Below are 61,206 nucleotides of genomic sequence, written 5' to 3'. Positions count from 1 at the left end.
CACACAAGTAATTTAAAAATTGCTTGTATCTTTATAAAATGAAAACAATTTAAGGCGTATATTTACTTAACCCAATATAACCAAAATAAGATTTCCACATCTTATTTTGCAATGGCAAACTACCCCCCCCCCCCCACGGGTTGAACCTAGGCCTTCTACTGAGCTACATTCCTGCCCTTTCGACTTTTTAAATTTTTGAGACAGGGTCTCTTTAAGTTGCTAAATTGCCCAGGCTGGGCTCAAACTTGTGATCCTCCAGACTTAGCCTCTTGAGTAGCTGGATTAGAGGCGGGCACCATCACATTTGACTTTCTCCTGTTTTTTTTTTTTTTTTTGGTACCGGGGATCGAACTCGGGTCCTTGCACTTGCACAGCAGGCAGTGAAACCACTGAGCTAAATCCCTGGCCCCTGCTTTCTCCTTTTTAATCATATTTTTTAAAAATCTGTATACAGGCCGGGGATTTAGCTCAGTGGTTCTGCTGCCTGCCTTGCAAGCGCAAGGACCCGAGTTCGATCCCCGGTGCCAAAGGGAGGGGGGAAATCTGTATACATTCTGGTTGGTCCTACATTCAGATTGCTGGCAAGGTGGTAAAAAAAAAGGTCTGTTTTGAGGCAGATGAAGTTTGTAAAGGCAGACCACATTTTTTTAAAAGTTGCACTTTGTATCCTAAATCCAGTGTTTTTTGTTTTTTGCTTTTCCTTGTTTTGAGGTAGGATCTTACTGTATAGCATAGGCTGGCCTCCAACTCAGGAGCCTCCTGCCTCTGCTTCTGGTGGGACCACAGGTGTGCACCAACACACCTGGTGAGAGATTAATTTTAAGGAAATTATTTTTGGCTGCAATTATCATTGAGAGAAAACATTAATTCAACTTAATGAACTGGGGTGCTGTTATGTTGGTGAAAGGGCTGAAGTTTGTTCTCTAGGTTTTTGTCTTGAGTGGCTTACTAAAAAGGCCTTCCTGAAAGAAGAGGCAGAATTCTCACCCTCTCATCTGTTCCACATTCCAGGATGGGAGATGGAATTCACATGTTCTGCTCTAGGAAAATAGCTCTGAGTAGTTTTCTTTTGGTGGAATTTCATGGTCGTTTACCATGGTATATGTGACAGGATTATCTGTGAACCAGGATTGCCAAACGCATTAAGAGAAACTATTCAAATCAAATTTCTAGATATGTTTCTGTTCTAACCAAAGTGATACAGATTTTAAAAAATGACAATAGCCCTTTGTGGAATGAACCTAATACATGTTTGTTGTAGAGACAGAATGTTGGAGAGAACCGGCCAGCAGGAAGTGATGGAGGAATACACAGATCATACTGCAGTGAGGGACAGAGAGATGGGATGAGCATGAAGTATCTGAACAGATGATGTACTATTTGGAAAATATTTTAAAACTATATATAACTTACAGACTGGAGAGTGTGTAATCCAGGTGACAGGTCACCACGATGACAGGTAGTTGTATCTGCTTTTAATAGATCTGGTCTCTCTTGTATGAATTACAAGGCAGAGACACTTCCAACCCTTTATCAACAAAGTGAGTATATCCTGAGGCATTACTCGGTGTAAAGGAACCCTGGGGGAGTCCAAGGTGAGCAAGAAAGGCTTTATTGTGGATTTATTTCTAGGATGCTCTACATCTCGAATAGTCTACCACCTTATGAACACAGTGATCCTAGTCTCATTATCACTTCTCATTCCAGTTTCTTTGCTTTTTTTTTTTGAGACAGGGTCTTGCTCTGTAGCCCAGGCTGGACTTGAACTTGCTATGGAGCCCAGGGTGGCCTCCAACTCAGCATCCTCCTGCTTCAGTCTCCTTAGTGCTGAGCCTACAGGACTGCCTAGCTTAGTTGTATTTTTGAATTAGTTTTATTCCACTTTCTTTGGGGGGGGGGTACCGGGGATTGAACTCAGGACCTTGCACTTGTGAGGCAGGCGGTGGTTCCACTGAGCTAAATCCCCGGCCCTTATTTCACTGTTTAAAGGATTTTTTTGGAGAGTGCTGGGGATTGAACCCATAATCTGTACACTGAGCTACACCCCCAACCCCTCTCATTTTTTAAATTTATTTAATTGGATGGATAACTACATCCAATTTAACCTTTCACCCTTTTCTTCTACTTAATCCTTCAAAAATGCCAAGTCCAAAATCACTCCCTAGCCAATAACTATGTTTAATAAATCTCTCCAATAATTTGTAAGGCAAAGGAGAAAAAAGGATTAAAAGGTCAAATACCCAGAGGAATAATTTTATAAGCAATCTAAAACCTAATCTATTTATTCACTATAAATGTCATAAAGTTTTTAAAACATTCCACTTTTTTAGTCTGTGGACCTATTTATGAAAAAAAAGTACGTAGATTTTCAAGTTGTTTCCTTCTGAGCCCACTGTGACCTTTTGAAGGGATTAAAAATATATAAAATAATAGGAAATTACTGTTGCATGGTTACTTGGCTTTGAAGAGAAATGAAGAAATCATGCCACGTCCAGCTTAAAGATCACCCATGACAGCAATCCCTCCCTCCATAAAATGCTATCCCAGGGTGGCTTTGAAATGTCACCGGATATTCTTGAACCCTGGACCTGATGAGGACCTTCAGAGGTCACCTTCTCTTTCATGATGAGTGACACATAGCCACCCCAAACAGCAGAGAACATCCCTATTTCTGAAGACTAAGAAAATGCTAGCCATGCTAGCCCCTGGATTTAGTTATTTTCTATTTGCAAGTATCTATTTCCAAACTGGCCAGACTTATCTTACGTAAATTTTTTTTTTTTGGTACTAGGGATCGAACTTGGGACCTTGCGCCTCGCGCTTGTGGGGCAGGTGCCAGAACCAGAGCTAAATCCTCAGCCTATGTAAATTCTTTAAAAACACTCCATTCTTCCGGCCAATTTTCCCTACACCCCCTTTTAATTGCTCTTTTACGCCACAGGAACCACAGAATAGCAGCTGACCATTATGCAATTCAAAATGTGAGTTGTTAACTTCCCTTTGGGCTTTTCTGGGTTAACCCAGGAGGTGTGTGTATGTGTATGCACCCAACAATGTGTACATATTGGGGTTTTAACCCAGGGCTCCCAGGGCTTCACACTGAGCTGTATCTCCAGCCTTTTTATTATTTTGAGGCAAGGTCTTGCTTAGTCATTGCTGACTGGATTTGAACTTGTGATCTTCCTGTCTCGGCCTCCCAGAGTGCTGGGATTACAGACATGTCCTACCACACTTGGCTATGAATTTTATTTTTAATCACTTTTTTTCCTTTTGGTTTTAACATTTTTTTTTTCTAGCCTTTTCAAGTTTGTTATTTACTTTTGTGGTGCTAGGGATCCAACCCAGGGCCTTAGTACTTGCCAGGTGAGTGCTCTAAGTCAATCCCCAGCCCTGTTCGGTTTACTTGGAGCCCAGAACCAGACAATTCTTCTCAACAGGGCCAAACCCACTTCTTTTCTACATGCTACAATCTGCAGAAGTATGTGTTCTCATAGGGCATGGCCATGTAGTTCCTTTCTTCTCAATGTGCCATCCTACTTACAACCTTACTTTTTCTGTTTTTTCTACATTTGATTTTTCACTTGGTGGTACTTAAGTTATGTTTTGTTGCCTGTTTTCCCAGATGATACAAGTTATTTTTGAACTCACACACACATGAAGCATAGTGGTAAAGCCCTTCATCTACATTATTTCATATAGTCCACTCAACCCTTTTTTGGGGTGGGTACTGGAGACTGAACCTGGGGGCATTCTACCTCTGAGCTACATCCCCAGCCCTTGTTATTTTGAGGTAAGTCTTGCTACGCTGACCAGGCTGGCCTTGAATTTGTAATCCTGCTTCATGCGAGTAGCTGAGATTAAGGGCATGCATCCAGCTGTTCAGTCCATTTCATAGATGAAGACGTGGCAGGGTAGGGACATGAACCCTGTCTACCTCCAATTAATATCTATATATCTATTTGGTTGTTATTGTTGCTTTTTGAGAGAGGGTCTCGCTTACCCACTGAATTTCAAGTATATAATATCTGTGTATCAGGCTCTCTGACCAATAAAAAAAAGATTAGAAGACATCATAAAAAAAAATCCCAAGAGCAGCAGGGTGCAGTGGCATAAGCCTGTAATTCCAGCTACTTGGGAGGCTGAGGAAGGAGGATTCCAAGTTTGAGGTCAGCCTGGGCAACCTGGTGAGACCTTATTACAAAATAAAAAATAAAAAAGGGCTGGGGATATATAGCTCCATGGGAAAGTGTCCCTGAATTTAATCCCCAGTACCACAAAAACAAATGTATTTAAAAACAAACAAACAAACAAAAGCACACAAATGTATTTTAAAAAACAAAACAAAAAATAAAACAAGAATGCCTGGATCAGGATTGCCAGATTTAGCAAACATAGGATACCCAACTAAGTGTGAATTTCAGATAAACATATAGAGTCTGCCAAAAAAATGTACATATCAGGAAAAGAAAAACTTGTATATTTTAACACTAAATTTACTGAGACATCATGAGATTAGTACAAGTTACATTTGGCCTCTAAAATTACAAGAGGTGCTCAAAGTGGTGGCCATTAGCTTCCAGACATTTACTACTAGTATGGAGAACTAAAGTGTGTACACATTTTTTTTGCAGACTCTGTATATTTCAGTATGTCTAATGCAATATTTGGGATACATTTGTACAGAGATTACTGATTATGTATCTGAAACTCACATTTAACTCGCCATCATTACATTTTATCTGGTAATATTAGGCTTGGCAGCTTGCCAGAACAAGACTGGGACTGACCTATTCAACTAGTATCAAAATGAGTTTTGGGTCAATTGAAAATAATTCTCCCCTTTGGAGCAGAGCTGCAGCCATGTATACTTGTTGTTTTTTTTTTTTTTTTTTTTGAGACAGGGTCTCCCTATGTAACTTAGGCTGGCCTTGAACTCAGGGCAGTCCACCTGCGTCAGCATCCCAAGTGCTGGGATTGCAGGTGTGCATCACCACATCCGGCAGCCATACATTCTTTAAAATGATAAATCTTGCTGGAGATTTAGCTCAGTGGTTCCACTGCCTGCCCTGCAAGCACAAAGACCCAAGTTCAATCCCTGGCACCAAAAAAAAAAAAAAAAAAAAAGAGAGATAACTCTCTACAGCATCCACTAGGAATTATGCTATGTTTGAAAATTAAGGCTTTTATTTTGGTGTTGTTGTTGTTTGCCTATGTTGACAATGGGAGTGGATTTTCGCCTCAATATATTTTTAGGGAGAACTTGATTCACTAACCAGGATCTCTGATTTCTTTATATCACCTATCTTAATATCACTTATCTGTTGCTAAATTTTACTTTAACAAAAATGTGAACACAGACTAATTTTATTTAACAAGATCGAAAATAAAACAGACAAATTCACACAAGGCCTTTTGTGTTGTCCAAACAATTCCTCCAGCTATTGACCCAAGGCAATTAATCCAGTGGTATAATTTATAGAATGATTAATATAACAAGAATCATTTCTCAGTTACAAGGGAGTCATTAAGCCCTTGGGGCTCTTTGAAAAAATTACTTTGACTTTTCAGTCACCAGCCTACACAAAAGCAGAGAGAAAAAGGAATGAAATGGAAATACAAACAGAAACTGATTGGCTTCATGCCAATCCCTATCAGAACATCCTCTTTTATAAGGAAACAACAAAATAATGGCTTGAACCCTACTGAATAGAACCAAGAAGTAGTGGTTTATAGACAGAGTTGCTATTTGCCAAGATAAAGTTTATCTTTAATCAAACTTAAATAGAGAGTCAAACTCAGTAAATATGACCATCTCACTCTCACTACTTACTCTTTAGATGGTAAAGTTCTCAGTGCTGAAAGACACACAGGCCCATAGAAGCAGCCACAGATTTATAAAACATCTCCTTTTTGGGGATCAATATATTGCTAAGCTTCATTAGTGATTCCTTCTTCAATGTGATCACAGGTCCCTCCAAATCCATTTTATTTTAGTTATATAAAAATTATTAACAAACTTTGGCTCCCTTACAAACATTCTGTCCTTATATTTAAAAAAGTGATTAAGAACAGTACTGAATAGTAATCACTTCTGTAAAGTTTAATGCATGAGAAACATTCCATCAAGGTGACTGTTCCTTGGAAAATCCTACAAAAACTATATTTTATAAAGTTACTTATTCTGATAAAAGTTCCACTTATAAATAGCAGCCAATACTTCACTGCCTACAAAATTGCAGGCTATCACATTTTACATGTTCAGAACTCAAATGGTTTAAGATTAGATTTTCTACTAAGTGTTAAAAAGACAAAGTCATACAGACACGTCAGTTATCCTGTGATAAGGAGACAAATGACTTCCGTGATTTTACCCCTCAGACAGGTGCCCACAACTACTGGACTGACGCTGCTCAACAAGACCACATTTCTATTTTTTGTTTAAAGAGGAAGTGACATTAACTGGGGGTGGGGGGTCACAGCAGGACTTCACTGAGGCTCATTTGTGGTCAAGGGACAAGCAATGAAGGATGTTGGTATGAGAGAGACTTTCAAGTTAAGAACCTGAGGAAAGCACTCTTCGGAGGTGAGATAAATTTACCGTAGAATCTACTATGGTGAAGTAGTGTTTGCTGATGCCCAGGTGGCAAGAACTCCAGGGAAGCGGACGTCCATGTGGACAGGGGATGCTGGGGCGCTGCGATGTCCTAACAGGTGATGGACCGCACTGAAGGGGAGAAAGATGAGGATGTCGTACAGGGCATCCTATGCTGATCTTGGGACACACTGTTACTCAGTAGTGTTTTGCTGCCAGTGCCAAGTGTGGTGGGGACCAGCAGTTTGAAAATTCTCAGTGCCAGGAATCAGAATGGAGAAGGGCAGTGTGTGAAGAGGAGTTAACACCATGTATCTTCTAGGCAAGCTGAAAGCTGCTCAGCTTCCTGCCAAGCCTGGTGCCTCTTAGGACCAAACTGGCCTGAGTATTAGGACCATTTGAAGAACCAGAAGCCTGGGCATGGAACCGAAAATGAGGTGGGAATTGCTGCCAGAAAGTATTGTTCATAGTATTCACCTAGGGAAGAGGGGTACAGTAGGTTGTTTTTGCTTTTACTTTTGGTGGGGTTAATAACAAGGGCAAATCTTATACCTGAGCTGGTCATGGTTATTATGCAGGGTAAAATTATGCTTGCAAATTCACTCTAGATGGCTGTCCTCCACTTACCAATTCTGTGCATTATTCCTGGGATGTATGGGTTGAATTCCCTACCCCAACCCCAATTTCAATATAAAAACCTTTCTTTTGTATTTGCTCTCCTCATCCCAAATCAAAATAAAACTCTTTGAATGGATTCTGATGCTTTCCTCACAAGCCCAAGGCCTTGGGCATGAACTCTGCCTTGAATCCACAGAGCTGTCTCCAGAGATTTAGTATCAGTTTGACCCGGAGTGGCTGCATGGAGCTCTGGAATTAACATCACAAGCTACTCAGAAAGGCTCCCTTCAGCACTATGTCAGACCCCTGACACAAGCCATGGCGTTATGACTAGAAAGCCCTTAGCTGACCCCTCTTCCTCCCTGGAGAATCTCCTCCACAAGCATGAAGACACTGTACTCCAGGTACACACACAATTTGCCAAGCAGATACAACAGTGGCTAGCAAGTATAGTGATCCCATGTTAGCAGTTAGGAAGACATTTGATTATTTGTTCCTGTCTTCTTGATGCTGAGTGGAACCAACAGACAGATTACTTAAGAAGAAACCAAATCACAGATTAGGTGAAAAGTTTCAAAAAGACTTGAGTGGTGGGAATGAAGCCCTGGCTCTGGAAATATAGTCAGAACCACCACCCTGAGCCCCAGGGAAAAAGAGCGTAGTGTATAGAAAATCTTGCAAAACCTAGCACCAGTTCTTCCTTACGAGGGCTCCAAAGCAAGCAAACAAAACCTTGCCTCTGAAATGACCACCCCTTATACTGCAGCTATTTCTTCTGCTCAGCTGTGAGCCCTAAAGGCAGGGGTGAGAAAGGCAGACTGCATATTTCCAGATAAGAGGAATCAAATCTCCTGGAGGCAGCAGCCCACCTCTCTCCCACTGCTTGGTGACAGCATTCCTAAGCCACATTCAGTGAAAGAATCGGTGCCTGGAGGTCAGAGGTCAAACTCAGGGTTTACAAATCTTAGCAGAAGCCACGTAACCTACTCAACTGAATAAAAGCCCAACCATTGATCCCTACCCTCCCTTCCCAGGAAGGGGAACAGATTTAAGTCAATTTCTTCTTTTTTATAACAACTTGAGGAGTCCAAGAAGGTAGTATGGGAGGAAGGAGCATTCGGTTTCATCTTAAAAAATAAAGATCTCTTTAAGTGTCATCTGAGGTTGTGTACTTTCTTTTCTTCAGTTCTCCTTCGTGGCGGCCTCCAAGGGCTCATCTCCTAAGTCAAGACTCAGCTTGTCAGCCAGCCCCTCAAACTGCCTGCCCAGGCCGCCTGCAGAGTCCAGGAACATGTTGGGGATGTCTTTGCCAAAGTAAATCTTGCTATTGGAAGCAATGGCCTTGTACTTCATCAGCTGCAGATATTCTGGGGTCAGCTTCAGCTGTGACCAACAGTAAAGAAGGCTTAGGTAGGATGAATATTTGAGACAATCTGGGGCGGCACCTCTTCTATTTTTACATGGGGAGAGACTTTCTCAAAGAAATAAATATGCCCCCCTCTACTCTCAGGCCTCCCATAATACAAGTAATAGGGAAGTCATTTCTCTCCAAGAAAGTAGTCTAAAGCCTTCAAGATAGAGTGACAGTTTTCAAAGTTTCCATGTTTAACATAAAAGGGAAACTTCTACAAAGGCCTGTAGTCACAGGGAAGCACCTGTCCCAGACAGTACAGGGGTCCTCAGGTGCAGCCATGACTCTGATCGTGGTGGTTATCCAAACACTGGATGGATGTCAGCACACACACCCACGCCAAAGCCACACTGTCCCCGTTACCTTATTTGCTTCAGCTATTTTCAGGGCAGTGTAGCACTCAGCATCGGCCTTTGCCTTCTCCCGGGCCAGAAATGCAGCATCTGCGGGTAGGAGAGGGTCCAGGGACCATCAGGAGACCATGGTGTGTGGCTGGCAGTGTGGCTCAGTAGTAGAGCACCTGCCTCACCTGGATGAAGCCCTGGGTTCCATCGCTAGCACCACCCCCCACCCCCACCCCCAGACCAACCAACCACCCAACCAAACCCAAAGAAGGCTATGCTCTGGTCCCTGTAACTTTTCTCCTGCTAGCCTCTGTGACCTTGGGGAGATTGCTTTTTCCCTTGTTCTCTGGTTTCCTCATTCACAAAGTTGGGAAAAGGCATTTCTTTTCCTGTTATACTAGTTTTAAGGATTAACCAAGAAAGAAAAAGTGCTCTGAAAGCATCTCTTTAGGATAGGGACTCAAGCAATACTGTTGCTATGGCTAAAATCATGCACTTTAACAGTATTATCTATACAAGCCTGCCACCCAAGACACCTATTGCGTGTGCTTCTTTCTTTCATAGTTCCATGTCTGTGGAGCAACATGGTGGTGGCCCATGCCTCAGGCTCCAATCCTAGAACTTGTCTACCTCAGCCCTCTCATGCTACATAACTCAAAGAGAAGCTCAAAGAAGGCTCTGAATATGGCCAGAACTCCATAAATGAATACCATAAATGTAAATAATAAAGTCCCTCTCCAAGTCCATTTTCACCAATCATCTTTAAAAGATTCTGATTAGCAGTGCTTAAGCTGGCATAATTCCGAGAGAGTTAGATCCTGTGGTCCAGACCAACAGCTCTGGACACAGACCTACGCAAGCAATGTACTTCCCTACTCCGCTCTGAGTCTGGCTTTCGGTTAAGCAGAGGCAGAAGGTGTAGTATCTACCCCTTGCCTTGGGAATAAGGCCAGCCTCATGTGAGCAGCGTTTGCAGCAGGACACCTGGGGAGGAAGGCAGTGTGTGTGCAGGGCTCACTGCATGCCTTTGGCATGGCCCTGCTGCTATGTCATGACTCAGCTGCCACAGCACCCGATAATGTGGGTATATAAGAAATAAAATGTGAGGGCCGGGGATTTAGCTCAGCAGTTGCGCAAGGATCTGAGTTTGATCCCCAGTGCCAAAAAAAAAGAAATAAAATGTGTTGTTTTGCTAAGAGCTCGTAATGGGGAGCTACTGATCTGTAAAATCCTAATTGGCTCCTCAGTGGCCCCACCAAGCCTCACAGGCCCTGTATGAGTACAACTGGACATAACACTCAGGGGGCCGAAACTTCCCGGAGAGTCCATTTCTGTCCTGGAATTTGCTGGAGAGAAGGCACCACATGAAGTAAAAGGAGGATGGTGGGAAGGAGGGAGAAACTACAGGTGAATGATATTCAGAAAAGATAGCAAAGAAAACACTTCAGCTCCAGTCTCTCAGTGCTGAACAGTCTTTGGAACAACTTACTACCTGCATGGACCCTGAGCAAAGACTCAAAGATCATGAAATTTGCACCGGCTGACTTTTGAGGAGAGAAGGGTAAGGAAAGGGGAGTGAGCTGCCACTGTGGCCCAGTCTCTGAGTTTGCTCCCAGTGCTCGGAGGCCCCTGTGAGGCTGCGAGCTCCAAGCCAGCAAGGACCATGATTTCCTTTCTTTAGGCCCAGCAAAGCGATTGTGTGCACTCAGTATCTGCTTCTCAAAGGAAAAGGATCCCTCAGAAAAGCACTGGCACCAGCCTGGCCCAAGACGTCAGCAACCCAGTCTCAGCAGAGACTAAAGAGCACGGGAATGACCCTGTCACCTGCAAAACTCAGGCATCAATGACACTTCCGCTCACCTTCAATTTCTGAAATCCTTTTCTCTGTCTCCTTCTCCATTACCTTCTGCCCATAGGTGATTTCTGCAACCTGAGCCACTTTTTCTGCCTCTGTGTATATGAGGTTGAGGAAAGACTTAGAGCAATGATACTTCAACTGTCCGCTGATTTCCTCCTTCACCTGAGTGGCAGGGATGCTCACAGGGAGCGCTGCTGTCCTCAGAGGGCGGCAGCACCAGGCATGCATGGGCGAGCACAGCAGCACACCATCACGAGATGGTCACAGGGGAGACTGGACCAGGGAGCACGGCTCTTCCTCTGAGAATGGTGAGGAAGAGCTCTAACTTCTAAATCACAAGGGTTCTTCTTTCAAAGGGATGTTTTGTTTGCTTGGTTTTTTTTTTTTTGGTACTGGGGATTGAACTCAGGACCTCGAGCTTGCTAGGCAGGCACTGTGCCACTGAGCTAAATCCCCAGCCCTGTTTGCTTGTTTTTTTGAGACAGGGTCTTGCTATGTATTCTAGGCTAGCCTTGAACTCACCGTGATCTTCCTGCCTCAGTCTCCCAAGCACTGGGATTACACAAGAGGGCCACCACACCTGGCTCCCAAAAGAGTATTTTAAGGACTTTAAGAAGCACTTCGCTTGGCTGGTGGTCTTACGGTGTAGCGATCGGGAGCACAGGTTCTACAGCCAGAGTCCCTTGCTCGGAACTCCAGCCCCCCCTTACTCCACATGACTGTGGACCTGTTTTTTAACCCTCTGTGCTTCAATCCAACAGGATATGGTAATGACAGCATCTCCTTCACAGGGTGGTTGTGGGGACTGAGAGCCTTCATGCATCAAGTGCTCAGAGAAGCACATGGCTCACAGTAAGTGTGAAGTATGTGTTGGCCATTATTTTAGGAATTAACAATGAACAGGAAAGGCTCCTTCCACCTAAGAGGGAGGTGGAAACTCTAAACTCACTACCACTGGCCATGATCTGACACTTTCAACTTTGCTTCTGGGGTCATGAATGCCAATCCTGTGTGGTGGAAATGTGAGAGACAGGATGGTCTAACCACACATGGGCCTTCCCTGCCTCCTCCCACCAACCCCAGCCCTTCTGCCTCAAAGGGGAGCACAGAACCATAATCAGACCAATGAGGGCTTTCTTCCGCTCTGTCTCAGCCTCCTTCTCCACCACCTTCTGTTTCTGAGCTGCAATGAGAAGCTTCGTCTTCTCGCTTTCCCTGAATGGGAAGAAAGTATGCAGCCGTGAGAAAGCTCCTGAGGCACTCACTATCCCTGGAGAGCCACTCCTCTGTAGGGACAGGCACACTGGCTTCCTGCTCTCTCCCAGAAGGCTGCATATGGGCCCAGGCAAACAGCGATCTGGTGCCCAGAAGTGCCGGTGTTGAAGGCTTGGTTCCCAAAGCAGCAGTGTTCAGAGATGGGGCCTTCAGGAGATGCCTGGCTCATGAGGGCTCCAATTTCATCAGTGGGTCAGGCTCCTATGGGTCATTGTGACATAGGTTTTGGGGAAGGACTGTGTTACAAAGGTGAGCTCTCTCTGCTCTGCATCCTGGCTGCCAGGAGAGGGCCGGTTTGCTCTATCACCTGCTCCTGGCCATGACATTCTAACTCACCTCACCCCCCAAAAAGCTAATGTCACAGTGACAGAGAGCTAACACAGCTTTTCTTCGCCTACAGGATATCTTATTTGTGGGAAATAGAACCTAACAAAATGGCTGGATACAGCAGCATTCGTGCCTATAGTGCCAACAACTCAGGAGGCTGAGGTGGCAGGATCACTTGAGCCTAGGGCTTCCAGACTAACATGGACAACACAACAAGACCCAGTCTCAAAGCCAAACCCAGCCAAAAATGAAATGCATTTTAGTAAGCTACACATGCCTGTGCACTATCTTTCTCTCATATCTCCATCTCTGGCATGAGCCACTGAACACAGCACACAGACCTTCGCCTTTTAGATGCACTGCTGCTTTCTAGGGCTCCCCTGTGGTCTCAGTCAGTTAGGGAGCCCAGCAAGGGCCCTGATCGCCAGCCCAATCTGACAGTGCAACAGGTTCTATTAGATGCTGAAGAAAGGGAGAAACTGCAGGGCCTGGCACAACCGAGGCAAAGGGCATACTCACATCAGCTCGTAGTTTCTGCGGATTGCCTCAGGGATATTGGGCTTGGTCACCCGCACAGCCTGGAGAAGGACGCAAACAGCAGCTGATGAGAAAGTCAGAGTGCTAAGGGACATAAATTCTCAAAGGTCCTAGACTCTCCTGTGCAAAAAGGACATCCCTTGCAAGAGAAGATGCAATGTCATGGAGAGGGGACTCTCCCACGGTGGCAAAGCTTACTTGGATGACAAGCCCAGGGGCCATGGAGGTCAGGTCCTGTTGCAAAGCCAGTTTGAGATTTTCATCAATCTGATCTGGAATCAAGAAAGACATAGAAAAAGAACTGTTATACCCCTTGCAAGGTGGAAGCCATGGTACAAGTGGGAACACCAGCTCAAGAATGTACCTGACAGGCAAAAGGTTTTCGCAAAGGTGTGTACTTAACGAAGTCCAGAAGCCTAAAGGTTTGCCAGGCTGCTGCAGTATACACTTAAGCAGCCTTGACATAAGCAACATGTAAAAGTATTCTTTCGGTGGCCACAAGGTAAAAATTACCTTTGTTGTTAAAATTGCCCTACAAAAGACTGAGCTTAGAAAAAGAAGAATCCTAGCACATTCCTGGAGTCAGGCAGCAGCCTTTTCCTAGATAACTGCAGCAAAAGAGAAGGCAGGCCCACAGTTTCAATGGAGCAGGAAGAATAGCTATGTAGAATCTTCTGAAAATAGGTGAGCAATTAAATCTAGTAATTTTGGAAGCTTCCAAAAGATAGACAGACACTGAACAGCTCCAACAGACTGAAAATGAAGCCAGGCTGGGATGTCTAAATAGAACCACCTCCCTCACTGTCAGCTGCTATCTGCTTTAAGTGGTCATTTCTCATTCAGCTGTGCCCAAGGAAGGCTCTCTGAGGAATAGCAAGTCTACTTCCTTTTATAGATGCCAAAACTGAAGTCCACAGAAGCCAATTACAGTCAAAATTCAACCTGTTGACTGGGGTATAGGTCAGTGATAGAGCATTTCCCCAGTATTGTGGGAAAGGGTCTGGGTTCCATTCCCAGCAAGGCAAAAGAAGCTGTTTAATTACCATGCTTTGACCATTAGGATTTTAAAACAGTGTTTTCTTCAACTGTCCTACCACCAAGCAAGGAATTGTCATGTTTCTACATGTAGGTTAAGTTTCCACAAACCTCTTGGCACTGAGGAAGAAATGCCATAAAGTCAGTCAGAACCTCCCAACTGATGTGGGCCTAACAATATGACAACTATAAATACGTACTATTCTATTTTTTTCATAAAAATTCCATTTTAGTTTTCTTTCCTCTTTAAAAAATTTTTATATTGTGGTGCTAGTGATTGAACACAGGGCCTTGCACGTTGGACCTGTGCTCTACCACTGAGCTATACTCCCAGCTCCTAGACAAACTTTATGTAGCCTTATAGCCAGCCCTGGTGATACATGCCTGTAATCCCAGTACTTTGAGAGCCTGAGGCAGGAGGACAGCAAGTTCAAGTCCTGTCTGGGCAAAATAGCAAGACCTTGCCTCAAAATAAAAAAGGGCTAGGGATGTGGCTGAGTGTAAAGGCCCAGAGTTCAATCCCCAGTAACCCAGAAAAAAAAAGGCCCAATGATCTGTTCTCTACCTAAGTTAATAACATAGTCATTTATCAGACCAAATTATACCTAGGCACAGTAGAAACCCATGGCCCTGGTGAAGTCTAGAAGAAATATTTGGTACAGTGTTTCAGTGCTACTACTAACACATCATTCATATACTAGGGGGATGCTGACAAGCACCAATTAAGTTATGTTCCTAAGTAAGCACAGGGGTTCTTCAGGTTGTCTTCTGAGCAAGTATTAGAAAATACTCTTATAAAATGGACAAAAAGGAGGCAGTAGAGGAAGAAGTGATGAAGGTTATGCAGTCACATCTAAAGCGAGGTTGTGGGCATCCTGGGGGAGGGAACTGTAGAAGCAGCTCCTGAGCTCAAAGGCATCATTAGAGACACATTTCCTCCATGGATGCACTGATTCTAAAACAGTGGTTTCCAGCAAGAGTGTAATTTAGAGAGAGAAAAAAAAAATTCAGAGCAAATACACTTTCTCAGCTCCGCTGCATAAGCTTTACACTTCACTAAGTTACCAAGTTTATCTGTAAGACAGTAAGGGTTTGAATGCAGAACAATTAGTATTTTAATTTTCTCTTCAGGGACATTAGAGATCCTTTGTCTTTTTTTGTTTCAAATGTTTTAAAATATTCATTTAATGGCACAAGTCCTAAAACAACAGCCAGATAGAAAACTAGTATTTCATAAAATTCTATTAGTTTGGGGTAACAAAAATCAGCAGTGAATTCACCAGTTTTTTTCTTGAAGACACAATGAATCCAAAAGTAACAAAAGAACATAAAAACCTTCAAAATAAATTTAGATTCATTTTCTCCTGTAGAAAATTATAAGCAATTTTGATGATTTCCTAAATCTTAAACAGTGCAAAAGGTTATTTGCTTAATTGTAATGATAGGGTACATCAATGATTTCTCCTTCCAAAACCATTCTTGGACTAGGGATGAGGTTCAGAGGTAGAGCACTTGCCTAGTATACATGAGGCCCTGGGTTTGATCCCAGCTCTGGAAAAAAAAAAAAAAAATCCTGCTCAGGGTCTGTTTTATGAGAATTCCTAGGAAAAATCATTTTCCAGTGCTAGTTTCAAGAAAAATTCATTAACTTTTAGCACTGGCAATTAGGAAATTTCTAGAATCAAGTTTATTATTTTTTCTACTTATTTTATTTTTTTTGTACTGGGGATGGAACTTGGGACCTTGCACATGAGAGGCAGGCGGTAGAACCACTGAGCTACATCCCCAGCCCTTTTCTACTTATTTATTTATTTTTTTTGGTACCGGGGATTGAACTCAGATCCTTGCGCTTGTGAGGCAGGTGGCAGAACCACTGAGCTAAATCCCTGGCCCTATTTTCGACTTATTTTTAATACATGTTTGCAGTTCATAGTTTACATTCACTGCGGTAGAAGCAAGTTTATTTTTTTGTTTGTTTGTTTGTTTTTTTGGTACCAGGGATCGAACTTGGGTCCTTGAGCTTGTGAAATCACTGAGCTAAATCCCCGGCCCAGAGGCAAGTTTAAACAATAGTACTGGGGATTTAGCTCAGTAGTTCCGCTGCCTGCCTCAAAAGGGCAAGGTCTCAAGTTTGATCCTCCGTACTAAATAAACAATCGTACAAAGAAGTTGTAACAATTACTGAAATGTTTTCTTCCTTCGCAGCTGAAAAGGACCAGAGGTGTCTACTTAAAATATGTGGATCCTTTTGTTTAGAGGGACAGAACACACACACACACACAAACCCTGGGAGCTGTAAGAAGCTATGCTCTTACTCCCTTCTAGAATTAACTGTGAACAATATCGTTCTTATCACCTATCCTTAGGGCCCTTTGCTCAGAGTGGCACGGGACACTGAGAACATGGAAGAAAAGAATACTGAAGTGACAGCTCGGAGAGGAAGGTTCTAGTTTCAGCTTTGCTATCAACTAGCACCTAGCTTTGTGACCTTCTTGCTCTGGGCCTCACTGACAGGTAGGAGAGGAAGGTTCTAGTTTCAGCTCTTCTATCAGCCAGCTCTGACTTTCTCACTTTGAGCCTCTTCAAATGAGGATACTGGGTCACATAACCTCTAAGTTTCTTCTGGAAACGACACTGTCTTCAGTATAGGATATTTTAGAGACAGTGAGAACACATTTCCCTTCCAGTCCCAATTTGAGCCAGAAGTGAATACTCTCTTCCACTGTTATTCCTGTGCTCCCAGCCCGATCACCCCAAAGATCTTCTTGTACTGTCACCCACATTTTCCACGAACACCCTTGTGACCTGTTCCTGTGCACCACCCATCCTATTCTGTGGCAGCTCAGGACCAGGCAGTGAGAAGACACAGGGCTGCTAAAGCCTGGCATGACTGGGGGATGTGTTACCGAACAGCTCGATGTAGACCTCCTGAAGTGTGTGGACGCTGCAGAACTGGTTCAGCTCGTGGTGGATCTTGTTGAAGATGAGGGCCTTGTCGTAGTCAGCAGTGTAGTTCTTCACTATATCGTACACTGGGAAAGGTGGGGAGAGAGGCTCAGCTAAGAACATGCAAGACTCCATTCTCAAACTTCCTCTTTTTTTGGGGGGGGTACTGGGGGATCAAACTTGGGACCTTCCGCTTGCAAGGCAGGCAGCGGAACCACTGAGCTAAATCCCTGGCCCCTCAAAACTTCCTCTTAAACAGCAGTCCTCCCTTCCTGAGATGCCAAGACAGACTGGGGGAAAAGTAGGCCATTGGGAGGGGACACTGAAGACATACCTGCATTTGGGACCAGGAAGTTCACCACTTCAATTCTATCAAAGTAGATCATTACACCACCACTATTGGAGGGAGAAGGGGCAAAGATGTCACCAAATAAGCCCTGGAATATGATGCAGTCTCCTAAGATGTGTGACTGGCAGAAAAGAAAAAGCATTTGTGGAACATAGGCATCTTGGATCTCCAAGAAAGAGATCTGTAGAGCTCCTGAGGAATGATACCTCCAAAAACACCTCCACATAGAGACAAGTGAGACCTTTAGGGTTCCAGTAAGAAAAGAACAGTTCAAATGAATCAGCAATGTCTTTTGATGAACACACGTCACTGTGGAACTTTATGGTCAGTGTTTCTCACTTTAGCTTCACCATCACTTTAGTTCAAATATTAATTATAAAAAGATTGATCATGGCACTCTGGCCCTTCACAAACCCAGGATCTTTTCTCCTGCACTTTACTGCCTCAGCAAGCCAGAACACAGCAAGGTGGGGGATAGAGAATTTGGTAAAATCGCCAGGACACTATGTCACTGTCTCTTCCTGTAGCCAACCAGGCAGCCAGCCAGCCAGTCATTCCTTTTACTTCCTGGGGCTTAACAGCTCTATTCTGGGCACCTTACCTGGTCCCACAAGGTACATTCTTCACCTCATCTGTCTGAAGTGTGGTCTGGGAACAGAAGAAACATCAGATGCTGTCAGGTGGGCAGTGACAAAGTAACTTCATATTCAGAATCCCAAATGCCCCCATCCTTGTTTACTTATTTGGATTGAGCTTTGCCTATGTTACACAGGGATATCCCATCTGACCTTGCTTCCTTATGTTTTTTTTTTTTTTTTTTTTTCGTACCAGGGATTGAACTGGGGACCTTGAGCTTGCAAGGCAGGTGGCAGAACCACTGAGCTAAATCCCTGGCCTTCCTTCCTTATGATACAGGAGAAAATATAACTCCCAACCTGTTAGATGCTAGAAACGCCATTTGTGCCCCTGAAATAGAAGAATGAATCCTAAGGAGGTTAAGAATAGCAAAGATTTTATTGAGAGAGAGCTCCTGAGAGACAGGAGGGGACCCGAAAGTGGGTTGCCACAGAGGTCATTTCCAGGAATATTTTATAGAACAAAAATCACAAGGTCGGTACAAAACCACGAGGTGGGTAAAAATGTGGGTCAAATAATCAACTAATAAGATTACACCAGTGGTACAAATGGATCTCATTACTTTCATTGTATTTTTACCAATAAAATTAATAAAAAGCCATCTGATGGGACAGTCATGCAGGTACCAGTGGCAGTTCAAGCTGCACGGTAGTGAGACATTAGAATTACAGCCTGGCCCCATGGTGAACTTGTTAAGGAATCTTAAGACTTTACTTTTCTATTTGCTAGTTTTAAAACAGCAGATTTCTTACTTAACCTGCTTGGCCCATTCTCTGGATTACTGTGGGACTCAAATGAGATAATGTATCAGAATGCACTGTGGAAGCCATAAAGCATGCTAAGAGGGAGAAAACACTCATGAGGAAAGTGACTGTGAGGGATGTTTGCTATCTTGCTGGGTTAGTTTAAAAGTTATTCTTGAAATCTTTTGATTCTTCTTACCTGGACCTACTTCATAGATGTCTACTTTGACTTAGCCAAGCTTAAATCTGTCACAACTAATCTTGATCCTATTTTTGAAGTCATAACCCTGCCCAATCCAACTTTCTTCATCCTTCCAAAAAAATTAAGCTCACGTTTCAGAAGTTCAAGTAAGAACCAGCAAAACTGCCATATTTTATTTCTACGTATCATGGTAGCTTGTGACAAGACTTTTCCTGTAGTATGTGTCCAACCTTTTGGGTTGCCTAGGCTGCATAGAGTGAAGAGGAATTGTTTTGGGCCATATATAAAATATATGATATGGTTAATAAAGATAAATAACCTTTCTTTTAAAAAAATATTTATTATAGTATTAAAAAAGAGGGCAAGTGACCTGTGGGCTGCATATTGGACACAGTAATAGATTCTTCTCTGGGTTTGTCCTGAAGTGAAGAAACAACCCCCACTTCTGGCTGATGGGCCAAGTGAAGCAATGACTCCATTCAGCTATTTCGGGAATCAAGTAAAGCCGGGGATTTAGCTCAGTGGTTCCTCCACCTGCTTCGCAAGCGCAAGGTCCCGAGTTCAATCCCCAGTACCCAAAAAAAAAAAAAAAAAAAAAAATCAAGTACATTTCCAAGAGTTTAATCAGTCTCTGAAAAGGCATTTTCCTCACCCAGTGGCTCAATAATTTCAAACCATGTCATAATCAACAACCTAAACGTGCAGTCACCCCACCATTGCATATCGGCCAAATGTACCTGCACGGACTTATATGACGTGATGAAAGGAAGCATGAGATGGAAACCAGGACCGCTGGTGGAAGTCAGCAGTGCACCGCCTCTGCAGAAGGGAAGGGAGAGGCTGGGTCAGTGCAGAAAGAGGAACTATCGGGACAAGGGCGTAGGGGCCACCTTTCTCTCCAGTCTTCTAAGCATTCAACATAAGAGTGACAGGTGCCAAGCCACGTACACAGATCCCTTTCTTCCTTTCTCACCTCAAACCCTTATATTCTAGGAAGCCCAACAGTAAAACAGAAAACCATTAGTCACACTTTTGCAACAAGAAAAACATGCACACATGCTAAGGGAAATAAAGATAGACCTCTTGGCTACACTCAAGAAAATTTTACTCTGTCGTATCAGTTTATTTTTTGGCAATCCATTAGAGCAGTTACACGCAGTAATACAATTATCAACACAATTATCAACTGGCCGTGGTACTACTGAGTCCAGGGACATGTCCAACACAAAAGAATTTTAAGTACACCTTATTTTTTTGGTGGTGAAGATTGAACCTAGGCCCTCACACATGTTCCATCACTGAGTGACATCCCTAGCTTCAGTAAGAGTTTTAGAACTTGCCATTAGCAATCCAGAGATAAATATCACAAGGCACATTTAAGAAGGGTTTCATAAAGACTTCAAGCAAAACCTCGGTCAAAGTTATAAAACGAAAGCAACTCAAGATTTATAAATGCTTCTTTGCTTTATATTATGAAGTCAAAAATATTTTTTTTCTTTTTTTCCCAGTACCAGGGATTGAACTCAGGATCTTGCACTTGCAAGGCAGGCCCGGTGCCACTGAGCTATTCAAAAATAATTTTTAAAAAGCAATAAAATAAACAGTGATATAATGTGCTCTTTCACTGTAAGGAGTACTGTTCTAAGGATTGTCTTCATTGACACAAATCAATCTCCAGGACCTTTCATTTTTCCTGAAATGTTCATTTTAGAGGAACCTCCCAAATTAGAGTGGGCTGTATTCTGAAACTGCCATCAAGAACTGGGACTAGAAGCTTTTGAAAGGGTAACCTGGTAGTGTGGAACCAAGACTCCCAGAAGGATGCAGGAGACAATATTTCAGGAATGGTCTGCAAGAAATGCTGGTTCCTTCAGGCTTGTCTCTAAATCTATAAACATATTTATCAGCATCATGACAAAATATGAAGGTTTTAAATTACACACACACACACACACACACACACACGGTGCACACGCTTTGGTCAATGACATAAAAGCTCAATCTAAAAGGACTGCTCTATTCAATAAAATAGAAACACAGATATTCAGCAGATTCTGCTGAGAGTCATCTAATAGGAAACTGCAAGCTTCTCCTGTCTTGCCTTACCTGTAATATACTCCAATATGTCCCTCTTCTATCTTGTGCACAGCTGAGAAGAGAGATGCACACAAGAAACTGGAAGCCACCGCCACAACTGCTCCCAGCTGAGCCATCAGGCAACTTTTATCCTAGGGAAAAGATATGGGAAAATGTGTGGTCTGACACGAAGGAGACAAGCTATGCCAGTGAGAGGATGTCACCAAGCTGAGCTTCCTGAAAGTGATTCATACAGTCAGTGGTAGTAGGAGCAAAAGGACAGATCCACAACGCGTTTCTTGCTTGGTGTCAGTCAACGTTTCCATTCGTTAATTGGAATTATACTCTCCACTGCTCTGAAGAGGCGGCAGCTCCAGATACAGCCTTTGCCCTAGGGAGAAACGGTGCCATCTGGGCAGAGTCTAGAACACAGCTTTCTCTTCCTGTGTACATGAATGTGCTGTCCCTAGAGCCACTTGTGCTAGTAAAAGGAAGAGGCAGCTGCACTACGCTGGCCCAAATTACAGAGGATGCCAAATGACAGGCAGTTGTGGCTGTGTAATTCTGGTGAGAGCCTCCCAGGTCTAATTGCTGCCATTTCAAAAGAAACCACCGTTTCCTCCATTCAGACGCTAGAGAGACAGAGACAGCAAGCAGCCAAGCCGGGTTTGATTCTCTGGCCTTTCATCCAACTTCTCAGCTATTCCTTTGGACCTAGAGGGGACAGGGTTCTACGGAAGACAGAATCCACACTCCCAGCTCCTTTTCGTGAAGGAAAAAGGGGAAACAGGGAGTGAGTGCCCCAGGCCGGGACGCTGCGGGATCCTGAGTCTAACTGCTTTCAGGTACCAGGATGCGAAGAGCTGGCATCTAGGTAGAAACTCACTTCCTGGCCACTGGAAGATCTGGAAAAACTCTGGCGACTGACAGCAAAGTTGGGCCGCGTGCGCCCGGGCCATGAGCGCGGCTCTGCCGGGCTGGGCGCAGAGGTCTGCTCCAGGGGCACAGCCCCGTCCTTCCGCTTGGGACCCTCTGGGCCGCCCCCGCCCACCTCGCGCCCCTTCCCTCGCACCCCGCCAGCCTCACTCGGGCCTGCCTGGGGGCTCGCGCGGAGGGGACGGGCGGAAAAAGCTTCTTCAGGTCCCGAAGCGGCCCGGCGGACGGAGAGAAGCTGCTGGGGCCGGTACCCCGGAGCCCCGCGACTCAACTCGGGTTTGGAGCTGCAGCGAGGCCTGGAGCGCGCACTAAGGTGCGGGGGCCGCGTACCAGGTTGTCCCTTCAGGCGTTCCGTACTCGTCCGAACCCGCTTGCAACCACAGAAACCACCACACACTACTTAGTACACTACTTCCTTCCGGGCCCGTCGCTCCGGTGACGCCATCAATTCACGCGAGAAGGCTACACCCCCTTACCTTGGCCTCTGCATCAGCTCCGCCCCTCGCAGTCCGAGTGGTCAGTGTCTACCGACGGCCGCGAGAGGGCGCACGTGACCGGTCAGGATTTCTGGGCCGGGACGCCGACCCGGGCTGGGGAACAGTCAGTGGCAGGACTCGTGGCCCTAGTTGTCACTCCCCGAGGTTTTGATTTGGGAGATTGCTCTGGCTTTCCCCTCCACCTCAGGCCAAGCCTGGCCTTTTTCCCAGAGGATGTGCGAGCGCGTGCCAGGGCCCTGCGCCTCGGCAGAACTGGCCATATTTGAGCGGTGCAGATTAGCATGTGACGCCGTTAGCCGACAGCCCTGACTTTGAATCGCCCTTTATGTTTTTCTGGGAGCGTTGGCCCTTGAGGTAGCCACAGCAGCATAAAGCAGTTAAGAAGGAATTATGATCCCCGTTTAAAAACGGAATCCTAGAAGTGCGTTGAGGTGCAAGGCAAGATTCTGTCGTGCTTCCTTGGCCTGTGCGCCCTGCAGCTGTCGGGGAACAGGTCTGCCCTTCAGCACTGCCTGGTTTTCGAGGACACAGGCTGCAGGCACCGTGGGCCAGGACCAGAAGCCAGGCTGTGCGCCTTGGAGACCGAGGGCCCCATTAGTGAGAGCTTTCGGGGTGGTGTCAGTGGTACAACACTTACCTAGCATGTGCTGGGCTCCGGGTCCAATCCCCAGCACTGCGAAAGAAAAATAAACACCTGCATACGCTTTCGGGAAATGAAAAACTTTTAGTTGAAAAAAAAAAGGCGGCAGTGTTAGGTGAGTTTAGGACTCAGGGTAAGGGAAGTTTAGGTTTTCTGGGCATGGCTTCTTAGAATTGATTGGCCCATTCCCTCTTGCTGTTTTGCTGTGGGTGGGAGTATGTCTGATGTTCCAGCATTGTTTGGTTAAGCCAGTAAGTGGGCTGTGAGTGCCCACTGCCATACCTGAAGGCCTCTCCTTTCTCCACGCTGTGCCCAACATACACAGACCCAAGTGGCCGGCACTTGATTGATGGATTCTATCAGGACCTGAGAACCTTCTGACCTCAGGTTCTGCGTGTGCTTAATAAATACTATTTAATAGTTGAGCAATGAGCGAGAAAAAAAGGAAGTATTTAAATTACCTGTGATTGAAGAATTTCCTTCCAGTAATCCCAGCACGCTGGGAGGCTGAGGCAGTAGGATCACAAATTCCAGTTTAGCCAGGTGTGGTGGCACATACCTGTAGTCGCAGCACTTGGAAGCCTGAGGCAGGAGGATTGCCATGAGTTTGAGGCCAGCCTGGGCTACATAGCTCAAGGCCAGCCTGAACTACATAGTGAGACCCTGTCTCAAAAAAAAAAAAAAAGTCATAAAGACACAAATTCCAGCTTAGCCTGGGCAGTTTAGTAATTTGGTGAGACCCTGTCATGAAATAAAACCCGAAAAAGGCTGGGGATGTAGCTCAGTGTGAAGGCCCTGGGTTCAATCTGCAATTAAACTTTGGAATGAATAGCATGAACGTTGCGTGACAGCCTCAGGGCAAGAGGTAGATTCAGTAGATGATAATCCAACAGTTCTTTTTTTTTGGAACGGGGTATTGAACTCGGGTCCTTGCACTTTTGAGGCGGAACCACTGAGCTGAATCCCTAGCCCTTGAAAACCCCTTTCTTAAGAGACCTGTGATATTTATGACTCAATATCCAAAGTTGTGAAGCAGATAAGTCTGTGATGGTTCTTTTTTTTTTTTTTAATTCTTTTATTGGTAGATTTTAGGTATACAATTCATTTACAATTATCATTGGGTGTTTGTACCTGTTCATGATATATCTTGGTTCTTGTTTTTTCCCTTTACCTGTGTGCCCTTCACCCCCTCTACCCTTCCCTATTTACATAGATTTTATTTCCATTTTTTTTCTTTTCTCATAGTTTTTCCTTTCCCTCTTTTCCTTTCCCCATTCTCCTCCCTTCACCCCTTTGTCTTTGGACCTTTTTTCCTATTTCAAATTATCAATTATTCATTGTAATCATTTTAACCCTTGTTTACACTATCAGTTTCTCACACTAGAGAAACTATTGTGATGATCCTTTTAACAAAAGTGTTTATGAATTCATGTTTCAGAAACTTTCAGTATGGGCTAGTGGTTAAGCTCAGATAGGCCCTGGTCAGATTGCCTGGGTTTTAATCATGGCCCCTGCTTTTCATTAGCTGTGTCATGTCAGGAAAATGATTTACCTTACCTATGCTTCAGTTTCTTTATCTGTAAAATGGAGGTAATAATAGTATGAATCTTACAGAACTATTGTGGGGGTTAAGTAACAGAGAAAAGCACACACAGTATTTGACTCTTTTTTTTTTGAGACAGGGTCTCACCATGTAGTCCAGGCTGGACTCAAACTCATGATCCTCTTGCCTCAGCCTCCCAAGTACTGGAATTACTGGCATGAGCTAGTATGCCCAGCTATGGGCTATGTTTGACACATTTTAAGTGTTTGGCAAATGTTGCTGTTTCAAATAGCAAATTCCCTTAATGTATTCTTGCATATTTGTGGGTTCAGAGTATTAACATGTCAGGGGATGAGGAAGGATAAGCTTAAAGTTATGTGGTATTGAGCAATAATCAAATGAAGTCTTAGTAGAAGAAGAAATAAGGGACCCAGAAATTATAGGTCAATAGATATTTACTATACAGATTTTATAAAGTGTTATTGAGTGCTTTCTATGCTAGGGCCCGATACCTTGCACTTTCTCATCTGATATAATCTTCATGTAGGACTTTGAGTTCAACTCCATATTTAGAGGGGAAAGTTGAAGCCCAGGGAAGTTACAAGATTGCTTGAGATCACAAAGGTAGTGAGTCACAAAAGCAGAATCCCAAGTCTATTTCTTTTTTTTATAGCAAAACATTTATTGGTTCATTTTAGACACACATATGATAACACTTATCATAGGGAATTTGTACCTAGTCTGTTTCTTTTTTACAATCTATGAATAGGAAAATGATTCAGTTTATGCCCCCCCCCCCCCCCCATACAGGCACACACACCAAATTTCCTTGTAGGCTTTCAGGAATATATATCAGTGATCAGAATTTGTAAAACTTTAGATTGGAAGCTTAGCAGTGGTAGGTTTGAGTGGTGAGTTAGTCCACTCTGCATCACTGTTACAAAATAACCGAGGTAATGAACTTAAAGGAGGAAACATTTATTTTGCCTCATGGTTTCAGAGTTTCAGTCCATGGCCACTTGACCTTGTGGTTTTGGGCCTGTGGCAGCACAGTTCATCATGGAGGGAGAGTGTAGTGCAGGAAACCTGCTGGTTTCATAGTGGCCAGGCCAAGATGGCCCCAGATGACCTAACTTCTTCCTGCAAGACCCCACCCTTTAAAGGTACCACCACCTTCCAATAGCACCATGAGCTAGAGACCAAACCATCAATGGTTGAGCCTCTGGGTGACCTTTGGGATCCACAGTACAAGGGATAAAAAATATTCTCACTAGAAATTGACCTTCCCCTAGCTCTGGATTTGTTGTTTGTTTTGTCATCCTATCAACCTAATTACTAGTGAGAGTTCCACTCCCAAGAGAGAATTCTGAGACCGCTTCTTTAACAACTAGAGCCCTTTTCAAAAATTAATAATCAGGAACAAGGTAACTTTTAGAATCTTTGGCTTTGATTCTTTTACATCACAAGAGTAGAAGTTGCTGAAAATTATTTTGATTTAGATTTTTCTTTTTCTACTTTGGGCTCGAAAACAGAGATCAGATATTCTTTTTTCCCCAGTACTAGGGATCGAACTCAGGACCTTGAGCTTACCAGGCAGGTGCGGTGCCACTGAGCTACATCCCCGGGCCAATATTATTTTCTAGGATGTTTGATTCTAGAATCAAGCTACGGGTGGGTGAGCTTGGGGAAAGTGTGCACTGTGTGCTTGGGGCTGATGCTGTCGCTCAGTGGCTGTGCAAGGCTGGCTTCCGTCCCCAATGCCACAGAGCTTAATTGCTTAGAGCTTCTTTGGAACTTTTTGTTTGTTTGTTGTTGTTGTTTTCAGTTGGAAGACTCATGATTGGTGCCTTCCAAGGACAGACAGATATTTGGAGGGGGAAATCACAGTTTTTCAAGGTAGGTGGGTAAAGGGATTGAAGAGGCATCAAGAAAAAAATGAGTTAGAAGTCATCTAAAGATCATTTATTTTGTGCCATTGGGTGTTCCCTGTGGCTCCTTGTGTCTTGGGGTGGGGGTGGGGTCCTCCCTCCTGTCTCTGTTGTTTTGGAATTCTCGTGGGCTTGAACCAGCAGTGACTTCAATGTGTACTGAGGATTGGTTGTTAGCCAGAATGAAAAGATGGCCCTTTGATAATGGCACAGAAGTTAGAATTAGAGGTATACACTTGGGAGCCAATTGTCCCGTAACAAGGGTGCTATCACTCAAGTTTCCTTATCCTGTCAATTCTTTATTTTTTGTACCGGGGATCAAACTCAGGACCTTGTGCTTGTGAGGCAGGTGGTGGTACCACTGAGCTAAATTCAAGGCCCTTCCTGTCACTTCTTATGGTGTCAATAAATTGTGTTGCAAAAGAATGATGTTTTCCTATTATCTGAGATCACTTACAGACCACCATTGGGTGTTGCCCATACATTCCAGCTGGTTTGCTTTGCAAAGAGGTTTACATTCTTGCCTGTGGTGCCATTTGGAATAAGTGGGTATATTGTCAATGTCCCAAATAATAACTCCCAAAAGACAAAAGAAGAACACCAGCCATGGGCTCCCAAACCAAGTAACATATGTAAGCCCAGTTTTGTCTGTTACAGCAAGGACCGACTACGGGGAATTACTGGGTCAATAATGTCTGTATTACGACTTCCTCTCCTCCCTAAGACACAGGAGCCAATTAGTACACAACTGTCTGTGGCTTTGTTTCAAAAATGCTCTTGTTCAGTGTGATCTAAGATGAGCAGCAATCTGTTACCTATTTACACACCTGGGATTTCAGGTAGTGTGCATCTAAATGTGATACTTAAAAATTTTAAATGCATGAAATATAATTGAAATGGTCATTCTAACTTTGTGTGTGAAGTCAAGTTCATACTAAAGCTGTGCCTATAAAAAAGATCATTTTGTGATTATATGTTTTTATAGTTTCATTGAGGCAAATTGACATGCAGTAAGCCAGTCTAAAATATATTGTTGAAGTTCGGGTATGTTACCTCTATGAAATTATCATCACAAGCAAGATAAGAACATACCCATCATGCCCCAGTTCCTCATTCTTCTTTGTAGTCTCTCCCTTCCACCCTTCTTTGGGACATCCAGATTCTCCCCAAACCACTGGTCTGCTCTTGTCATTCTAAATTAGTTTGCATTTTGTAGACTTTTATATGAATGTAATCAATGTTGTGGGGATTATGGCTTTCTTTTATCAACAACAACAACAGCATGTTTTTTACAGTACTTGAGATTCAACCCATGGGTGTGGCACCACTGAGTTACCTCTCCAGCCTTTTAAAAATATTCTCTATTTTGTGACTGGGTCTTGCTAAGTTGCTTGGGCTGCCCTTGAACTTGTAATGCTCCTGCTTTAGCCTCCCAAGTAGCTGGGATTATAGGCCTACACTGCCATGCTTGACTAGAATAATTATTTTAAGATCTATTCATGCTGTTCAGTCTTAGAGTAGCTCATTCTTCTTCATTGCTGTGTAGTACTCCACCACACAGTTGTACAATTTATCTGTTCCTTTAGGGTGAATCAGTTATTGTGTATGTTAGTAATCCAACCCACTTATATTCACAGAGAGGCTTAGGTCACAAAGAGGAAGTATCTAGCAAAGGGACTTGGCCAAAGTCCAGAGTGCCTTTTGGAAGTATGAGGAAGAACAGCCAGGTAGCCTGAGATTCTGTGCCAACAGGCCTGCAGTTTTCAGGTTGTTTTGGGCTGGCTCACCCAACTGAGGTGGCCTTTTGTTTGACATCTCTAATCCTCCAACTCTGAATCTATCATAACATTAGGTATTTCTGAAGAAAGGCTATATGGAATCATATCTGCATATGTTGCTCTATACATCTTTCTATATCACTGATGAACTTTTTTTGCCATAGATAAAGAAATGTATTAGACACTTCTTAGAATCTCAGGCTGTTTTCCATTGATGTAAGAGAATACCAGAAACTGGGACATTTATAAAGCATAGAGGTTTATGTGTCTTACAGTTGTGGAAGCTGGAGCCCCAGCAGCATGGTGCTGGCACCCGGCGAGGACCTTCTCTGTGCCTGCTGACATGGTGCAGGGTATCACGTGGTGAGACAGAGCCAGGGTACTGTCTCAGGGCCTGTTCCTCTTACGAAGCCACAGATGCCAGAGTAGGAGCCCATCATCCTGACCTTACCTACTCCTTGTTACTTCCCAGAGGCCCCACCTCTAGAAACCATTACCATAGGATTCTGGGGCTCCAGTTCCCGACCTGTGGATGTCAGGGAACTGACATGAATAACCTAAGCTTTGAGCTTGAGAGGCAGCCTCAGAGGACGAGTTGTCCTAGGCCAGTCTTTCTCCACCTGCACTCTTAGTCCCATCCCTTCTCTCTCTTCAGGGACCTGGAGCCTTCATTTAGCTCCCCTTTCTCCTGGACTTGGGCCTTAGGGGCCCCCCCATCCTGTGGCTAGAAGGCTCTAGTCCTCACCTGGTTTGTCTCTTTCCTCTTAAGCAAAATTTCCTGAGGAAAGGTAGCCTATAGTAGCTGTCTTCACATCCTCCTTCCCAGCCCCTGGTTTCCAGTGGCTTTCTCTGGAGGGCGTGGTGCTGTTGAGTGACCCAATGGCCAAACCACCCTCTTTTCTCCCCAATTCCCCATCCCTCCCATTTTCTCCTTGTCCAAATGCCTCTTTTCAATTTTCATCCCTAACTACTCCTCGAACCACACCCTTCATCTGCTGCTTTTCTTTTTCTACCTTTTCTTTCTGGATGGTCTTTTGTATTCTCAATATTAATGTTAGTATTTTGTGGTGCTGGGGATGGAACCCAAGGCCTTGTGCATGCCAGGCAAGCCTGTACACCCCAGCCCTTGATATTCTAATTATGTGGTTGCTAGTGACCCTCCCAAATTCGTATTGGTACCCACGAGCTGCAGACCAGAATACTATCTATTTGTATGTTGGGTGGGGACAGGTGAGTCATGCCCAAACTGCACTCAGGGTTCCCCCAAATGTGCTCCTTCTGTTAAAGGCATCACCATGCATTCAACCAGCAAATGCTCTGCCACTGAGGTATACCCCAGCCCATTAAGTCCCATCATGAAGTTCTAATCATTCCTTGATCCGGTCCCTTTTGCTCGACACAGCTCAGGGCTTTATCAGTTGGATTATTGTACCAGTCTACTGTCCAGCGGTGAGGGATGTCTTTCTTTACCTGTGCCTTGTCCCTTCCCTCACTCCCGGCCATCACACGCACTGTACGCCTTGCACCCCACATGCTGGGGACAGAGCCCAGGGCCCTGCACATGCACAGGCCAGGCGTGTGCTCTGCTGTGGGCACCTCCTCAGCCTCCTCATGGGATCTTTGACTTACACCTCTTCTGATTAAAAATGCAATAATAGGATCCCCTTAGAAAAGCTCAACTCTTTTAGCTGGTGGTGTAAGATCTTTAATGATATGATCCCCTGCCTCTGCCTCCAGCTTTTATATCACTCTGTTTATGTATGTTTTGCTGCACCCACTCTTACTCATCTTTCAAGACCCTTCCAAATGTTTCTTGTCTGATTCCACAGTGTCCTGTGCACACAGCACTCACTGAAGGGAGAGGCTCTGTCCTTCTCATTTCTGTACTCTTTAGCCCTGAAGGTAACATCATTCCCTAGGGTAGCATGTGAGGCACTCAATAAGTGCTGATTGAATAAAATAACAAACATCACATGACATTTGAAAATGTAAACTGTGCCTTCAGTTCATGAACTCTTTTGATCCCTCTAATGATCTGCGAGGACCACTTTAAGTCTGAACAGGTGAAAACTTGCAGGTTAAGGAGTTACAGCACTTCCTCCAACTCAGGGGCACTCACCTGATTGTACTCGGTATTATTTTCCCCCTGAATTTGTAATTTTGGAAAATATCCACGTATCAGGACAGAAATTTAGTTCAATTCAATGAACACTGAAAGACTTACTAGTAATAAGTCACAAATACGTGTCACCAGACTGAACCCTGACCTTACTGATCACCTGTTGTGCTGTGGTGTTGTTTGCTTGCAAAAGTTAGAGCCTAGATGCTGATAGCCACAGGCTGCTGGCCACTGGGTCATCACACTCCTAGCTGCCAGGGGACCCTCAGTCAGGCCCCACCGGGCTCAGAGGCCAGGCCAACACTCCAGGAAACCGAGGGCTCCTTATAATACCATGATAATGATCAGGATACACCTATGAGTCAGGTGTGGTAGCACATGCCTCTTCTCACCCCATCAGTCTGGGAGGCTGAGGCAGGGGGATCCTAAGTTCGAGCTCAGACCGGGCAACTTAGTGACTTAGGGAAACCCTGACTCAAAAAAATGATGGGGTGGTGGTGGTGTGCTGGGGTTGTAGCTCCGTGAGAAGGTCCCGGGTCCGGCTGGGGATTTAGCTCAGTGGTTTTGCCACCTGCTGCACAAGCGCAAGGACCCAAGTTTGATCGCTGGTACCAAAACAAACAAAACCAAAAGAAGGTCCTGGGTTCAGTCCCCAGTGCCACAGACAGAACAGAATAAGACAGAACAAAACAACAAAAACATATCCATGGCACTATGATAGGCCTGACTCTGCTCAAGTTAGAGAAGAAAAGAAGTGGCACCTTGGTCACAGGAAATCTCCTCCTCCTCGGTGAAAAGCTCTGATGCCAGCTTGCAGGCCACACTCCCTCATAATCCTGTGCAGGGAGAAGTTGCCTCAGGAACAGTGACGGCAAACCTTTAGAGCTTTCAACGCCCGCCATAGGTTCACCACCACTGCTCTACAACATCAGCTCCCCTTCTCCAGTCACTGGTCACCGAATCAAATTTCCTGGATTCTCAGAGAGCAAATGATACTAAGTAGGAAAAGAACCTGCAGATTGAGTTACATGTGATAAAAGCATATTAAAAAGAGCAAGAGTCCTCAGATACCAGTTAAGGTTTTGTGGCAGGCTTTCTCATACTCCACACTACTGGTGTTTTATGGTTGGTAAATCCCTTTCTCTCCTCTCCCCTCCCCTCTCTCCTCCTGTTTTCTTCATTCTTTCCTTCCTCCCCTTTAGGCCTCCTTCCCTGCCACAGTTTGAGGATAGGAGAGCTGTCCTATGTCTTTGTAGGACACTTAGCAACATCTCTGCTTCTGTCCTTAGATGCCAATAGCAACCCTCTTTACCCAGTTGTGACAAATAAATGTCTCCAGATTGCCAAATGTTCCCTGTGTGTGTGTGTTGTGATAAAAGTGTCCCCAGCTGAGAACTACTATTGTATAGATTTAAAAAGGGGCAATTAAGAACAGAAAGACAAACGTGCCCAGGTACATGACAGATGTGCCCATGTGGCTCTGCATGGGCTAAGAGTGTAGGGGAGGTAAAAATGAGAGAGATGTATGTGTGTGTGTGTGTGTGTGTGTGTGTGTGTGCACGTGCGTGCACATGCGTGCGCATGTGCACGGAAGCAGAGTGTGTTAGCTTTCCCTTGCTGTGACAGCTTAAAGGAGGACAGGTTCATTTTGGCTCATGGTTTTCAGAGGTTCAGTCCATGGGCAGTTATCACATTGTTTTGGGCCTATGACAGCACAGTGCATTATTGAGGGCATGTGTAGTGTAGGAAGCTGTTCACCTCATGGTGGCCAGGAAGTGGTGGGCAGAGAAAGAGAAGAGAAAGGGGCCAGGGTCGCAGTATCCCTTTCAAGGCCATGGCCCCAATGACCTAATGTCCTCCCACCAGGCCCCACCCCTTAAAGTCCCACCGCCTCCCGATAGTCCCACATTGCCAACAAGACTTTGACACATCAGCCTTTGGAAGGTACTCCCAGATTCAAACTCTAGTAGAGAGCCCAGGAAGAATTCTGGAGAAAGATGGAAGGTGGGGAGGGAGTGGTGTCCTACAGAACCCATGAGAGTAGAAAGCACTGGCTGTGGGATGGGAGAGATGGGACCTTTGCGTGTTTGGTTCATGCATAAATAGCTATTCATTCTATTGAACTGAATTCTGAGGAGAAGAATCACTTATTCCTTGGAAGATCAAACCTAGGGAGAGGCTGGGCTGTAAATCCTAGAGGGGAGGACTTTAATGCTCTTAGAAATCAGGCCTGAAACACCCATAATGTTTGTCAGTCCACATTTTAGTGTTCTTAAGTAAGTATGCAGGGTGTGGGAGATGAAATATGGCAGGTATTTGATTTAAAAAGCCTGCACAGATTTAATGTCCTGATAAAATGTATTAAATCTTTTAAGGTTTTAATGAATCTAGTATGTGTTTCATAAATCAAGAACTCTGCTAGGCCATCTCCTGGCTTAATAAGAGTAAACTAGGAAATTGCTCTGAGCAGAAGCAAAATATATTTATATCACATTGAAAAGTAATAGATTTTTTTAAGCTGAGGGGGTCTTTCTGGGCCTTTTAAGCTGTTTGCTTATTACATTGCTGCAACTCTTTCAAATATTAAACCACAGGCAAACACGTGCTTAACCATATCAAGATGTGAACTAGCACAAAAGTAAATATTATTCACAAAAGAGTGGAAAACAAAGCCAGTGTTTCCTTACCCTTAGACCTAGGACCAGGTTGACTTCTGCGCTGAAATCTGGCTTTGTGTATCTATGTTTAAGGTGGTTGGTTAGAAATCATTATCCTCCTCCTCTTCCTCTTTGTTGTATTTCTTTTTCTTCTTTCTCTTTCTCCTTCTGCTCTTCCTCTTCTTCTTTTTCCTTTTCCTCTTCTTTTTAAGTAGTGCTGGTCATGGAACCCAGGGCCTCATGCATGCTAGGCAGGTGCTCTACCACTGAGCCGACATCCAGGCTCAACAACCTGGGACTGTACTAAATCTGGGACTGGTACTAAATCTCCCTTCCTGAATCCCTCAGTCTGCCGTCCTCTCCTCTTCCTACATTTGCACACTGAGAGGGTGATCCTGGAGAATATGTGAATGCAACAGCTGCCCATGGAAAGGCTCGCTAGGGCTGCTGGCTGGACTGTTCAGAGCAAGCATTCAGGAGCTTCCTCCATGGTCTTAAATCCAAGGGTTGTGATGTTTGCTTCCAATCCTACCCCTTCCTTCCAGTCCTACAGCTTTTGCTTTTACTCCAGAGGGGTGGGGTGGGAAGGGAGCCTTTCAGGGTGTCACAGACGGGTATCTCTGAGCAGGCTGGGGCTACTTGGGGGATGGCAAGGTTCTGAGGGAGATGGTGCTTCAGGGGGCTGGGGGAGGTGGTGCAGGAGGAATGGGGGGGGGCTTGAACATTCCTTCGCACAAAAGCTGGCAGGCTCATGAGCTCCGCCGGGGAGGGAGTGGGCCCCATAAAGCTCAGTGTGGAGAAGCCTGTCCAACCTCATTAGTTGTCACGGGCAACAATACTGATCTGGCAATAAAGGCGATTCCAAACCTGTTGGTCATTAATCACCCGCCTGACAGTTTCGAATGGAAGTGGAAAAACCTCACCCCCATCTCCCCTTCCCCTCCTCCCCGGCCAGCCAGACCATTGGAGTTTAGACTAACCTCTTGGTACAGATGTGGTCCGCTGCTGGTTCCTTCTCCCTGGGCTTTTCAGGGGCCGCTTTCAGTGTGGTGAGGCCTCGGGATGGCCAGAGCCTGGCAGGCAGGGAAGGATTCCATGCACAGCTTGGAAGGAGGTAACCTCCAGAAGGGGCCTTGGTGACCCTCTAGGCCCCAGGGCCAGGCCTTGGCCTTGGCGAGCCTGTGGGATTGGGGAAGTTTTTTGTCAGTGCTCCAGCTCACCTTTCCACACCTTCCCCCTGGTTCCCTGGCACGCCCTTTTCTCCTTCCTGCAGCCACTCAATAGGTGCCAACATGTTTCCCTTTATATTCCTTCCCCTCCATCCCCCACGCCCACTCCCAAATAAGCAGACCTTGCTCTGGGAAATGTTTCCATCTCCATCTTTCACCCTGAACAAAGGTCCTGTTTCTTTCCCCAGAAGGGCTTGTACTCAGCCTCATGCCTACTGTGGCCATATATGATGTGTGCCAGGTGTGGTGAGTAGTAGGGTGGACGGCAGGGTGGCCAGGTCTGCACAGGTGCCCCTGAAATCAACTCACAGGAAGCACAGTGTGGCCACTTAGGCTGTTTCTCTGGGAGAGGGGGTGGGCTAAAGGGCATCTGCAGACCGTCCTGGGGGAGGACACACAAGACAGTCCTAGGGGAGGACACACAGGACCATCCTAGGAGGACACATAGTTCTTCAAGGTCCTTGCAGGCTCCTCAAGGCCCTTGTGCCAGGTAACTGTTTAGAGATTGGAGATGCAAGTTCCTCTCAGTTTCATAGGATGTGAAGGGAGGAGAGGGTGTGAGGAATTAGCCAGGAATTTCTGAAACAGTAGCCTGGATACAATTAACACAACTTTTGGCTCTACTAATAGGCAGACTACGAGTATATGGAATACTAACAGCCAGCGGAGGGAAGAAATTGCAAAACAAGTATCCAAGTGGTCTCAAAGAGTCCTCTACTTTCCCCAGACTTTTTTGGATCCTGCGGTTCTGATTAACCCTGACCTTGGCCACCTCGGTTGGAACTGTCTGCTCTCTCCATGGCTTCTCTGACCTCTTGCTACTCATTATAGCATTAGGCAGAGGACAGAAGCATCTGTCCAAACTCAATTCTGCCAGACTACTGTGACAAAGACAAATTCCCATGACAAACTAATAGGGGAAAAATAGAAAAGAAGGATAGGCTCACCTATGTTATTTAGGTCTATTTTCATACACAAAATTTTGTGTACACCCCTTCTCTCTAGCCTCTTGACTCTAGCTACAAATTATAATCACTTGGAGAACTTTTAAGATACAGTGATGCTTGGGACACATTTCTTAATATTCTGATAAAGTTGGCCTGGGATGGGGCCACCACGTGGACATATTTTTAACTTATTGTGCTGAACCCAGTGCATGGTAGGCAAGTGCTTTGTCACTGAGCTGCACCCCCAGCCCATGTGTCATATTTTTAAACATCTTATGTCAAGTCACACTCTGGTGTCCTACCTTACCTGGAATGCCCTCTCTTTGCTCTCTGCCTAGTAACCAAACAGTTGGTGCCACCTGTATCAAGTGCCATTATGTGCAAAGTGCTTGGCTCCATTAAAATGTGAGAAGAAAAAGATGTGATTTTTAGCTGGGGATATGACTTGCATAGTGTTTTTTATCTAAAGACTACATCATCTGATACAAAATACAGGAGCTAAGAGGGGAGAGAAATCAGTGAGAAATCCAGGAAAGTTGTGTGGAAGAATGGGATTGGGCTGAGCATCGATGGGTGGATAGGGTAGAGGGGGTAGGGTAGAGGATTACAGGCAGACGAGCAGCATGAGCAAGTGAGTAGAGAATGGAATGGCAGAGGTGGTGCTGGGACAAGGAGAAGACATGATGGATTAGATAGAAGGCTCAAAGCCAGGCATGGAGGTGCACACCCATAATCCCAGCTCCCTGGGAGACTGAGGCAGGAAGATTACAAGTTTGAGCCCAGTCTGGACAACTCAGCAAATTAAGGAGATCTTTCAAAAAGGGGTAGGGGTGCTGGGGTTGTAGCCCAGTGTGAAGGCCCTGGGTTCAATCTCCAGTCCAACAACAACAACAACAACAAAAACAACAAGAACAACAACAACAAAAAAGAAGTCTCAGCCCTAGTCCTTTCTCCTCCTTCATCTTGCACAAATCCCTCCCAGGGTCCTACAGCATTATTGTGAGTTCCATGGAGTCAAGTGTTGTGTCCCATTCAGATACTTACAGGTTTGTTTCTAGGTCTTTCCATCCGCATTGTAAACAACTAGAAGATGGGGAATATATGGTGCAAATTGGGACCTGTCACTTAGTGCAGGGCAATGCAAATTAATTAATTCAGTCCAATCCAATTTAAGCTAGCATATATGTAGTGAGTGCCAGCTATGTGCCACTTCTAGGCTTTTGGGATTCAACTAAGTAGACAAAGATACTGGCCTTTTGGAACTTAGATTCTCATAGGTAAATACAGATAACAGTAAATGCAATGAATAATATATAGATAAGTTATATAGTATGGTGGAAGGTGATAAGTGCCATGGAGAAAAGAAAAAGATAAGCAAGGTAGTGGGGATAAGGATTGTGTGTATAAGTTAGGGTGTGCGTGTGTGTCTGTGTGTGCACAGAGTTAATAACTGGAATACATTAAGTAGAAAGGGTTATTAACAGAGGTATTAAGTGGAAGGTTAGACTAGGTCTCATTGACAAGGTGAGGACTAAAGACTTGAAGGAACTGGACAGGTGGATAATCTGGAAGAGAGGTTTGCAGACAGGGGGCCACTAGCAAAGCCCTTAAACCTGAGCACACAGGGTGTGTGTGAGGAACAGTGGGGCTGCCATGTGGCTGGAACCAAGCATTGTAGCTTCTATCTAGATGTTCCCCAATGCCTCATGCGCTCATATGTGGGGCTTTTGGGAGGTAACTGGATCATGGGGCTGTGATACTGGATTAGTCCATTGATGGGTTTATGGCTGGGTGTGATGTTGGGAAGTGAAGCCTGGTGGGAAGAGGTGGTCACAGCGGCATGGAAAGGTGTATTATATATATCCCTCCTCCTCCCTTGATTCCTCGATATTTCCTGCCTGCCATGCCGTGCCATAGGATGCTAAATGATCTCTCAGGTTGTTGTGTTGAGGTTATTGGGGTTGAGAGGCAGAGTAAGAGCAAAGTTAAAGCAAGGAGCTCTCTCAGGAGACTGATTTTTATAGACACAACCCAACTTAGGCAACTACATGAAAAAGCTTCAGAGTGCTCAGATTTAAAGACTGCTCATTCTTTTTCTTCTTTCTTTTTTTTTTTTTGAGACAGAGTCTGGCCATGTAGTTCAGGCTGTTTGTGAACTCATTATGTAGCTCAGGCTGGCCACAAACTTGTGTCAATCTTCCTGCCTCAGCCTCCTGAGTGCTGGGATTACAGGCATGTGCCACTGTGCCCAGCTACATGCTCATTAAAAGATTAATTAGAAGGTACACTCTGTCTTAGTTACTTTTCTCATTGCAGAGACAAAATGCCCAATGCCCAGCATTAAGGGGAGAAAGGTTTATTTGGCTCACAGTTTGTAGAGGTTTCAGTCCATAGTTGGCTGGCTCCAAGGCAGGGTAGCATCACAGAAAAGAAACAGTTCATGATGGACAGAAGGTAACAGAGCAAGCAAAGGACCTTAGCACCTTCTCTCTGCCCCTTTTATATTGTATCCAGGCTACTCGGATTAGGGAAGTGCCAAACTAATCAGTGGACTAATTTAGTAATCACCCACCCTTAATCCTAGCTTTGCACCACGAATCAATCACACACTCTAGATTCAACCTGAAAAAGCCCCATCTGTGACTGCATGAGGCTTTGGGGGGACATCTAGACACAAGCCATAACAGACATTATTTAGATTTTTGAACTAATTGATTTTTTTTTTTTTGGTACCAGGAATCAAATTTAGGACCTTGCACTTACCAGGCAGGCATGGTACCACTGAGCTAAATCCCTGGCCCATTTTTAAACTAATTGGATAAGAGTGATAATTCAGCTTATCCCCCAGGGTGAGTTTCAAAATATCCCCCTGTTCCCATCAACAGACACACACAGATTTGACATCTTGGCATGGGGGTGCAGCACAGTGGCAGAGCACTTGCCTAGCATGTGTGCTGCTTTGGGTTCCATACCCAGGACTGGAAAAAAAAGTTTGTCATTGTCAATAGAGCATGTGATTGGCTTTTAAAGATGGTTTTCAAAAATTTCCAAAGGGTTTTGAGCAAGGCATCATGGTAGAATAAGCATAGAGGATGTGACTGACAAATATGATGAATGTTTAAATTTTTAAAAAATTATTGCAGTCAAAGGCATGTTGCCATTAATCTCCCTCAAAATATTCTCTCTCACTTGGAATAACTTATCCCATTGTTCTTGCCATTTTCTGAAGCACTTTTGGAAGTTTCCTTTCATGACTGTCTTTAGTTGTCCTGTCTTGGCTGCTTTGATGTCTTGAATTGATTTAAGACATTTATCTTTTATGGTCATTTTGACTTTGCAGAAGAGCAGAAGTCACATGGTGCCAGATCCGGTGAATAAGGTGGATGAGGACACAATGTAATGTTTTTATGAGCTTGCCTTTTCTTTGGATAGGCTGGGGATTTAGCTCAATAGTTCTGCCGCCTGCCTCGAAAGCGCAAGGTCCCAAGTTCGATCCCTGGTACCAAAAAAAAAAAAAAAAAAAAATAGGGCAGCCATTCTTTGGATGGTGTTTAGCAGCAGCATTCATCATATTTTGACCACATCTTGTAAAAAAGACATTTAAAAAAATTTTATTTTATTAGTACATTTTAGGTATACAGTATAATGATATTCATCATTGGAAATTTGCACCTTTACAGAATCTCTCGTTTCTTAAAAAAAGACATGTTTGAAAGAGGAAGTCCAGATCTGTTTGTTTTAGAAAGTGGCAAGAAAGACGGGTTAAGTGTGCTCAAAGTGAGAAGTATTTTGAGGGGGATTAATGGCAATGTGCCTTTTACTGTAATAAATTTTTAAAAAGTTCAGCATCCACTGTATGCCCTTCCAAAATGACCATTTTAAATGAGACAATATTTATTTATTTATTTATTTTTTATGGGTACTGGGGATCGAACTCAGGACCTTGCGCTTGCAAGGCAGGCGCATTTGCAAGACAGTATTAAAAATTCCATTTGAATTTCCAAATCCAGCTAATTCTGAGGGGGAAATTATTCTTATTTCCTCGTGAGAAGTGATACCTGAATATTTAAAAGAAGTTTTTTTTTTTAACCTTTCTTTCCTATAGAGCAAAGGTGACCACTCTTCTGTAAGCTTCTTTGGGGGATTTAACTGAATGAGCAGCCAGGAGGGAAATCAGCCTGTCATGGGGTAAGTACATTCCTGGGTGGCTTCTGTGGGTGCCAGTCACTGGGAGAGGAGTCAAAAGAAGCAGACAGCTTCAGCTTTGCCCACATGCTGCTCTCAATCTGGCCAGGAAAATAGAACCACCACAACAGCAGGATGCTTCTAGACACACACTTCTGGGTGATCCAAGGAAAGGAGTCTCCTTACTTCTAGATGTTTGAGTTTCTTTAAAAATATCTACCATAACATCCCTTATCTAATTTCACTTAATCATTGCAGTCACTCTGCAATAAAATTGTGAAGTGTCACAGCTGGAGAGGACCATAGTGATCAGCTATTTTATATGATCTCTTCATTCTACAAGGAAGAGCACTAGAACACTAGGCAGAGCAGCTAGAACCGGAACTCGGAGCTCTTGCTTCCGGACCACTCTCTTTCCTACACTCTCAGAGGGGGGTGGGGTTACAGGATGGGAGTCACAGGAGCCTTAGGTGAGACTGGGGCAAGTGGGATTTAGTAGAGGTAGATATAGGATGCACTAGGGGGAGAAAGAACAGGTGTGAGGGGGAGAGCTCCTAATGGGACGTGGTCCCCAAGGGCTGAGGGTAGGCAGAGAAGGGAAGATGGGCCAGTTCATGGAGAGGGCCTGGTGGGTGGGGTCACAGCAGGGACAGCCCTATGCCCAGAGTCACAAGGATAAGCACTGGCTAGTCATCAACTTTCTGAGGCACAGATATGGGATATAGGCACCAAAGCAGAGCAGTCAGGGAAGCTGGGAGGACCTGGCTGAGCATAGGTAGCCCAGGCATTAGTACACCAGGCCTCAGTAATAACTGAGTTCCTCGGCATGGGGTTTCAGCCCTGGACTGAAGCAAAGATCTGAGCTGGAGACCCCTGGTGTCTGGCCCTGCCTGTGACTTAGACCCTTTGCCAGGGACCGAGGCCCTCCAGTGGGCCTTGCTTTTTCTTTTCTCTTTGTGGTACTGGGGACAGAATACAGAACCTCATACATCCTAGGCAAGTGCTATACCTGTGAGCTACAATCCAAAAAAACACAAAACAAGCCCAAAACACACGAAGCCCAGCATTGTGGGCCAGACTTTTCCTTTTTCCTTTTTGGAGACGCAGTCTTGCAATGTTACCCAAGCTGCCCTTAAATTCCTAGGCTCAAGTGATCCTCCTGCCTCAGCCTCTCAAATAGCTGAGCCTACAGGTGTGTGCCAGCATGCCCAGGGGCGTTTCTTGATGTGGTGGTGATACAGTGGGCACCTGCCAGGCAACTGCCAAACCTCAGGTCCCTGGACCAGACTGGCTTTTCTGTGTAGCCTCCTGGTTAGGGGATTTAGGGTAGCACCTCTTCTATTCTGTAATTAGTGCGTATTAGTTAATTATGCAGAAGAATGGATGTCATTTAGCATATCTGTACATACATGGAATATGCTGCAATCACTTTCCTTCCTCATTATCCTCTTTCCCTTTTTCCCCTCCTGTATCCCTTTCTTTTTCTCTAATAGTCTCCCTTCTACTTTCATGTCATCTCTTTTAAAAATTTATTTATTTAGGTCCTTTTGAGATAGGTTCTTGCTCTGTACTTCAGGCAGGCCTGGAACTCACTCTGTATATAGCTCAGGGTACTCTCAAACTCACAGTGATCCTCCTGCCTCAGCCTCTTGAGTGCTGGTATTACAGACATGCAACACCACACCTGGCTTCTTTTCTATTTTTTATTTCAAAGTTTTCCCTAGATTCATTGTATGAGAGAAAACATAGTATTTGACTTTTTGAGTCTGGCTTCTTTCACATAACATGATGATCTCCAGTTCTATTCATTTACCTGTAAATGGCATTTCATCCTTTTTTTTTTTTTTTTTTAACCAGGATCAAACTCAGGACCTTGCACCTGCCAGGCAGGCTCAGTGCCACTGAGCTATATCCCCAGCCTGGGAATTCATTTTTGATGACTGAGTAATATTCTATTGTATGTCTACACCACTTTTTCTTTCTTCATTCATCAGTTGATGGACACCTAGGCTGAGTCTACATCTTGGCTATTGTGAATTGTGCTGCCAGACACTCGAGTATGCAGGTAGACCTGTAGTATGCAGACTTTAATTCTTCTGGGACTATAATGAGGGATGACATAGTTGGATCAAGTAGAGGCTCTATTTTTAGTTTGCTGAGGAATCTCCACCCTAATTTTCATGATGACTGTGCTAATTTACATTTGCTACAGTGGGGAGGCCCCTGTCCAATTCTTGACAGCATTTATTGTTCTGTTTTTTTTTTTTTTTTTTTTTGGGTACTGGGATCGAACTCGGGACCTTGCACTTGTGAGGCAGGTGGCAGAACCACTGAGGTAAATCCCCGGCCTATTGTTTTTTGTATCCTTGATGAGAGTCTTTCCAACTGGGGAGATAGAATGTCAATGTGATTTTGATTGCACTTCCCTGATGCAAAGCAGCACCTCTCGCCTTATGTGCATGCCATTTCTTAGGGGCTCTTGTTACAGTACAGATTTGGAATCAAAGGTCCGGGATGGGATCTGGGGTCTGCAGTCAACCGGGTCCCAGATGACGTCCATTTGGCTGATTTTAGGCCTATACTTTGAGGCTCAAGCCTTTACGGGAGTAAGGAGTAGGGATTAACTTCTCCCAGGCCCTTTCTGGATAACAGCCTTCCCAGGGCTTCCATCCCAACGCTTTCTGTCTTCAGACTCCTTCACAGACCCTTGCCCCTCTGCATGTTTTCAGCCTGCACTGTGGCCCTCGCATTCAATGTCTAGGCTGCCTTCGTGTGTCTGTTCTTGGTTCCCCACTAGATGGCCTGCTACCCACATGCCACTCACTTCCCCATCCCTGTGAGGCCCTGCTGCAAGGCTGTGGGTGGGTCCTGGATCCCTCTGCCTTCTAGAACCAGCCTCTCCTCTGCCAGGCCCTTTGCCACCTCGCTTGGTTGGCCTGGAGAACCCTTGCCCAGCAGTCCCTCTGTCACCACTGCCTGGACGGCTATTTCCAGAACAATGAGGTGGATTCTGTCTGCCTCCTAAGAAAGTGTTGAGTTCCGGAATGGGGGTGACATAGTTCTATCTTGGCAGAGAGGAACTGCCTGGTGAGGCCAGCCAAGGCACCATTGATCTGAGTCCAGTGAAAAAGTGGCTTCTCAGGAGATCTGGATCCTGGCCACCTCAAGACAACTTCTTCTTTCAACTTCCTTTCATGTGTTTTAACTTCTCAAATGTGCCAGCTCCTGGCTGTCCTCAGAGGGGGCGGTGTGAGGGTGTGGGGAGTGGCCCACACTGGGGTCCCAAGAGGTGGGGTGGGCAGGCCGAGGTGGGAGGTTTCATCCTATGGGAGACTTCTCTGCGGGGCCTGAGCTGTTAGCACAGGTGGACAGATTGGGTCCTGCAGACCCTAGTGCTGACCCACACAGGTGAGGACCAGGCCATCCATGCTGCAACAGAGGGCGGCACAGGGCAGACTCACACTTGGACTTCTCGCCCCTGTCTTCCACCCTAAACCTCTATTTCTCTCTCTCTCTCTCTCTCTCTCTCTCTCTCTCTCTCTCTCTCTCTCTCTCTCTCTCTCTCTAATACTTAACCAATTAAGTCCCTCAAGCGCTATTTGCAGATGACGGTGTGGAGTTGTGTCCGGCCTCATTAAATGTCAGGATTAACAATACGGCACTTGGCAATCAAGGCTGCTCCCTGGCTGTTAGTCATTAATCACCATCTGACAGTCCTGAATTGGAAACGAGGAGCCTGTTCACATGTGCTCTGTGCACCTAGTTACCCTCTGGGTAATCAGTCTCAGAAAAGTTTTCTTTGACTGTGCCCTGCAGGGGCCTGTGTCCTAGCACCGGGGCAGAGGTTCATTAGGCTCTGCTCCCCTCTCCTCCTCCCCTCACTGGGAAAAGAAGCTGAGGTCCTAAAAAAAACACAGGAGAGAGGAGCATGTTGCTTTTGGCCTACTTTTCCCCTCCTAGGCCTGTTTTATGTAGCCTTGTTTTTATATTCTGGCCCGAAGGTCAGGAAAATTCATTTCTCCCTGAAGAAACCCTGAAAGACCAGAAGGAGCTCCGTTCTCCTCCAAATGCCACTGGGGCACATTTGTAATGTTTGGCCCTCACAGTCTGCTCAGGTGTGGACTTGTGGCTGTGAGAAGAGGACTCAACTCTTTCCAGGTATGGGTCCAGGAGCTCAGGGCTGAATGCCAGCAGCTCTGCTGGGCCCTTTGCAGAAGTGGAAGGAAGAACTGGTATCCCAGGGGGCCCACCCTCGGTGCCTCTCTGCAGCCTTATTCACTTGAGCACCGTATTCAGGAACTGCCTATCGAAGACCTGTCACGTGCTGGGTGCAGACTGGACACCAGAGACAGCAGTGAACAATGGCCACAGCCTTGGTCCTTACGTTGGCTGCTTTAGAGGGGAATAACTACCCACCAGAGAATCCTACACTGGGGGCACACAAGTGCTCTTGCCCTAGATTCCTGGGATGTGTGTTGTCTGGCTACTGGGTCCTCCTGGGGTGAACCCAGAGATGCCTTTCCTGGTTTGGAGCTTTCCTGACCTGGCTCCTTCTCAGCCCTCAGGGATCTCAATGATTTCATGGTTCATTCCCTTTAGACCTGGCCTCTGTTTACTCAGATGATATTTCTATCCCATTTGGAGGACACCAATGTATTAACAGGGCTGTCTTTTCTCTCTCAGCCACTCAGGGGTACATTTCTATGGTGTTTTTCTGGGACTTCATTCCTTAACTCCAAGGAATGACTTGACATGCCAGCCACCATGAACTGCACATTGGCGGGGAGGAGGAGCCTGGGGCTCCTCTGCCTGCCACGAGGGCTTGTCGTGCAGCCACAGTCCTCAGGGTGACTGGCTCAGGACCATCTTGCCTGTATTAGACATGAGCACAGTGCCTGGAGAAAGGGGTCTTTCTGGAACAACTGGTCACCAGGCCCTGAGAAGACAGTGTGGGTTCTTCCTCTCTTTCATGATTGCTCTTCCTGTTGTCCCTCCTTTGTGTTTCATCCCTATGGCTCTTCCTCATCTAACTAATGACTTCCCTTCAAACACACTGACAAATGTTTAGCCTTGTAGCAACTTCAATCAATGGAGCATAGCAAGCACTTATTGATTATTTACTATGTGCTGGGCACTGTTCTAGGCTTGTGAGACATGAGAATGAATAAAACACTCTTCTTGCCTTTAAGGAGCTAATGGTCCAGTGGAGGGCAGGAATGAGAGATACTTGGAGAAAGATTATAAAGGAGATAAAAATAAGGAGTTGAAGGAAACCATAAAATGGGTAGCTCAGGATAAAAATGAATGCTGTGAACATGTGAGGAGGAACTAAGCCACCTAGGAAGAAGGAATGACTCATGGGGACAGCTTGATGTCCAGGAAATAGTGAGTTGTTCAATCCAGCTCCTGGAAGGGTTCTGATAGTAACAGCTTCACTGGGGCTTGCATTCCCTGTCATCATGTGGTGCCTCAGCCCAGGCTCCAAAGCAAAGGGCCAATCAACTATGACTGAAACCTCCAAAACTGTGAGCTAAAGAAACCTTTTCTCTTTTTAAGTTGGCTGTCTCAGGTATTTGATATAGTAATGGAAAGCTGACTCACACAGCCAATGAGTTTCCAGAAGTAAGAAACATACTCTTGTATTTTTCATTTCAAAATCATCTTTCTAGGAGTGAGAGGCTGAGTTCCCCTCAAGCCTCACACTCCCAGAAAGAATACTGTAATTATGTATTGATTTGTGTGATTATTTGCTGAACTTTTGTTCTCATCAGTAGCTCTCCATGCACAGCTCTGGGAGCTAAAAAACCACCAGGCTCTTCCTGGGCCTCCGGCAACACAACCAAGAGACCCGGCTCTGTATTATAAAAAAACCACACCTTCTTTATCCAGTCACCAGTTGATGGGCATTTGGGCTGTTTCTAAGATTTAGCTATCACAAACTGTGCCACTATAAACATGGGTGTGAATATATCGCTGTGGTATGATGCTTTTAATTCTTTTGGGAAGATTCCCAGCAGGGGAATAGCTGGGTCAAATGGGACCAAAACTAGAGACATTTATAGCTAAATGGCCATACTCTTATGGCTATCAAGGCCATACTCTTAAGTGAAATATATAGGACACATATGTAAATACCAAATATTTTCTCTTGTGTGAGAAACTGAAGTGTAAATGAGGATCAAAATGTATAATAGGTAATGTGAAATAGGAAGAAAAGGTCCAAGGGGGAAGGAGAAATGGGAGAAGTAGGGGAAAGGAAAGAGGGAAAGGAAAAAATATGAGAAAAGGAAAAAACAGAAAATAAGTCCTTGTAAATAGGGAGGGGTGGAAGGGTTGAAGGGAGGGCAGGGGAATGGGGAAAATATAAGAACCAAGATAAATCATGTAAAGGTACAAATTCCCAATGATGAATGTAACTGTATTGTATTCCTAAAATGTACCAATAAACTTAATTAATTAAAAAAAAAAGAGACCCCGCTCCACATAAGCTCTGCCTCGTTCTGCCCTCACTTGCCTGATGGGAGAGGCCATGCCTTGCCCAGGCTGTTCTTGGGGTCCTAGGGGCTGGGGGCAACAGGATGGTCATCAATCTCACTCTACCCCCTTCTCCTCCAGCTCTTTGTCCTTTTGGTTCTTCAAGGCTTGGCTGAGTCATTGAGTTTTTGTCCTTCCACGAAGGCACAGCTGAAAGGGTCAGCAGCTCCAGGATAGGAGAACCTGGTTGGTGTCCCAGTATGACTTCCTGCAGCTTGATACACTCTTCTCTCCTCCCCTGGTGGACCCTGTGTAGCCTCCAGGTCCCAAGATGGCACTCCAGAACTTAGTTCTAAGCCAAGCATCCTGATTTTACACAACTGTAGAACTACACAATACTCGGCTTTTCCTTCTTCGCCATGACCAGACTTTATAACTATATATTGACTCACTTAGAGGGCAGGAACCACACACTTTGGTTCACTCTCCTCTCTGAAGAGTCCAGCACAGGGCTTGGCAGATCATAGATGCTCAGGAAATGCACTGAATGAGTGAGCGGATGGGCTTGGGTCCCTCAGTGGGCTGGAGGTGCTCAGAATTAGGCCCAGGGTAGGTCAACCCTAGAATATCTCCCTTTCTCTCATTTCAGAAGGAAAGGAGAGAGGAACATGGGGAGTAGAGGAGAGGAGGTCTGGGAGCCCTTCCTGCTGACGTGGCCTCACAGGACGTGCTTCCCCTATGACCATCCTGGTTACACGGACTCAGCTCTCTCTCACAGTCTCCAGGCCTCAGAGCCGGGTTTGAAAAACAAATCTATTGATGTTTTTAAAAGTAATAGGAAAGCTAGGTGTGGTGGTGCCTGGCTGTAATCCCAGCTCCTTAGGAGGCTGAAGCAGGAGTTGAAGAGCAGCCTGGGTAGTTCAGGTTGGGCTTGAACTCACTATGTAGCTGGCCTCAAACTCATGGTGATCCTCCTACTTCAGCTTCCTGAGTGCTGGGATTACAGGTGTGCACCACCATGCCCTGCTCAAAATAAAATTTTAAGAGTGCTGAATGTACAACTCAGTTCTTGTTTAGCATGCAAGAGGCCCTGAATCACTATTACTGAAAAAAAAAACCACCCAAGTCCCCGATCCCAACTGGCCTCCACCCGCCTGTTCCTGACAGGCTCTGAGCTTGCAGACCCCAAGAAGCCCTGGGTGTCGTTCTTTCCCCTAAGGATGATGAGTGCAGTTGAAGGCAAGACATGGAAGTGGAGGGTCAGGCAGAGCTCAGAGCCAGTAGTGGAGGGAGAAGGGCCAGGCAGGGGTGGGGTGGATAGGAGTGCCCAGCCTCCCTCTTCCCCTCTCCCACTGTGCTCCCCCAGAGTGGGGTTGAGGGGCTGTGAGAACTTAAGAAAGTGGGCATAGCCCTCTGGCATGTGGGCAGGGGGGCTGTTTAGCTTCAGAATTGTTCTCAGCCATGGCTGGTATGGCCCCGGGGGCATTCAGGGCCCCATGGGTGAGGGTGTTACCTTCTCCCCTCCTCAGAGGGTCCTGCCCCAGAGAGAGCTGTCCTGTCCCAAATGTCAATAGTACCCTCTGAGGAAAAAAGCAAGCCATTAGGAAATCTGAAGAGTCTGATGCTTTATCCTTTGGGGGCTCGAGACACCCATGGTTCTGTCTCCAGAGCTTCTGAGACCCAGGGAGGGAAAGCAGAGAGGCCCACCCCTGCCCGGTGGGGCAGGTGACACTCACCCAAGGACAGTGTGTCTCCCTGCCCAGCCCTCCTCCTGTGCCCCTCAACTCAGGACCCTTGCGGGAGGCCCTGCTCCTGAGGTGGGGCCTCCCTCCTCAGCTGTGTTGCTTAACTCTGTCCAGATGCTGGGCTGTGAGGAGGCCAGGAGAGGGGTGGCTGGAGTGGAGGTGAGGGGTGGCTGGGGGTGTCTGAGGGACGGTGGGAATGGTTTTGGGGGTGTTGACTGGAGGGGGCAGTGCTGGGGGGAGGTCAGGCAACGAGTTGGGGCCTGTTGGGAGGACGGCCGTTGGCACCAGGAGAATCCATCCAGCGGAGCCAACCCTCATTAATCATCCGGGCGGCTGAACTGCCAGCTCCTTTCAAGATCTTTCAAGAAGGGTTTTCACCCAAAATAGAGTTGAAAATGTGCTGGGCCCTACTCAGAATCTCATCAGTCTGGGCATTATGGGAAGTGTCAGGCTGGCTGTGACAGACAAGGCCCACTCTGTTCCAGGGGTCCTGACTCCCACAGCCTGTCATATCAAGCGCCTGATCAAATTTGACAGCTTCATTTGTACCTACAGAATAGATAAAAGGGGCTGTTCATTGAAACAAATGGAGGGGAAGGGGTGGGGGTGGGGGTGAGAGGGAGCGTGTGCGAGTGTGCGTGTGTTGGGGGGATGGCAGTGGAGGGTAAGGGGGAGGCGCAGGGGTGCACAGAGGCCTTCTCTCTGGGAACTCTTTTCCACACTCCTGGGGCAGGTGAGTGTCAGGAAGGCCTGTTGGGCTGCAGTCACCAAGAGCTCTGGCCCCGGGGCTGAAGCAGAGCCAAGCAGGTGGGCCTTGGGAGCTGGGGGTAGGAGCAGCTGCTTTGTGCAAAAAGCCTTCCTTGACTCCCTTAGGGTGCTGCTTCCTTGGCCTGAGCCTGTGGCCTCCTAAGGCTGGGCGGCTGCTGGCCACACCTCTGCTGGTGGCCCTGAAGTGTGGCTTCAGGTGTCCTTCTGCTCCTGCAACTAGCATCTGGTTGGTGTGAGCCAGAGGGGCATCCCCAGCCCATTGTGCACCTCTCAGGCTGCACCAGCCTTGAAGCTCTCTTCCCTCCTGAGTGAATGAAAGGATCCCCCAAGCTCCCAGGCTGCTCTGAACGCTATGCAATTTTGTGGGTCCCCTTCATTGGTCACTGTCTCACCTGATGTTATTAGTAAGTGCCTGTACTGTTTCTCCTATTCGATCATAAGCAGTTTCACTTGAGGGAGCCCTGTCCTGTGTGTTCTCTACTCCCCAGTACAATTGAGCACACATAGCAGGTTCTCTGGAAATGGTTTCTGGCTGATGATTGGCATTCCACAGTCAGTGCTCACGGTGAGGCAAGGTGGTCACCGTCCCACCCCCACCCATGTGGAACCTTTGGGAGATTTGGGAAAATGCCACTGCCGCCCCAGAACAGTCTTGTGGGTGACTAAGGGTCCCACTGGCTCCCTGGATGCAGTCCTGTAGGGTTCTACCTGTGTGATTGTGGGGTGGGCCTGGTAGGAGGAGCACAGGTTTCTGTAATTAGGTAGACTTGGTGGGGATCTTGTCTCTCCTACTTACTGGCTTTGCAGCCTTAGGCAAAATGTGTCCAGTAACAGACTCAATGCAGAGACTTGCTGCTGGGATTAAATGGAAGTTTGGATGGAAAGTACTTAACACAGTGCCCTGCACACAGCAAGCACTCAACAGATGTTAGAAAAGGACAAAGCCTCAGTCTGGTCCCTGGAGCCTAGACCTTTTCATCCGAACTCAGAGCACATTCTATTGCTAGCTTTTGTTTGCCAGTGACTATCGATCATTATCCCATTGTTATCAATCCTTAGCTTTTTGTAAGGTTCACATCTGTCAGCATTATTAGAGTCCAATACATCAAAGGTCCTTATCCTTCTGGTTGGGATGGCTGTGGATATGCAGTCCTCATGCTCAAACTGGTGGGGTTTTGCAAGTCACCAGGTGGAGGGCTTGGCTTTATGAAATGTGCAGGTCACAAATCTCTGTGAACTTCAAGGATCTCACAGCCACCAGGCTTCTGTCCTCCTTGTAATAAGCCAACCATGTGTGGCTAGAGCATTACATTCCTGGAAGTAGCTGTATTTCCCCAGAAGTACACTTTCAAATGTCAGCTGTGTCCAGGTAAGCAGGGCATGGTGAGTTTGGAGTAAAATGAGCATGGGAGGCAGGGTGGGCAGCACCCAGACAATACCTGGGTGCATACCCTCCCTCCCTGTCCTCTGAGCACCATGGGGGATCACTGTCAGGTCCTGGCAGTTAGGAGGGATGGGTGCTGGGCAGAGGCTATGAGCAGAAGAGACAAATGTTGCTCCTGGCCTGCAGTGTGTAATTGTGGGTGCAAGATCTTCCAGCCATTCCTCTGCTCCTGTCCCTCCATCAGTCAATGAGCCTGGCTAGTTGGAAGGCACAGAGTGATGCCTTCTGGTGTGTCAGCTTGGTGGGACTGAACTCGTCCCCTGTTTGTCAATCAAATACTAATCTCAGGGCTTCTGTGAAAAAGTTGCACAAATATGATTGCAATCGCTAATCAGTGGACTTGAAGTTGATCAAAGAGGGATGATGAGGTGGGCCTGGCTTACCCAGACAAGCACTGTAAGAGTAGGCTTGGGCCTTCCCTGATCTCTGAGAGCCCACCTGGCTTGGGTCAGGAGAATTTCAGTCTGCCGTTGATCTTCCTGTTTTGCCTGCCTGACCTTCAGGCTTGTGATTTGCTTAACTGATCACCACCACTGTGTAAGGCAATGCCTTGTAAGCAACGCCTTCTGTGTTGCTGATTCGGTTGTGCAGCTGAGCTGTGACTGACAGAGATCTTTGTTAATATGCAATGGATATGTAGAGGAAGTAAAGGGAAAAAAAGACCCTGGTTGTGTTAATTAAGGCACGGAGATTTGGGGCTTAATTTGTCCCCATCTCATAATCTAGCCTGTATTGACTATGGCAACAGCATGGAGAGCCCCTAGTAGATTAAATCTACTTATGCACCTGTCCCCTGCTCAACTGGCAGCTCCTTGAGGCAAGGCCAGTACTTTCCACATCTTAGAAATCCCAGGATAGATTATAGTACAGGCAAGAGCTCCCCCAATACCAAAACTCACAGATGCTTGAGATAAACCGGTGTATTTATCTTCACTGATACTTTACATCGCCTCTAGATGACTCATAATGCCTAATGCAATGAAAATGCCAGGAAAACCATTGCTATACTATATTGTTTATGGAACAAGGACAAGAAACAAGTCTGTACATGTTCAGTGCAGATGCAATTCTTCGAAAATATTTTTAATGCTGCTTAGTTGAATCTGCAGATATGGAGACAGGACACTGAGACCCAGCTGTGTTAATGTGTAGTGGGTGCTCTCCATATTTACTGAATGGGTCAAAATCCCACCCTGACCAGGATTTATCTCAGCTCTGTTCAAGTCGAGTGTAGTTAGGTACAGTCCCAGCAGCACACTCAAATGCAGCCAAACTTTTTGAGGCATGGTCCCATTATTCTATAGGTGGCTTCTAGACCCAGCAACATGCAAAGTCTAAAGCTACTTGGCTAGGCGCAGAGTTTTATAGTTAGAAGTATACTAGAATCAGGGCCAGGGATTTTGCTCAGTGGTGCTGCTGCCTGCCTCAGAAGCTCAAGGTCCTGAGTTCAATCCTCAGTACCAAAAACAAAAAAAATAAAACAAAAAAGAAGTATACTAGAATCCTTGATCCACAGTTCTTTGTTTTTTGAGTCAGGGTTTTGCTATGTTGCCCAGGCTACCCCTGAACTCCTGGGTTTAAGTGATCCTCCTGCCTCAGCCTCCTGACTAATTGGAACTAGAGGTATGTACCACCATGCCCAGCCTTCCACAATTCTCTAACTGGGAGATTTTTGAACAGTTTATGTAACCTCTTCAAATTTCAGTTTTATCCAGAGAGGGAATGGGAGGTAAGAATCACATGTCTAACACACATTATTATATTGCTCTGTGCCCTGGCACGTACCAAATGATACCTCGGAGGTACCCTAGGGCAGCCCTGGCCTATCATTTTTGCATGTTTGGTGGTGCCCATATTTAAAGTTGTCAGAGTCAGGAGGCAGAACACAGCATACTATTTCCTTTACGGATAAAGTGCAAGCCCATGCATAACTCACACCATGCACACATGTACACTCCTGTCTACATACCCAGGGAGCACACAGGTTGTGGGGGGTATGCACAATGGCATTTTCTAAACTGCTGTTTCCATTCTAAAGTCTGGCTCTGATTTCAACTCCAGAAGGACCATTTTGCTTTATGTTCCACAGAGCTGTGGAGATAGCCACTGCCTGCTCAGAGCCAGGCCCCCACAGTGTACTGTGATTTTTATCTGCTTTTCATTTCTCCTCCTGCCAGTCCCATTTTCCAAAAGCAATTGGCTGGAGGCTATGAAAAATTGGATTCTGTTTGTAGACCTTGGTTTAACCTCACAGGACTCTCAAAATTATTTAAAATAATTTCTAACCCACGTAAATACCTTGTGCAGTCTCAGAAATGCCCACATCAGCCTGCACTCAGCATTTCATCAAATTAAAAAAATATGTTTGCAATTCACTTTGTTAGTGTCAGTTTTCGGAGTGAAAAATTCCACACTGAGATGTTTTTCCTGCATGCCCCCTTTCCAGGACTTATTCCTGAGGAGAGGTCATGGCACTTCTGTTACTGACCCATCCACGTTTGCTGCCCTGATAGCAACTTTACTGACTGCCTGACTGAATGAGTACTGTGTATATGGAGCCCAGCACACATTCTGCACCCCCAGCTCTGGTAGGAATTTTAACTAACTCCAATCATCATGACCTTGACTCTTTAAATATTTTATAAATTCATAGAAACTGGGTGTGGTGGTACATGCCTGTAGTCCTAGGTACTTGTGAGGCTGAGGCAGGAAGATTACTTGAGCCTAGGAGTTCAAGGCCAGCCTGGGCAGCATGCTGATACTCTGTTTCTTAAAAAAAAAGGAAAGAAAAAAAAAAAGAATATTCCAGTTAGAAAGGGCCAAATGATTTTAGGGCCCAAGAACTTCATTTTAGAAATGAGGAAGTTTCAGAGAGACTAAGTGACTTGTTGAAGGTTACACAATAATCAGGTTTTATACCTAGAACAAAATCTAGGTTCTCAGACTTCCATTTCAATGCTTTTTCTACTACCTGCATAATGACAAGGCAGTCTATACTTTCCAGAATAGTCCTAAAGTTTGCCAAAATATAGGGATACTAGCTGTCTGTGGATTCTGGATCACAGGTGAACTGAGGATCTTACCAGAAAAGAAGTCAAATCTACAGGTTGAGAGAAGAAGAGAAAGTAACTATTTTATAATCCACTGACAGCTAGGAAGTACTAATAACACTAGTGATACACTGCCACCCTGGGAAAACCTGGAAAGAGACTTCTTTCAGAAAGAAGCACCAGCTATTTCCATACCTGGAGTGCTATTTGGAAGACTCAGGCTGATTAGGGACTCTGTGTTCAAAAGCTCAGGTGTGCTGTGAATAGCATTTGTTAAGCCTGCACCTCTACCTGCTATAAAATTGGGTATTATTGGTTCAGGTGCTCAAGTCTAGCCCTCTTACCACTATAGGATGAAGGCCTCACCCATCTATCGGCCTTCAAAAGAGGACAGGCCTACCAAGAATTGGGGACCCCCCACCCCTTCCACCAGCCTGAGAGCTCTCCCTCCTACAGCTCAACCATCTGATCTGCACAATTAGCACCTGATTACATCTGGTCCAGGATATAATCTGCACAGTGTGACCTAGTACTTTATCAGGTCCGCACAAGTACAGTTATGTATAACGCTATCTCACTTCCTGGATGGCTGGTGTGTCTTGTCTCCCCCAGATAAATTGGGCGGGAAATTAGCCTGAGTTTTCTTTATTTCATGGCACCCAGCATGGTGCTGGGCATATTCTGGGAATTCTGTAAACTCCATTTGCCTCAACAACTGCCCACCTGGAACTATAATCCCCAAATACTCAGGACTCTTTTGAAGCTGTGGATTCTCTGCTTTGGTCATCAGATACCCCATGTATCCAGACAGGCAATGTACTAGTGGAAAGGAATAGATAGCACTTTCACAGTTTGCCCCAAACTTTCTGAAAGTAGAAGTCCCCAGTGGTGTCTGGCAGCACAGTGCACCCACCTCTCACTGGACCACAGGGCAGCCTGGCCTCTGCTTTCCTCAGCTGGTCTCTCGCTCTGCTGGGGCCCTTTCCTGTCCTTGCACAGCTGGGCTGGAGGGACAGGAGAAAGATGCATCAAGCTGAGGGTCACACTAGGAGGACCTTTGGCCTTGGCAAGGTTCCACTGACCTTGGGGAAGACCCAGAGAGGCAGTTTCCTTCCCTCTCTGGGCTGCAGGTTTTTAATGTCTTCTTTGTTGGTCTGGGCCCCTGGGGACCGAACTGAAGGGAGAGACTTTGGGCTGCTCCCTCCTCCCTGACAAAATGGTGCATGCTTTTCCTGTTTAAACAGGGCGCAGTTGTGAAGTGCCCTGACTTCGCACACACCGAGGCCCGGCAACGGCTGCAATAAATCAATAGGAAAATAGAAGCTGCCAGTTAGACTAAACAAGTGCATTTGCAAAGACTGCTAGCCCTCATTAATCACTCTGACAGTCCTAAAAACACATTTCCCCTTTAATGACTGTATTTGGATAATCAGTGCTTTTTCCTCCTCAGTCAGAGTTTGAGTAACAGACAGCTGGTGTTATTACAGCCATCAGGGAGGGAGCACCGGGACCGGGGCAGCAGAGAGCCATCCACTGGAGGTCTCTGCAAGCGCAAGCCAGGCCAGCTTCCAGGCTGTTGTTAGGCCATAATGAGGGGAGCTTTGTACTCCACAGGCGCTCTGGGGGAAGCCATGTGCTCAGTCCCCTGGAACCTCGACACCCACCAGTGGTCCATGAGTACAACCCCCATACTGAGCCTGGGGAGCTTTGGCAGATTTAACCCAGGTCAGGGAGGCAGGGAGTTTCTCCGGCAGGGAGGTAGGAAGATGGGTTGGTGTGATTTGGCTTTCTTTTTAGATGACTTTGAATTTCAGGAGAAAGTTTGAAACCCAGCACATTCCTCTTTATAAATGATGTAACACATTAATGCACAGCACATTATGAAAATGGTAATTCAAACCCATAGTGCTCCAAATTAAACCATACATTATCGGATGCACTCAACCATCTATTTTGCAAAAAGACAGGATGAATGAAATCAAATCAAACAGAAAACTGGAGTGCAGCTTCCCCTACAGAATGACTAATAAAGTGCAGAGCTGCAGGATTTTTGTAAGACGAATTCCACAGTAACCCAGACATACATTAGGAGGAAGTTAGTTCATACATTTGTGAGACACCATTGCAGTGTGCAGGCAGGGCAAGGCCATTCTGGCTGCAGAAAGATGGCAAGGGGCCCCGCAGCTCCCCCACGGGCTGTGGAGTTTTTAGGAGCTGGGCCTGCAGGTGGATGGTTGGGAATACCATGCAATTCTGATTAAATCAAACCTACACCTGGGGGTGAGCCCATTCATTCTCCTCTTCTGCTCTCCCCGCAGCCCATAGGGCTACAAAAATAACCCCACAAGAGGTGTAAAAATAGGATCTGGAGCCAGGAACATCCAGGGTCTCACTTTCCAGCTCGGGGGCTTGCACCCTGTATGCCTTGGTAACACAGGCCCCTTTTCTGGCAGCTGGGAGAGATTAGGAGGAAAGAGGAGGAGGAGGGCTTCGAAGAGAAAGGCAGAGACATAGAAGGTAGAAGGAACTCTCAAAGAAAGAGTTAATTATGCAGATCAGCAGTCAGTGGAGGAGTACCCTCTTGATTAAAATGGCAACTTCGGTTAATGGAATTAACCTATTGAAAGTAACAAACTCCCCACTAGCTAATTAAAACAGCCACGTTTCATCGGAAGGTCTCCAATTATGGGAGGACAGAGCTGAGGTTTCTGGGTAAGACGGCTCACACCCAAGACTAAGTTACTTTCCTTTTGGAGGCCAGAAGGTAGTTAGGGGGCAGCTTAACCCAAGCAGGGCCAGCCTCCACAGGCGCTCTAATATAGATTTTGCGCTTGTCTCCAATGTTCTGACCTGCATTCCTACAGCTAAGGTGTAAGCCCAGAAGCATTAGAAAAGTTTCTTTTGCTCAATGGAGAATTTGTTGTGGGAGATACCTCTCCCTGACTCCCTGGCCAAAGAGAGAAGCCCTTCTGGCCGTAGGGAGGGAGGTCTGAAGGAATGAAGAGTAGGAGAGGGAGAAGTTTAAGTCCCCAGCAGAGGGAGCAATTCCATTCCCATCTGTTTTCGCAGGCATAGAAAGAAACAAAAAGGGTGCCTGCGGAAGGGTAGAGGAAAAGATGGAAAGAAACAGCAAACCAAACACCCGTAAAGGAAAAAATAAAGGACACGTTCATATTTTTGGACTCTGAGCAACCGGACAGGGCTGATTCCCCAGGAGGACCCTGGGCTGGTCTCAGAGCGACTTTCCCATCCTTTTAGCCAGTCCCCAACTCGGGTCCCCCGAGCTTCAGGCGGTCCAGGCCCCTCCAGCACTGACACTGCAAAGAGATTCCCGATGTTTTCTTGACCGAGGGAGGAATTCTGCACGGATACAATGATCTGTTACATTTTATGCTGAGGTTTTGTGGAGTCCTGAGGGGAGGACTCAGCCACCCCACGTGTCACGGCCCCCGCCCCGCACTTCTGTCGTCGAGTTTGTGGGCCGGCCAAGCAGCAAGACAGGCAGCTCCCCTGCCCCTTCCGCACGCACGCACGCGGCAACACTTTTCAGAAGCGCGCAGTCTGCGGAACACAAACTCCCTGAGAAGTCGCTGCCCTCACAGCAGAAGGAAGCAGCACAGCGCGGACACCCTGAGGCCCACGGGAGCGGCGCGGCCGGGAGGGGGCGCAGGGGCCGCGCGCGCCGCAGTGGGCTCCCACACCCACTGTAAGGCACCCCAATCCTCCCCTCCCTGGGATACAGCAGCCACTGTCAGCTGCCAATCTCAAGAAAGAGAATAACCCAGCACAAGGGGCCATCCCCCGGGCCTTGCGAAACTAGCATCTCAGCAAGTGTATTTAGACACTCAAGACAGGACCTCTCCCCATTAGAAAAAACACAGCAAGTAGAAATCGTCCAATTTTAGGGGATGGGAAACTACAGATGCAGCGGAGGCTGGAGCCCGCCGCGGCTTCTCCCCGCTTGTCGCTCGTCTTCTCGCCACTAGATGGCGCCAGAGGCACGCCGTACCTGCGCACCTTCCCGCCGAACTCCGGACGAGGCTACTGCAGGTCTCTGCCTGATGCCTCAGTCCTTGCCTTCTGAGCCCCTTGGACCTCCTATCTGGGCTCAGAGGGAGATCCAGTTTTACACATGCTCTCCACTCTGGTCCTAGCAAGTGTCAAGGCCTTCAAAGTGAGGCTGGGAGCTAGATCACCGGGGTGGGGGTTAAAGGGATTTTAACGTTGTCTGAAGCTTTTTCTCCCCATTTCCCCCTTTTCAGGAAAGGCTTAAACTCAAACAGCAATCTCAAAAGGAAGCCTTAAGGCATTTTAAACAGAATAAAAGAAGGGCATCTGCTTAGATGTCTGGTAAAGGGGCGGTGGGTGAGGCAAGAGAAAAACACACCACGGTGTGAATATAGCCAAGTATTCCATTTATTAACAAAATAAGTCTTACCAAGGGAGAGCTCTATTCATCCCAAACAGGCCCGAGCCCAGCCGCTGCTGGAGGGAGGGAGGGAGGGTAGGATGAGACCCAGGGCCCTTCAAGGCCAACTTTGGGGATTGCTGGGTCAGCCTGGAAGGGGGCGCGGGGTTGCTGCGGGCAGAGCGCTCCCTGAGTCCCCGACTTTCCCCCGTACATTGCTAACAAGGGTGCACCATCCTGTCTGTGGATGTGGAGGATCCAGCAAGGATCCCGTCCCACAGCCCAGGGAGTGGGGGTCACAGCCCCATCAGGAAGAGAAAAAACAATGACGATAAAGCACTTCGCAAAACAGAACGAGCAAAGTTGCAGGCCAGTGGGGCCTTCTAGGACTTTTAATGAACACGAGCCCCAGAACTTCCCACAAGTGGGCAGTGTGACTACCGGGTGTGTGGACAGACAGGCTCAGTCCCCAGCCACTGGACCCTCTATGCGGAAGCCTGCTGTGGGATCAAGCAAGGTTGGGGGAACCAAGGCCCTCAGAGAGGGGGTTTGCTGGGGAAGGTCAATAGAGCTCAAGACCTCCAGCCACCAAGTTCATTCCTCCAACCCCCAAACTGCTGTCCAAAACTCCTCTCCACTACTTGTACAAAAGAAAAAAACAAAACCAAAACCAAAACACAGAACCTCAAATGGAAGGAAACAAGAGGGAATGAAGGGGAAAAAGGGAAATGTAGTTTGAATGGTTAAGATTCATGCAAGAAATTCCCCAGGACAGGAAAAACATACAGAAGAACTTAAGAACCCCAATGCTCCCTCTTTCCCCCAAATCAAATCATAAAGGGAAGAAAAGCTTAAAACTTATGCCTAAGAGGGGAAAAATAAAAGGAAGGAAGAGGGGTGGGGCGGTAGGGAGTAGTTCTGTGTGGTTAATATCATTATTTGGGGGGGAACAAAGACTTTTTGCATACCACTGACTTGTGTGGGCTGTTAATGCACTTATATTCCCAGCTTGTAAGCTAACACAATAGTAAATAAATACACAGTCCGGTGGGCAGGGTGGGGCAGGGGTCCTGGCAGGGAGAAGCAATAGTGGAGGCTGCAGCGGAGGCACAGGGACAGGGAGGAGGGGTCCGAGGGTTGGGTGGGGACAGAGCCGTGGTTACTGGTATCCGAGCGCAGAGGCTGACGCCAGTCTCTGTCCGTACAGCGCATATGGCGAGTAGTAGGGTCCAGCTGTGGGGAGGGAAGGCACGGTCAGGCCCCCCGCTGTGGATAAGTGGCTCTTGCCGTAGGGGTGGTACCGGCTTAGCCCCAAAGTGTGTGGACTCCGCAAGGACAGCGACCCGGGGCTGCCGGGGGCGGCGGGTGGGGGGAGGTGCAGGTGGCAGGCGGCTGCGGCGGCGGCGCTGCCCAGGCCCGAGGCCCCAGGGTAAGTGGCCAGAAGTTTCTCTGCGCCCGGTAGGGCCGTGTGAGTCCGCAGGTGGCTAAGCAGCTCCTCCGAGGTGGCAAAGCGCTTGTCGCAAGGCCCGCTGGCCGCCACCCAGTTGCAGCTGTGCGGCAGTGGTTCGTTCTGCAGCATGAAGCCGTAGGTGTAGAGCGGGTGGCCCGGGAGTGCGGCCTGGGCGGCGCTGGAGGACAGCGCGGCGGGCTGCAGCGGGTGCCCGGGGTACACCAGCGGGTAGCCCCCCGCCTTTAGGCTGGGCCCGGCCGGGTCGTGTGCGCTGCAAGTGGAGCAGCTAGAGCCACCAAGGTGTGAGGCGCTGTGATAACCTCCCAGGCAGTAGGGGTCGCGGCATAATCCCTGCAGGAAGGAGGGCGGGGAGGCCCCGGTGAGCGGGCTGGAGCTGGGGGGCTTGCCGGGGGGCAGACCCAGGCCCCCCGACAGCTGGCTTCCCACGAGGCCAGACTTGCTGGGATCCAGGCCAGGCACGAACTGAGACGGGTAGCCGGCGTAAGCGCCTACAATGGAGCCATGGTAGCCGATGCTGGAGGGCGGCAGTGGGAACACCGAGTGGCCAGGTTTGTAGGGCGACACTGGAGCCACGTGGCCGGTGCCCACCAGAGCCGAGGGCGGCTCAGACTTGCGCCCGGAGGCCCCAGCCTCGGTGCCACCATGTGCGCTGGGCTCTGCGCCACTCCCGCGGCTCAAGGCTGCGGGCTCTGGGCTGGGCTTAGGCTCTGGGTCTTTCTTGTCCGACTCTGCGCCGCCACCCGCGCCGCCGTTCTTGCAGTCAGGGTGGTGCGGGGAACCGCCTCGGGAGCCGCTGGGCGAGGATGAGGACGACGAGGCGGACACTGGCGCTCCAAGCGGGGGAAAGGGCTGGCAGGCGGCGCTGGGGACCCTGAAGCCTGCCTTGTCTCCCGGGGACGAGGACGAGGAAGAGGTGGAGGACACCGAGGAGGAGCCGCTGTCTTTGCGGGCGTCGCCTCCCGCGGAGCCCTTGGAGTAGGGCTTGAAGCTGGACTTGTCCTCGGCCGGGGAGTCCCCCAGCTGCTTGAGGGCCGCGGACGCGGAGGCGGCGCCCGGGGTGGGGCGGCCGGGGTCCTTCTCCGCTCCCAGTCCGTTGGCCGCCGCAGCCGCTACCGAGTTGAGCTTGGACGAGGGCGGCGGGTCTGGCTTGCCGATCTGCGAGCAGGTTTGGGCCAGCAGCGCCAATGGGCTCTTCTTGGCGTCCAGCTGTGGGGGGACAGCGGTAGAGGAGGGAGACGGGGTGAGACCAGGAGACCACCGAGTGAGGAGGGCCTTGGGGAGCGCAGCTGGGAGGAACTGCTGGGCCAGGCCAGGCCGGGCCGGGCGGGGCGGGGAAGGGGCGGCGCGAGGGGCTCTTCCAGGGCCTTCTCGGGGAAAGGTGTCTGCTCTGGGATCGGGTTTGTACCGCCTCTTCCCTTCTATTCTCCCGTCCTCTAGGCCCAGGGAAAAACTTCTGCCACGAGTTTGGGGGAACTTCGCTTGGGACGGGTTTCGGGCAACGGCGCCGAGGGGTGGGGGCGGGCTGAGGCGCTTTCCAAAGGCAGGGCTGCAGTTGGCGCTTAGGAGCCCCTCCCTCCCTCTCGCCCTCCCTCGTTTCCTTCTTCTCGGGGAGGGCACCCAGGGAAGTGGAAGGAAGAAAGACCCGGGATCGGGAGTGTCTGGCGCAGGGTAGAGCGCTCTAGCCGGCTGGCAGAGGGGCTGCGTGGGACCCGGGCCGGGGCTCCAAAGGGAACATTGTGTGTGGGGGGGGGAGGCCAGGGGAGATCACCTCCGGCCAGAGAAATGGGTGCCAGAGGAAAAGTGAGAGACCCAGGGGGGACTCGGAGAGCAAATCCAATCCCTAGCCCCGGAGCGCGAGCTTGGAAGGAGACCCTTCCACGGGGTAGCCTGGGGAGATCCTGGTGGGCTCGGAACCCTCTGTGCTCCGGTCCTCCTCAGTCGGCCCGCCGGTGTGGCTAGATTAAGGCGTAGGGCGGAGCCCCGGGGCGCAGGGTGCAGGGCGCAGGCCGGGCCGTGGTGGGCAGAGCGGGGCGGCGCGGGCGGGAGCGCCCAGAAGACTGACCTCAATGGGGCTGACGGGAGTGGAGGACAGCGGCTGCAGGTACTCCGGGTGCAGGAGGTGGCCGGTGTGAGCGCTCAGCATCTTCAGGACCCTGATGGGGAGCCGGTTCGCCTGGCGCAGGGGGTCCGCCGGGGGCAAGAGGGACACCGCCGCCGGCACCGCCGGCCTCTTCCCGCCGCCGCTGCTCTCGGGTGTCCTTGGGTTAGATCCAGCGGGCGAATCGCTCATTTGGAGGAGGCAGCGCCACGGGGGGGGGGCGGGGAGGGAGGGGGAGCACCCGGGAGGCGAGCTCCCTGGGCGGTTGGGCTCGCTCCGCCGAGTCGAGCGCCGGGCGGCAGTCGTTCCTCGCCTCGTCCCCTCCTCCACCAACGCCGCC

The 61,206-nt window shown here is 47.0% G+C and overlaps 2 protein-coding genes and 1 long non-coding RNA gene across 6 annotated transcripts; all 3 read right to left on the bottom strand.

Moving 5' to 3' along the window:
* Positions 1-5,348: 5,348 nt before the first annotated feature.
* On the bottom strand, positions 5,349-22,346 carry Erlin2 (ER lipid raft associated 2). 4 transcript variants are annotated; one of them, XM_013076088.3, is made up of 12 exons: positions 22,216-22,346; positions 20,980-21,101; positions 19,611-19,692; positions 17,894-17,940; positions 17,278-17,339; positions 16,904-17,029; positions 13,161-13,234; positions 12,945-13,003; positions 11,947-12,038; positions 10,826-10,915; positions 8,985-9,064; positions 5,349-8,593 (listed from the first exon to the last, which is right to left on the bottom strand). In XM_013076088.3, exons 2-12 carry the CDS (start codon positions 21,084-21,086, stop codon positions 8,393-8,395), a joined length of 1,020 nt encoding a protein of 339 aa, XP_012931542.1. In that variant the 5' UTR covers positions 21,087-21,101; positions 22,216-22,346; the 3' UTR covers positions 5,349-8,392. The 4 variants fall into 4 exon arrangements, with proteins under 4 accessions (XP_012931542.1, XP_012931543.1, XP_012931544.1 ...); XM_013076089.3 differs by having other exon boundaries at positions 22,158-22,340; XM_013076090.3 differs by having other exon boundaries at positions 22,036-22,283.
* A 633-nt stretch (positions 22,347-22,979) lies between these two features.
* Positions 22,980-34,164, bottom strand: LOC147826800 (uncharacterized). Its single transcript, XR_015453483.1, has 4 exons — positions 34,028-34,164; positions 31,152-31,226; positions 23,484-23,604; positions 22,980-23,055 (listed from the first exon to the last, which is right to left on the bottom strand). It is a non-coding gene; the product is annotated as an uncharacterized LOC147826800 (long non-coding RNA).
* A 23,117-nt stretch (positions 34,165-57,281) lies between these two features.
* On the bottom strand, positions 57,282-61,118 carry Znf703 (zinc finger protein 703). The gene is made up of 2 exons (XM_004855389.3): positions 60,831-61,118; positions 57,282-59,974 (listed from the first exon to the last, which is right to left on the bottom strand). The coding sequence occupies exons 1-2, from the start codon at positions 61,056-61,058 to the stop codon at positions 58,457-58,459; spliced, it is 1,746 nt and encodes a 581-aa protein (XP_004855446.2). The 5' UTR covers positions 61,059-61,118; the 3' UTR covers positions 57,282-58,456.
* Positions 61,119-61,206: the final 88 nt, after the last annotated feature.

Source organism: Heterocephalus glaber, unplaced genomic scaffold (assembly GCF_053883595.1).
Source record: "Heterocephalus glaber isolate CG9 unplaced genomic scaffold, H.glaber_assembly_v1.0 deba00001461, whole genome shotgun sequence".
Classification (NCBI taxonomy): Eukaryota; Metazoa; Chordata; class Mammalia; order Rodentia; family Bathyergidae; genus Heterocephalus; species Heterocephalus glaber.
This window is presented reverse-complemented; position numbering and strand designations above follow the sequence as displayed.

What these genes read in the sequence shown, in the direction of transcription:
- Erlin2 (XM_013076088.3), bottom strand. Translation starts at nt 21,086, where the DNA reads ATGGCTCAGCTGGGAGCAGTTGTGGCGGTGGCTTCCAGTTTCTTGTGT. An exon ending in GGTCTACATCGAGCTGTTCG is followed by an intron (nt 13,235 to 16,903) that starts GTAACACATCCC and finishes TCTTGATTCCAG; the next exon opens with ATCAGATTGATGAAAATCTC. An exon ending in AAGGATTTCAGAAATTGAAG is followed by an intron (nt 9,065 to 10,825) that starts GTGAGCGGAAGT and finishes TCCTACCCGCAG; the next exon opens with ATGCTGCATTTCTGGCCCGG.
- Znf703 (XM_004855389.3), bottom strand. Translation starts at nt 61,058, where the DNA reads ATGAGCGATTCGCCCGCTGGATCTAACCCAAGGACACCCGAGAGCAGC. An exon ending in CTCCCGTCAGCCCCATTGAG is followed by an intron (nt 59,975 to 60,830) that starts GTCAGTCTTCTG and finishes GTCCCCCCACAG; the next exon opens with CTGGACGCCAAGAAGAGCCC.